This window comes from Pelophylax lessonae (assembly GCF_965119305.1).
Source record: "Pelophylax lessonae genome assembly, chromosome: 8".
Taxonomy (NCBI): Eukaryota; Metazoa; Chordata; class Amphibia; order Anura; family Ranidae; genus Pelophylax; species Pelophylax lessonae.
The window spans coordinates 21854351-21926439 of record NC_138775.1 but is presented as its reverse complement, the minus strand read 5'-3'; the positions used below and the strand labels follow the sequence as shown (position 1 = coordinate 21926439).

The 72089-nt window shown below is 44.5% G+C and overlaps 1 protein-coding gene across 1 annotated transcript; it reads right to left on the bottom strand.

The window, feature by feature from the left end:
* Positions 1–25538: 25538 nt before the first annotated feature.
* On the bottom strand, positions 25539–37210 carry LOC309561455 (uncharacterized protein). Its single transcript, XM_082265389.1, has 3 exons — positions 37060–37210; positions 30426–30540; positions 25539–26364 (listed from the first exon to the last, which is right to left on the bottom strand). Exons 1-3 carry the CDS (start codon positions 37198–37200, stop codon positions 25769–25771), a joined length of 852 nt encoding a protein of 283 aa, XP_082121515.1. The 5' UTR covers positions 37201–37210; the 3' UTR covers positions 25539–25768.
* Between the last annotated feature and the right edge of the window lie 34879 nt (positions 37211–72089).

Below are 72089 nucleotides of genomic sequence, written 5' to 3'. Positions count from 1 at the left end.
ATTTATAAATTGCTATCATATCCCCTCTCAGGCGTCTCTTCTCCAGGGAGAACTTGAAGTGAAATATTGTTACACATCTGTGGCCACACAAGACAGTGGGATAAAGACTTAAGCCTAGTACACATGATCAGAAAATTGTACAAAAAATACCGCTTTCGAAGCAATTGTACAATAATCTGATGGTTAGTACACAGCTTTCAAAAGCCGATCAGGACAGATCATGCGAAATTATCTGATGAGACAAACAGGAAAAATGTTCTGGTATGATACCAGATTGTACAATTTTTGTTTAAACATTACAGTTTTCGTCCAAAAAATTTAATACAAATACAATACATTACATCACTTTCAAAAATTTTTTCTGTCATACGAACATTTTCGTAGGTTTAGTAACCTCTTCATTTTTGATATGAAGACTAGCATGCAAAAAAAAAACCAGACAATCATTCGTCCAATAATCTCATGTGTACCAGTTGCCCACAGTTCTCGGTAGCTTACACTCGATTACACACAGGGGAATGACTTTTTCCCGTTAATTACCCTATATTGTATGCCTTTAGCTAAACCACAGTGTTCTAGAAATCCTTCTTATGCCTTATATTAAGTTTTTATTTTATTTTATTTATAAAACAAACTTTGAATATATATATATTCATAGTTTGAGTTGAGTTGGCCCACCCATTGCAGCTACAACAGCTTCAACTCTTCTGGGAAGGCTGTCAACAAGGTTTAGGAGTGTGTCTATGGGAATGTTTGACCATTCTTCCAGAAGCACATTTGTTAAGTCAGGCACTGTTGTTGGATGAGAAGGCCTGGCTCACTGTCTCCGCTTGAATACATCCTAAAGGTGTTCCATTGGGTTTAGGTCAGGACTCTGTGCAGCCCGGTCAAGTTCATCCACCCCAAACTCACTCATCCATGTCTTTATGGACCTTGCTTTGTGCACTGATGCGCAGTCATGTTGGAACAGGAAGGGGCCATCCCCAAACTGTTCCCACAAAGTTGGAAGCATGAAATTGTCCAAAATGTCTTGGTATGCGGAGGCCTTAAAGGGTCCCTTCACTGGAACTAATGGGCCATACACACTATACAATTTTCTGAAGACTTTTTCCTTTAGACTTACCAAAACCACATAATATGAGGTCAAACCTAAACACTTTCAATTTGTATGCAATCTGGCAGGCCCTTGCACTACATAGAAAAGGTAAATCTGAAGGAAATCTAACCACAAAAGTTGGATAGTGTGTATCCAGCTTAAGGGGCCAAGCCCAACCCCTGAAGAACAACCCCACACCATAATCCCCCCTCCACCAAATGATTTAGATCAGTGCACCAAGTGCACATTTCTAATGAAAATACTTTTTTTGGCCAAACTCTTATTTTTGGACAGAGCGCAAACATTTTTTTAATTTCTTTTGATTTTTTTATTTCTATCTGTGACCCCCCCATCAGGGAGATTTTCCCCTCACTTTCCTCTCTCAGTGACGCCAGTGCAAGAAATTAGGGATGTGGTCGTCACCTGGACAGGGAAGCACAGACATAAAAACATTGTCAGATTCCCATTCACTTCCCGTCTAGACAAGGAGTGGGTGAAAATCTGCCCAACAGAGAAGCAGATAGTAAAAAAAAACCCAACAAAGGGTCCAACTCTTCCTAGCTCAATCCAGAATTAAAAAAAAAAAAAAAATGGTTTTGGCTGGAGTTGGGCTTTAACAACAGCAGTGGTGTCTGTTGGGCGGTGTTGTTAGTTCACGGATTGTTTTACTTGTTTCTTGGAATTGTGAAAGTTAGATAAATACATCTAGATATGACTTTAAATGCACGTTAAACAAGAATTATCTGGTTCCACAAAGTCATAAAAAAACTATATATTTTATTAGCACAGAGATAAGGCATTACCATGAAGTCTAAAAACAAATTTTACAAGCAAAAGAAGAGGACAAAGGGAAGCACGGGACTTCACTATAAATCTATAATGGTCACAAATGATAGTAATACCGTACCTCCAATACTTATTTCCTCAATTCTATGTGATCTTAAAATTCTTAGTATCAGTTAAATAAAAAAATTAGGGAGTGCCACTGTGTATCTTAGATTATTGTTCAACCTGCATTTTTCAATGCAGTTATACAAAGTTTAACTCTTAGAGTCGGTTCACACTGGGGCAACACGACTCTGTACTACTTCGGGGGCGACTTGTGCATTCCCATGCACCACGACTTCGGAGCGACTTGCATGGACTTCACACAATGGAAGTCTATGCAAGTCGCTCCGAGGTCGCCCCGAAGTAGTACAGGACCCTTTTTCTAAGTCGGAGCGACTTCCTATTAGAACGGGTCCTGTAGCAGTCAATGGACCGCGAGGGAGCGCGACTTGTCAGGCTGACAAGTCGCCTGACAAGTCGCGCTAGTGTGAATCGAGTCTTAGATATCACTACAATTAACTAAAAAAAAAAAAAACAACCAAACAAAAAAATCCCGCTGTTGCATGAATAAAAGCACATTTTTTTTTGTGATAAATAGCAAAAACACTTATTATCCTCAAAATCTTAAATATATTGTGCAAATCCAGAGATGTATAGTAACTAAGTAGAACTACTTCACTACTGTACTTAAGTACCGAAAGGCGGTATCTGTACTTTCCTGGAGTAGAATTTTTTTCTCCTACTTCCACTTTTACTTCACTACATTTTTTCGATGATTTCAATACTTCTACTCCAATATTTTTTTTTTTTTGTGCTGCATAGTTACTCGTTACTATTATAAAAATTACCACTGCCAGAACAGTAGATGGCAGGTTTCATGAAGCTCAAAACATGTGTATTATCAGCGCATACGAAAATAAATGCTACTGTATGTAGAAATAAAAGCTGCATTTGAAATAATAAAAGACAATATGATGTTCAAACTTTTGATTTCTTTCTTTAATAACTACATAACACAGTACTTTTACTTTCAGTACTTGAGTAGCAATTTTTTTTTTCAAAATTACTGGTACTTTTACTTTCAGTACTTGAGAAGCAAAATTTTTAAAAAAACTACTTGCAATACTTAAGTACAAAAAATGTTGAATACTTTAGTACTTCTACTCAAGTCACTTTTTGATCGAGCACTTGTACTTTTACTCAAGTATGGGTTTCGATTACTTTATACAACTCTGTGCAAATCACATCGAAATGTCCATATATTGAGTCATTTCAATTGTGTCTTCTCCAACGTGGTGAAAGAAAAAATCTTCCTTAATCCTTCACATGCATCAACATCATTAGTGAGCACAAACAAATGACCACTGCCCACACCTAAAACTGGCCTTCACAGCAAAAAGCACACGGAAGGGCAACGCATCTCAAACAAAACCAAAGAAAATTCCCAGCTCAACTCACTACCCAGCCTGCAAGCAGCCAAATTATCCTGTCTAACAGTTTGTGTTAAAAACAAAGCAAAGCTGATATATCGGGGGCCGATATGCACTTTCCCCGATATATCGGAATCGGCCTCTGAGGTTACCGATATTGCTGATATTTCGGGAAAGTGCTTGTACCGGAGTGATGCCTGCAGCTAGAGTCATCATCCCGGTACCGGCGTCCATAGCCGACGGTCGGCTGTCTTGTAATGACAACCGATGCGGCTGAGAAGCCGCTCGGCTGTCATTACAAGGAGCGGGAGGGAACGCCCCCCTCCCGCCGACTTCCGCGGCTCGCCCGCGTCTCCCGTTCCACCGGGAGACCCGGGTAACCAGCCTGCACGGCCGCCGAACAGAAGACCGATCAAAGCCGCATTTGGCTCTGATCGGGTCTCCATGTAAAAACTCGGAATTGATGTCATGACATCACTTCCGGGTACTCGGCGCCAAATTAAAATTGCAGCATTCAAAACAGCCAAACTTGGCGTTTTGAATGCTTTTAAGTGCAGAGGAGGGGTTTGGGGTCTTTTAGACCCCCAGATCCCTCCACAAGAGTATCTCTCAAAAAAAAATGTACGAAAATATCAGCCAATATCGGCCGGTACCGATATCCAATTACCAAAATATCGGTATCGGCAATAAAATAACGATATCGGCCGATCACTAGTTTATAGGCCTCTTGAACTCCAAAGGGGCTTTTACATGCTTCTTATTGTCCACAGTACAAAGGTTGGACTTCTACTAAGACTTTGTTAATGGGACGAACACCTGTTGCGCTGGACCTATAGAGAGCCATTCAGCTTTCTCACTTCCTTAGTTCCATGCCCAAACCTCCTGGCAGCTCCACTCATTTTAAGAACTGTCTGGGTGATGGCTTGATTTGTAGATCCCTCTCTACGTCCTACAAAATCCTGTTTGATCTCCACGCCACTATCGATCCTCCATTCTTGGCAAAGTGGGAAAGAGGTTTCTGAATCACTTTTACTGAACCCCAAAAGGAGCGCATACTCTTCTTTGCGCAGAAATCATAACTTTGTACTAGGCATCAGAAAATTTCCTACAAATTAATCACACAGTGGTACTGCAACCTGTCAATTTTGGCTAAATTATTTCCCAACCATTCTGAGCTTCAAACCTTCTGGCAATGAGTCCTTCGACTAATCCACAAATCTATGGACATTACCCTACATAATGACCCAGCCGCAGCCCTACCTAATCTTACCTCCATCTCTAGAAAATGTTATCACAAATCTCTTCTCAATTACCTTTTTAATGCTGCTCGGGCGTGTATACAACAGTCTGCCCGTACAGTGGCCAAATGGTTTGCAAGGGTTAATGATATTGAACAGATTGAGGGCCTGAGACTGCTGTCATTCAGGATAAATCAGAGGAACATAAGACTAGGTGGTTTTACTTTTCCGCTTCTTGGATGAATACCTTCATTATACATAGCTTCAGCTCTGTGCCTGATGCTCCTTTTGCTTGATGTACGCAGACATTCCTCACTTCCTGGGTGGAACTTTTTCTCCCATATAACCTCCCCCCCAATTTATTTTTTCTCTTTTCATTTCCTACTAATTCCCACCGCACCCCCCTCCCCCCTCTCTTTATTTTTCTTCTATTCTATTTCTGACTTTTCCTCTCCCATTTTAACTCACGAAAAATGTAGTATGCTTTGATCCTAGTAGGACGCCTCGTATTACACTTCCCACAAGTCCCAATCTACCGGGTATATTACTCCAAGCAGATAACAGTGCTTGCTCATGTGTTCAGTACACCATATGTAACACAAACATATCAGAGTAAAATTAACTGTGCAACATAACAAGAGAAAATATCTGTGTAACACCATATACTTCTATAATACAAAAAAAGAGTAAAAAAAAAGTCCAAGTGAATAATAGCGAAGAAGACCATCCATAAAGGAAAAATAACTCCCTCTGTGTCCTTATAAAACAGTGCACTCCTCCTGTCCTGGTATCCCAACTATGGATGGATGCAGGGAGCCAGGTATCACCCAGTGCAGTCAATGAGTGCAAAAATTCCCACTCACCAGATGACGTTGATCCTTCTTACCCTACTGTAATGGATCAAACGGGCTGATCTGGTCTCTATGACCCGAACGGCATGTCACCGATTCTTCCTTCTCTGCCTTTCAGAAAATCCAAGCTCCAGGGGTGGTTATACAGGAAAAATATAAAAAATGGAGAGCAACTGCCACTTTGTGTGATAATGTCAGGTAGTTTTATTTATATAAAAAATCCCATCAGGGCCATAAAAACTCGCACAATAAGGTGATATATTAGGAAAAAAGTCTCCCGTAGGGGTTGCAGCACAAGCCAGACCCGCCAGAGGCCAGCGTGCGTTCCAGCTACGGTTTAGTATGTCGCGGCGTGCATCTCAGCTTAGCGCGTTTTGTCATCAAACGTGACGTCTTCAGAAGCTGACGTCACGCAGTGCACTCGCTTGTTATATTCATACCGCCACACCTACATACCTGCCCCTCCTGTTCTATCTCTCATGGTGCTGACATAGAAATGCATCCCCTAAAGCAGAGCCCTCCAAACTTTCTAAACAAAGGGCCATTTTACTGTCCTTCAGACTTTAGGGGGCCAGACTAGGACCAGACGGAGTAGAAAATGTCCTGGTCGAGTGGTAGTAAACAATGCCCCATCTTTGATGTCAGTGGGAGCACTAGTGCCTCCTTGTTGATGTCAGTTGGTGGAATAGTGCCTCATTGTTGGTCTCAGTTGATGGAATAGTGCCCCATCGTTGGTGTCAGTGGGAGGAATGGTACCCCGTTGTTGTTTTCAGAGACAGGAATTATGCCCCATTGTTGGTGTCAGTGGATGGAATGGTGCCCCAAGGGCCGGATAAAGGCAAGCAAATGGCTTCATTTGGCCCCAGGGCCACACTTTAGAGGCCCCTGTCTTAAAGGGTCTAATGGTTTTTTCCACAGAAAAAGACCCACATGGATAACCTAGCAGATATACAATGTCCAACGTGTCAGAATTAAATGTTTAGGCAAATACGGTTGGCCATTCAAGACGTCAGGATATCTGGTGGTTTTGGTCTTTTATCACATTGGTCCACCCTCTATGAGCCCAACGAATTTCATTTATCAAAGGCATTGGTAGCCTTTATATATACATAATTTTTTGGTGTTTTGGCAATATATTTTTTCTTCTGTTAGAAAGTCACAAAGTTTAGTAAAAATCCAAATAACAAATTGAATTGCCAAATATATCTTGTTGTTATCCTGACCCTGACATGTTCTTTTTCGATTTATTGGTAAGTAGCAATTTGTTCCTATTGCTAGTTATGGCCATATCATAAGCTTTCTTGAGTCAGGTTTTACCATACCCTCATTTTAGAAAGCAACTTTTTTTGGGGGCTTCTATCTCAAAATGGTGGGAATCAGAAGAATTCCTTCTAGGACCAGATATTAAACTATTAGAACAGTACGAATCAGGTGTTGAGAACTTGCACTTTTTTTGTAGAAAGGATTGTATTGTCTGCTACGGTTTTTCTATATAGTGTAGTACCCAATATTTGATTGCCCTTAAAACGCATAATTGTCCAAAAATCAGACCTTTTGTATGTAACATGAATGTGAATTTTGAACGGAAATCATTCCAATTCATAAGTAGCATGAACTCATGGAATTCATCAAAAGTTTATGTACAAAGTATAAAGATATCGTTGATGTACCTATGCCTATATGTGGCACAGGTACATTAACAAGTTGCCATTACAGAGTAAGTCCCACTCCCATTCCCACCCCCCCTAGGTACAGATTGGCACAGTGCATGTTGCTACGTCCTCATCTAGAGGTAGTGGGAAGTATAAGTTGCAAAGGTAATATGTGTCAAAATGAATTCCAAAAGATATATAGTACAATGAAGTTGTTATATGCCCAGGTCTCCTATCGTTGTTCAGCACCTTTAAAATAAAGATTCCAGGAGTAAAGGTCCTCTACATCAGCCGTAACCAACAATGTGTCAGTTAGTATGTGTAGACCCTCAACCAGGACTGGCCCTACCATGGGTCCTGCAGGGTCCATTGGCACCAGGCAGAACTTGGAGAGGGGCAGCAAATTGACTCCCAAGATTTTTTTTCCAGCAGTTTTGTGTGTCATCAGTTTGCGGCGCATTAGGGGCGGCATTTCCCCATCTCATACTGACGCTTGTAGTGCAAGCTGATGAGTTTGAGGAGGTGGAGTGTCTCCTCCGGGGAACTTCCCTCACGTGATTGTGGTGTGCGCAATGACGTCAGACATCAGCGCACTCCATCTCCCACAGGGCAGACTGGATCTTCTAGGACGGTGGCCACAGCAGACACAGGAGTGACAGAAGGACTGAGGACAGACAGCAGGTGTTTGGTGGACCGGTCCGGTGGTGAGTTATGGAAGAAGATACCAGTATATATAATACTTTCTACATTTTATATTTATATAAAATAATGGATGTGGGGGCCTTTTGCTGGGCGCGATTTTTTTTTTGGGGGGGGGAGGGGGGGGCAGCATGTTATTCTTGGACCCAGGCAGCACAATGTCTTGGGACAGCCCTACCCTCAACGATTCTTAACATACAGTATGTATTATATCCTTGATGTGACATCTTTAAGATCAAATTGAATTTAAGAAATAAGTATTGGAGGGATTGTTATTATTCATTTGTGACCCTGTCATACATTTATATATATATATATATATATTCTTGTCCTCGTAAAAGTTTTTGGACTTTATGGTAATGCTTTTATCTTTGTAATAATAAAACCTATAATATTTTTTATGACTTTGTGACACAGGATGATTCTTGTTTAAGGTCTCTTTATAGTCTGAATCTAACCTGTGCGTTAGTCAGATGGATGATGACACCTTTTTTATGTTAGCAAATGATGTCATACTCCTACTAAAATCATCCAAGTCTCTTATCGTTTTGCTACTTAGAAACAATTTTATCCCTTCTATTTCATGTATTGGAACTTTGTGGACAGTTGTTATTTCTATTAGTTTGTTTCAGTGTGGGTAGGAAGGGGACACCATCATTCGTTTCAGGCTTTATGCCATGAATAATTCTACTTTCACTAGTGCTGATTAGACTTGGGTGAACAGTTCGGCCTGAGCATAAGTTCGGGCTGAACATTGGTTGTTCGCCCTGTTTGGGGAACACCCAAATTCACGCTGCACAGTCCATTCTGCGCCCTGATTGGGCAAAGCTTTATTAAAAGCTGGTTGTGTTATGGAGTGGAGCTGGGAAGCGGGCCGTGGCATCTTTACCAAACGGTAAGTCATCAGCTGTCAATGGGCTTCCCCGCTGACAGTTGAATAAAAAAAAAAAAAAAAAAATTGCCGGTAAAAAAAATAGTTAAAAAAAAAAAAAAAACTGTTGTGGACTCCCACCCCCCCCCCCCCCCACCCCAGTCCATACCAGGCCCTTCGAGTCTGTTATGGATTTTAAGAGGAACCCCATGGCAAAATAAAAAAAGCCGTGCCCCCCCCCCCCCCCAATAAATCCATATTAGACCCTTACCCCAGCATGCAGCCCGGCAGGTAAGGAAAGGGGGGACCTTCCTGGTAGACTTGTGCCCTGCAATGCACTGCGCGCTGCACAGTCCATTCTGCGTCCTGATTGGGCAAAGCTTTTTTTTAAAAGTTAGTTGTTATGGAATGGGGCTTGAAAGCGGGGCGTGGCATCCTTACCAAAACGGTCAGTCATCAGCTGTCAATGGACTTCCCCGCTGACAGCTGAATAAAGGAAAAAAAACGCTGGTAAAAATAATAGTAAAAAAAAAAAAATGCCGTGGCCCCCCCCCCCCCCCCCCCCCCCAGTCCATATCAGGCCCTTCAAGTCTGATATGGATTTTAAGAGGAAACCCATGTCAAAATTAAAAAAAAAAAAAAACAGCGGGGGACCCCCCAAAATCCACAACAGACCCTTATCCCAGCATGCAGCCTGGCAGGTCAGCAAAGGGGGACCTTCCTGATAGACTTTTGTGGTTTGTATCTGAATTACCAAATTACAATAGTAACAAATTTAAACGAATAGCAAACCAAAATGGATCAACATCTGTCAATTCTGTGACAGATGTTAATGGGACAATGGTACATTATGACAGATGTTAATGGGGCACTGGTACACTGTGACAGATGTGCATGGAGCACTGTGTTACCCTGTGACAGATGTTGATGGCACAATTGTACACTGTGGCAGATGTAGATGGGGCACTGGTACACTATGACAGATATTGATGGGGCACTGGTGCACTGACTGTGACAGATGTGCATGGGGCACTGGTGGTACCCTGTAACAGATGTTGATAGGACATATGTTCTATTCTATTCTTTTCTATTATTTTCGTTTGTATTCAAATTCATTCTATTCAAATTTCAGAGGATGGTTATATATTATATTCTTTCTATTTTATTCTATTTTATTCTATTCTATTCTATTCTATTCTATTGTTTTTCCACTCAATTCTTTTCTTTTCTATTCTCTTATTTTCTATTCTATTCTTTTCTGTTATTTTCTATTCTAGTCTAATCTTTTGTATTTGAATTCGAATTTCGGAAGATAGTTATATAGTTTTTCTATTTTATTCAATTTTTTTCTAATTTTCCAATTGTCAGACAGTCAGTATCAATAGCATAATGCAACAGCTGCATTTAAATGGAAAAACATTAAAACTCAAATGCGTTTTCGAATTTGAATACTGATCTGATATTTTTTTTCAAATTTTTGGTTACATTTTTTTAATTCTAATTCGAACACGAAACTAACTAAATTAATTAAGAAAATGAATGAAATGAATGTAACGAATTTAAAAAAAGAATTTATTCAAATACTGAATCGAAACGAAATGCAAAAAAAAAAATTCTGCCTATACACGTCTACTTCCTGAACCATAGCAGGCCACATTCCCTTAACATGGGGGTGTGGGGGGGGGGGCACCCAAAGCACCTTGTTCCCATGTTTATGGGGACAAGGGCCTCATCCCCACAACCCTCTTGCGCCCCCACTCACAGAGTGGCAGTAAAAATAGGCAGTAGACAGTATTGGTAAGAACTTCCTGGAATACCGACCAGCGTGCGTTCCAGGAGGAGACAGGAAGTGACTCAATTGGTTAAACCGGAAATTACGTCAATTCGTTTCGCCCGCCCTCCCGAGCGTCATCAATGGACATCATGGGCTGTCCATTGATGACGCTCGGGAGGGCGGGTGAAACGCGTTGACGTAATTTCCGGTTTAACCATTTGCATCATTTCCTTTACAGTTGACAGTTTCTTCAAACATTTCGTGAACTATTACTGCATGTACTTATTTATTGAATTTAACCTGATTATTACATGCACTCACTTATTGAATTTTATATTGTATGTATTTATGAATTGAATTTTGTATTTATTTATATATATTTGTGCGGGATATATATTTGTAATCAAAGGTAATCAGCAAATCCTGAGAGGAACACAGGACCAGGCTTGAGTGCATCCAGGGAGATTGAGTAGAAGGAGAAGGATACACAATAAAAGGTAAGAGGCATGGAAATGCAAACGGCCTACGTCAGGTTGATATCAACGTTGTCAAAAGGCTCTCTTATAACTCTCAAGAAGAAAGAATGGAGGAGTTTAAGGCTACAAAGGAATGGCTCATAATGGAGAAGGTGGAAACTATTCATAACAATGTGTGAGATCCCATTCATAATTTAGGCCTCTGGGAATGCGAGTGTCAAGTTTAAATATCCAGAATACCTCCTGCTCACATTGGAGGAGAAACGGTTACACCCACAGGGAGGGCAATCAACCTTTCTACAATCTGTACCTTGAAGGACTGCGTATTTTGATGGTGGATTTAAAAGAAATGTCTAGCTACGTTGGTGTTTTGATTTGATATCTATAAAATTATTGTTTTTTTCTATCGCTCTTCTTGTTGTCCTTCCCACATACTGGATATTGCACTTTGTGCATGTAATCAAATATATGACAAACCTGGTGTGGGAATTCACCAATTGTGCAATGGTTAAAGCAAAGCTATTGGAATTGGAGGTGATCATACTGTATGTGGGTCATCCAACTGGGTACAACATAAACATCTTGGTGCTCCACATCTATGCATGCCTTTGGTAGTCAGCCATGTGCGTAATGGTGGGTTGCAAACAAAAACCGCTGGGGGACACCATGTTGCCTTGTCATGAATTTGCAATAGTGTTTGGCAGCTTACCTGTTCCTTCATGTCTGCATTAGAGGCCAGATTCCCTTTCTGGTTCCTTTTTATCATTTCTCCTTCCTGTTCGGCTCCACCCCAGGCCATCACAGGAAGTCTATATTAACCAGTGCACTGCAGGTCTGCTTTGCTGTTCAACAGTGTTTTTTTCTTGTTTCCTGTCTGCCGTGTGCTTGATCCACCTTTCAGTGTACCGACTTTGGCTTGTCTCTGACTACTCCTGTTTGCCTGTGACCCTGACCTTTGGCCTGCCCCTTGGTTTCCCTCGTCTGCCTGTTGTCCTGACCTCGGCTTACCCATCACAATCCCTTGTGTCCTGAGTGGCTGCTTCCCCTCTCTCCCTACGGAGCGTGACCCGGAGGACCCCAGGGGCCGCGACCTGGGCCCAGCTGCAACCAAGTCCTTCCTCACCACTAGAGGCTCTGGTGAACACCTGCTGGGTCTTAGACTCCGTGCCCTGGGGAATCTTGGGTTCATGTTTCTGTCCATCCGCAACTGTCAGCTACTGGGTTCACTACCTTGTGGTGCACCCCTGCCTCCAACAGGGTGCAGTTGTCACCTGGCCACAGGTGACCTGACATGCCTATTGCATGTGCTCTTCTGGCCACATATTTCACACCCCGACTCAAAACCTGCCTATAATAATCATTATTATATAGAATAGGACTATTTTTGGATATCATGTGTTTAATGTCTTGGAATTGTGAATGGTATTGTTTTGAGAAACAGACAAGTTAGCAACTCTGTTCTGCTTGGGGGGGTACGTTGGTCAGAAGGTCGTGTCTATTTAGTCCTCTGGCATGGAGCCGGGCCTGTTTGACGCATGCTCTGTTGTAGCCCCGATCACAAAACCTCACAGCAGCTTCTTTATCATAGTCCGCCAGGTCTGAGCAGTTCCCTCTAGCCCAGATGAATTGTCCCTGTGGGATCACCCTGATAGTGTGGGGGAAATGGCAACTGGATGCATGTAGGAGTGCGTTGTTAGGTGGGCTTTGGTTCTCAATTGTTACTGTTTGGTTCTCAATTGAGCCATGTAGTGTAAAGTCCACATAATTAATTCTAACATGGTGCTTCTCTGACATAAACCTCAGGTTGAGTGGATTGTTGTTTATATCATTTTATAATTCAGTTCTAGATAAAACTATGGTCAACGACAAAAATAGGGTCATCCATGTAACTGAAGTATGCACTAGTGGCTTCTATAAATGGATTGTTCCTCCCACCACCCCATGTGTAAATTGACATAAGTGGGCAAAAATTCAGCCCCCATGGAGGCCCCCCCCCCCTGTCTCTGTATGTACCATTTTCCGTTAAAAAGAAATACATTTTGATGTAGAAGATAGCATACACCTTCTAAGAAAAACCACTGGAGTTCTGGTGAGTTCTCTGTATAGAGGTCCATGTGAAGTTTTAGGCTGGGCTCACACTGGGGTGAATTGGATGTGGGTTTCCCTGCATCCAATTTGTATGTCAGGAGACTATGACCAACACTCAATGGACAGCTGCAGAGTGGTTTGCAGAAGGGTCCTGTGCGTCTTCTGGTCTGTTTCAGGTCCGAATTCAGCAAAAAATTCGGACTGATTTTGGACCTGAAACGGTGAACAGGGACGCACCGCTCCCCCTGCTCCCAGCCACTCTGCACAAAGTGCAAATCCAGCCTAAATAATTGCTGCTGTCAATTAACTTGGTGAGAACGGCACAGGGGGCAGGGCCAAGCGGAGCTGTTTGCATCCATGGATGCACACAGTCTAACTCGGCAGCCAGCCTGCAGGTGCACCCCCATAAAAAATGGCTCCCTAGAATGCCGTCCTGAGTAGAGGAGCCTAGAGCACCAGCAGGGAACCCAAGAATAGGAGGATCAGGGCTGCTCTGTGCAATACCATTGCACAGAGCAGGTAAGTACAACATGTTTGTTACTTTAGAAAGAAAAAAATTAGGCTTCATAGCCACTTTACAATCACTGAAAGATCAAGTATTTTAAATACTTACTTATAGAGTTTCTCTTTTCAATGAATGTTTTTGTATTCACTTGCAACATGCCTTTGAACTGGCTGGAACATTTGACTACTCCAGGAAAAGTCAATTCCTTGGCACAGCCCCCTCCCACTTTGCATGTCAAGGCCCTCTCCTCTTTTGGGAATGACTAGTAACTCTCTGTGCTGATCTAGCTCCTCCACCCCTACCTTCACCTCCCTACTTAACCTCTTATGTGTCTGCTGTGAGTGAAGCAGAGGGGAATACCATGGAGCAGCCTTTATCAACATTTTTAGCCTAGAGGAAGCCTTGAAATAATGTTCAGGTCCCAGAGAACCCCTACTAAAACCACTTCATCAGGGGTCAGTAGGAAAAATGCCCCTTACATTGGACTGACTCTGCCAAGTGGCATTGGTCCTGGAATTATGCAGGCATCCTCAAATGGAGGGTCAATCAGCGACCGCTCAAGGAACCCTTAGCAACCTTTGGAGGGACCCAGAGTTCCATGAAACCTTGATTGAGAATGGCTGCCATAGAAGATCACTTGAGTGACAGCTTTACCTCTGCTGGGGCAGCTGACATCACTTCCAAGATGGTGGCACCAAACAGCAGTCTCAGGACTTTTGGATGTCTACACAAGGAAGGCTTTTACAGGTAAATAACATACATAAAATATGTTAAATGAACATACAATTTTAAAACATTTTTTTTATTTGTTGAACGGAATAGTCTGGTGACAGGCTCTCTTTAAAATGTTATCTATCTGGACAAAAAAAAAAGTGTACTAACACTGTACACCCACCCCAACCCCCTGATTCCCCACTGCACTTACCTTTGTGGGTGATGAGCTGTCAATGCCCACTCAGCCAGTCCAGCAGTCTCAGGATTTAAAATCCCCTCCCTTTCCCTCTTCTCTGTGCAGTGCTTCCAGGACAGACCAGAAAGATTACCTGTACAGGTACTGACCAATCAGAATGGTTCTGTTCCATCCCAGGGGCGCTGCGCAGAGAAGAGGGAGAAGAGCAGGGATTTGAAATCCCCAGACGGCTGGACCAGCTGTATACTATAGGCACTGACAGATCATCACCACTAGAGGTAATTATCGATATATATATACATATATATATATATATATATATATATATATATATATATATATATATATATATATAGCTATAGCTGGCCAGCAGTATTTAAATGTATAAAAATGTAACAGGCTAGTTGTACCCAAGTTGATTGATGGATCAGATAGAAAGCAACACTTAAAAGAAGTGTACTCCCCGCGCCCAGTGTTTCAAATATAATGTTAATATAATAAATATAATAAATATAATAAATATTGAAAAATTTAGAGAAAAGCAGCAGCAGTAGTAAGAGAAAGTTTCTGTAAGGGCTCTTTCACACGGACGTTCCGTATGTCTGTAAATCACCCCAACCGTTTGCGGGTGATATACGGACATAATTCATGTCTATGGGATTGCGGATGTCAGAGGATGACCATCCGCTGACATCCGATTTGTGTCCTTTAAGTTCTGTTCCGTTTTTTTTGGAACGGAACAGAACCCTATTTTTCCTCCGTTAAAAAAACAGAACGGATGCAAAATCGGATGTCAGCGGTGTCATCCGCTGACATCCGCAATCCCCATAGACATACATTATGTCCGTATATCATCCGCAAATGGATGGGATGATATGCGGACATACAGAGCAGATGACACAAGTGTCACCCGGGTCCGTGAAAAAAAAAAAAAAAAAGTGCCGCAGCGGAGATAAAAAACTGAGCGGCCGTGTGAAAGAGCCCTAAAAAATAGTCCTAATTTTAGGGCTATCTACAGCGCTTGCTAATGTTTATAAATAAACGTCAAACAACAAATAAGATGTGCGAGATATTGTGCAAGTAGTATAAAGTAAGCCCCCGTTCACATGCAGGCGATGCTACCTTGCACCACGCCGCGACCTCGGAGCGGCCGCCACGGACTTCATAGCATTGAAGTCTATGGTGGTCGCCTCCTGGTCGCCCCAAAGAAGCTCCGGACCCTTTTTCTAAGTCGGAGCGACTTGTTTCGCTCCTATTAGAACGGGTCCGCAGCTTCCCTATGGGAGGCGACCTACGGCGACCTGTGAGGCTACCAGGTCGCCTCACAGGTCGCCTTAGTGTGAACGGGGGCTTAATAAGGTGACCCCAATAATTTATAGAAATTAATCAATATTGTATAAATAAATAAATAAATAAATATTGTGACATATAAATCAATATTGTGACACGATCCCTGAAAACCCTTCTCTTTAAAGAAGCCTACCCGGCTACTAACTAATAACGCTGTTTCACTTGCTCCATCAGCTCATCCCCCACAGCTATTGCCTTTTGTATCAATTGACCCTCCCTTTTAGATTGTAAGCTCTCACGAGCAGGGCCCTCTGATTCCTTTTGTTCCCAATTTGTAATGTAACTGTAATGTCTGCCCTCATTTTGTTAAGCGCTGCGCAAACTGTTGGCGCTATATAAATCCTGTATAATAATAATAATAATAATAATAAATTGCACATAACAATAAGAAATAAAATGTATTAATATTAATTTTTTATTTTTTAATTAAAAATAAATAAAAAATAATAATATTAATACATTTTATTTCTTATTGTTATGTGCAATTTATGTCACAATATGGATTTATATGTCACAATATTTATTTATTTATAGAATATTGATTAGTTTCTATAAATCATTGGGGTCACCTTATTGATTGATGGATCGACTTGGGTACAACCAGCCTGCCCATACATGGATCAAATCTCGGCCAGTTCTTGCTGGACCGGCTGAGATTTCGATTCATATGTGACCGGCTTTAGTTCACATTCTCATTTTCTTCTGTAAAAGGTGATCTTACATTTAAGAAAGGGCTCCATGCAGATGTAAAAATATTGACTCTTACCTAATAATCAGAAAAAGTCCCAGGACATCAAAAAAAATAAATCGTCACGTTTATTTCTTAATTAGTATCATATTTTACATCTTCCCTCACACACATTCACATTTTCATTGGCTCGTTTAAATCAGATTTTTCTTAGTCCTAGCATTCTTGTGGAAATGTTTTTAGAAAATGCATTCATGGTAGCAATAATAATCCGCTGCATTTAATTGTCCCGTCAAGCAAATTTTCATATTACAAATATCTTTTTCTCTCTTTAACCGATTGCTGACCGCCCGCCACAGATATACTGCACCAGACTGCCGGGAGCACTCCTGGGGGCGCACGTGTGCCCCCATTAGGAAACGGGAAAGCCAATCCACGGGACCAACGGCAGCGATTGCCACTGGGCACCCGCGATCGCTTCTACTGAGAGAGAGAACGACAGTTTGCTGTTGAAATCACAGCAGACCGTTGTTCTCTCTGGAATGACCACAGAGAGCCTGTGATCCCCCTATTTAGGATCATAGGTCCCTGTGTTGATTCCAGAAGTCCCTCCCCCACACAGTTAGAAAGCACCCCATAGGCTCACACTTAACCCTTTGATCACCCCTGGTGTTAACCCCTTCCCTGCCAGTGTCATTATTACAGTAACAGTGCATATTTGTAGCACTGATTACTGTAGTAATGTCACTGGTCCCCCCAAAAGTGTCAAAAATGTCAGTTAGGGGTCCGATCTGTCCGCCGCAATATCGCAGTCCTGCTAAACATCGCTGATTGCCGCCATTGCTAGTAAAATAGAAATTACATACATCTTATTACTAGTAAAAATAAATAAAACTGACATAAATCTTTCCCATAGTTTGTAGACGCGATAATTTTTGCGCAAACCAATCAAAATACTCTTATTGGGATTTTTCTTACCAAAAATATGTGACAGAATACAAATTGGCCTAAAATTATGAAAATTTTGATTTTTACATTTTTTTGGGGGGGGGATGTTATATAGTAGAAAGTGAAAAATATATATATATTTTTTTCAGAATTGTCGCTCTTTTTTTTGTTTATAGTGCAAAAAAAAAAAAAAATCGCACAGGTGATCAAATACCACCAAAAGAAAGCTCTATTTGTGGGAAAAAAAGGACATCAACTTTATTTTGGTACAGCGTCGCAATTGTCAGTTAAAGTAACGCAGTGCCGTAACGCAAAAAATGGCCTGGTCATTAGGGGGCAAATCCTTCCGGTCCAGAAGTGGTTAATAGCGTAGTGGGAAAGGAAGTGGCCTTTATCTGCCAGGCAGTTTTCAGCAAACGCTTCGCTAAATACAATACAAAGGCCGCGGCTGCTGAAAGCCATCATCTGTTTGCTGTAGGTCAATGCACGCCGCTGGACTTTAAACTACTAATATAAGTGTGCCTGGGCAGAAGTTCCCTTGCTGGTGATTAGAGTAAAGTGCATTTAAGTAGGTCCTAAGAAAATATGTACTTAGCGGGCTGTAACTGTCTACATTACTGTAGATAAACGGAAACTGCAGATTGCTGAAATAGGAGTAGGTGCGTAAATATCCAAAGATCAACTGTAAAGGGCCGCAGTTTGGAGCTGTCTATCAGCTGTTGCCAGGGCTTTTTTTCTCAGAAAAAAGGTGCAGGAACTCAACCCCGACCCCCCCCCAAAACCCCCTCCCCAAACTGATCAAAATTTCACTAACAGTAAGAGGGTTTTAAAGGGGCATCAAATACCAGGAGTGCATTATGTACAGAGTGCAGAGTTCGGTAGGGTTACACACAGAGTGCAGAGTTCAGGGGTGTGCTACGTGCAGAGTTCGGGAGTGTGCTACGTATACAGTGCAGGGTTAAGGGGTGTGCTACACACAGAGTGCAGAGTTCAGATGCGCTACGCACAGAGTGCAGAGTTCAGGGGTGTGCTACGTGCAGAGTTCGAGAGTGTGCTACGTATACAGTGCAGGGTTCAGGGGTGTGCTACACACAGAGTGCAGTGTTCAGGGGTGCGCTACACACAGAGTGCAGAGTTCAGATGCGCTACGCACAGAGTGCAGAGTTCAGGGGTGTGCTACGTAAAGAGTTCGGGAGTGTGCTACGTATACAGTGCAGGTTTCAGGGGTGTGCTACACACAGAGTGCAGAGTTCAGGGGTGCGCTACACACAGAGTGCAGAGTTCAGATGCGCTACACACAGAGTGCAGAGTTCAGGGGTGTGCTACGTGCTGAGTTTGGGAGTGTGCTATGTATACAGTGCAGGGTTCAGGGGTGTGCTACACACAGAGTGCAGAGTTCAGGGGTGCGCTACACACAGAGTGCAGAGTTCAGATGCGCTACACACAGAGTGCAGAGTTCAGGGGTGTGCTACGTGCTGAGTTTGGGAGTGTGCTATGTATACAATGCAGGGTTCAGGGGTGTGCTACACACAGAGTGCAGAGTTCAGGGGTGCGCTACACATAGAGTGCAGAGTTCAGATGCGCTACACACAGAGTGCAGAGTTCAGGGTGTGCACTACACACAGAGTGCAGAGTTCAGATGCGCTACACACAGAGTGCAGAGTTCAGGGGTGTGCTATGTGCTGAGTTCGGGAGTGTGCTATGTATACAGTGCAGGGTTCAGGGGTGTGCTACACACAGAGTGCAGAGTTCAGATGCGCTACACACAGAATGCAAAGTTCAGATGCGCTACACACAGAGTGCAGAGTTCAGGGGTGTGCTACACACAGAGTGCAGAGTTCAGGGGTGCGCTACACACAGAGTGCAGAGTTCAGGGGTGCGCTACGCACAGAATGCAGAGTACAGATGTGCTACACACAGAGTGCAGAGTTCAGCCTTCTTCCACAGCTGCTTAGCTCTGCATCCCCCATCCACATCTCACTTTTACTCCTCTTCTTCTCTAATACCTCCCCTCACACTGTAGATGGCTTCACCTCTCTCACTTGCAGGGAGATCATCCAGTGGGGGTGTCAGCATCTGCACTGCACCCCTGGCACCGGCATTGCCTTTGTCCCCATAATGCACTTGGAAAACACAGGAAGCCAGACCTCTGTGTTTACAAGTGATAGTGATGAGCAGGGAGCAGAGGGCCTAAACCAAAGGTGGTGGAACTGAGTTCCACCAAGTTCCAGCTGAAAAAAAGCCCTGGCTCTTGCATAGGGGTGAGAAGGAGAGAAAGAAGGGAAAGGAAAGAAGGGTGAACAGAGAATGGCGTAGGGGAGAAAAGAAAGGAGGGAAGATAGGAGAAGGGGAAAGGAGAGAAATAGGAAGAAGTGGAATAGAATCCGAGGGAAGAGAAAAGGGAGAAGGATCAAAGGGGCAAGGAGGTAGGTAGCAGTGAAGGAGGAAGGGAAGGAAGAGGTGGAAGAAGGAGAGGAGGGAGGGATGACATATTCCAGTGCTGGCTTTTTATTAGAAAGAATAGCGACCAGACAAGTTTTCAAAACTGCGCGAACCATCTTTCCACCTTGGAGCAGTCAGCTGGCAGGCCTCTCCCGATGCCATCAGAAACCATTTTTGAGCTGCTCATATAGATGGATCAAAAATTTGGCCGGCCAAATTTTAACTGACTTATGGCAGTTCCTGCTCGACAGATCGACTTCTGTTGAACGGACTGTTGGAAACCCTTACTCAATCAGCTGGCTGCAGCCAATCAGCTACAATGCTGATCAATGTATTCAGGCAGCAGAGGAGTCCCGCTATCAGAATACAATGGAACAGCAGGGGGATTCCTACATCCACCTCACTTATATGGATGGAGGAATCCATTCATTTTGTTTTTGGTTAGCCCTCTGGCTGTTCTTAAAAAACCCTGAATCATCTATGGCCAGCCTTAGCATTAGCTTCAATTTTAATTAGCATGTATTTTTTTTTTTTTCAAGAAAACCTGTACTAAAAAAAAAACATATGCTGCTGTTGCTGATCTCTGCTTTAGGAAATGCTAGCTGCTTGGCTGTTATACTGAATCCACATCTTCAGCATTGTTTGAAGCATTAGCATAAAACAAGTATGCAGTTCAGAAGTTCTGGCCTTAACCACTTAAGCCCCGGAAGATTTTACCCCCTTCCTGACCAGGGCCTATTTTGCGATTCGGCACTGTGTGACTTTAACGGACAATTGCGCGGTCGTGCGACGCTGTACCTAAACTAATTTGACGTCCTTTTTTTCCCACAAACAGAGCTTTCTTTAGGTGGTATTTGATCACCTGTGCGATTTTTACTTTTTGCGCTATAAACAAAAAAACAGCATCAATTTTGCAAAAATAACAATATTTTTCACATTTTTTATATGAAATTCCCCCCCCCCCCCAAAAAAAAAAGTAAAAATCCAATTATTTAAAAAATCCAAAACATTTTGGGCCAATTTTATTTTTTACCATATGTTTGGTAGAAAAAAATCGCAAAAAGCGTATTTTGATTGGTTTGCGCAAAAGTTATTGCGTTTACTAACTAAGGGAAAGATTTTTGTCATTTTTGTTGTTTTTATTTTAACGCGTAATGGTGGTGATCTGCGATTTTTTTTTTGCGGGACTGCCACATTGCGGCGGACAGATCGGACCCTTGACTGACATTTTTGACACTTTTGGGGTTACCAGTGACATTTCTACAGTAATCAGTGCTATATATATGCACTGTTACTGTAAAAATGACACTGGCAGTGAAGGGGTTAACTTTTTTTGAGAGGGAGGGGTTATGTGTGTCCCTAGGGGCGTGATTCTAACTGTGATTGGCTGTGGCTTGAGGTGTAGGAACAGTGATCAACGGTTCTACATAGTAGAACCGTATGATCACTGTTTCTACACAGGGGAGAATGACAGGCGGCTGTGTTTACATTAGCCGCCTGCCTTTCTCCCTCTGCACCCGACGATCGGGGAGTGACCAGCGGACATCGGGTCCATAGGTCACACGCGCGGGGGGGTCCGTGACCACGCGGGAATGCGCCTCCGCCGGCGCGCGCTCGCTCCCTATACCCTCACAGGCTAGCGACGTAGATCTACGTCACTCTGCCTGTGAGGGGCTGACCGCCGACGTAAATAGTCGTGCGGCGGTCGGCAAGTGGTTAAAAGAGATGTATGTTTTTTTTTTTCTGAATCATACTTATCTAGGTGGATGCAGCATTTGTCCGGTGCTGCTCTATCCCCCCCCACTTGCATCTACTGGACTGCTTCCCCCGTGGAGGAGACGGAAGCAGCCGACTCAGGCTCTCAGCAGCTCACTGATAGGCTGAGCCGGGTGTCGGTCCAGGCATGTGGGCGGATCCCGACTTCACCAGACTGGCTCTGTGACGTCAGCCGACAGTGGGCCTCAACCTGCTGTCTGCTGAAAACGGGTCACAGGAGTGCAAAACGATCTGCACTCCTGTGATCCACACAGTTTAGCAGGGACTGGATAAACTTTGATCCATGTATGGGCAGACTGGTTGTACAGAAGTCAATCTACTGATCACCCTACTGGATTTTCCCTGCTCGATCAGTGTATTCTAATGGCAGTGAAGTCATCCCACTGCCAGAATACAAAGACACAGTGGGAAGGATTCCCCCATCCACTTTGAATGTGTGGATGGGGGAATCAAGTATTTTGTCGTTCAACCCACTGGTTGACATTTATGGGCTGCCTTACTGTCAGATTTTGAAGGCTTGTTTCGGGTCAGTGAAATTACAGGAGATAATGCCGCATCGCAAAATTCAGGTCACTGATTTGAATAAAGTTGGCCTATTAATATTTATGTATTTTACAACATTTTGTGTCCCTCAATCTACAAGCTAGATACTGGTGGTGTTGTCAAGGAAGTTGATCCAAGAGTGATCACATACAGGTATGGGACACGGCCAGACCCAAGGTAAAGCTACGAAGGTTGTTGCTTATGGCCTCATGCTAAAGAAAGCCCTCTTGACATGTGCTACTCATAGTTGGATAAATCTTAGACTTCTTTCCTGTAGTAGTGCAATCAGAGAAAGGCTGACAGCTCGGAAAACTTAGAGCCTGAGTCGGCCACCTTCTCTTTGCGTCATAACTGCTTCTCCAGTGCCTGGAGGAGGTCCATTAGAACTCAAGTGAAAAGGCCAAAGTCCCCCTACCATGAGCTGTTAACTGCTTCAGCAGCATAGATGCCTAAAGTCAAAAGTAGCTTGAAGCCAATCAAATGCAGGTCAGAAAGAGGTCAACTACGGGCCAAATGCACCTGTCAGTGAGCTCTAAATGATCTCAGAAGTATCTCAGACAGGTGTCAAAAGTAAGCAGCATTTAGCAATTGACAGGAACTTACCCTGCAGAAATTTTGGGTTGGTCAATGGTCAGTTACAATGGAGCTCTAAACAAAAAAAGCCATATTTACAGTCTTTTTGGGCTAGATCAGCTAAAATTCAGCTTCGGGTTCCTTTCAGTGCTGGCTGGCTAAATATCTAAAGGCCCAGGCACATGTGCTATCTACAGTGCTGTATTTTGGCCTAGGCCGACAAGGTCCAGGCCTAGGGCGGCACTTTGCAGGGGGGCAGCAAAAAAGCTGCCCCCCCTGAGATTCTATTGGCCACTGGTTGCTAGAGCCACCACCCCCCCCCCTCTGTCTCTCTCACTCACCCCCCTCCTCTCTCTCTCACTCACCCCCTCCCTCTCTCACCCCCCCTCTCTCTCACTCACCCCCTCCCTCTCTCTCACCCCCCTCTCTCTCTCTCTCTCACCCCCCTCTCTCTCACCCCCTCTCTCTCTCCCTCCCTCACCCACCCCCCTCTCTCTCTCCCACCCCTCTCGTGAGATCTCAGGGGTTCATGCTAGGACTTGTAGTCCTTCAATTTTAGAGGGAGTCACATCCGTTAAAAAGGAAGGAGTGGGGCAAATTTACTTAGGAGGGGGATGGGGGGGGCACCCATTTTAGTCTTGCCTAGGGCAGCACAAAACCAAAATACACCACTGGCTATCTGACAATTAGGATTGGCTAGAAGACAGGGTTGTGCCTCTGGAGTCTGCCCAGCAGCAGATTACTGTGTAAAGGGTATTAAGGGGATCACTTCCAATGGATAATATCCCAATTGTAGGGTGTGGGTGATAGACTTCATTGTAGTCTATGACTGCTACCTTTCTAATAAGGACAATGGGGGGTATTACCTCAGGGAACACTTGGGTGATTAGAGAGGAGCGCCAGTGTCCAGAAAAATGCCTCACTTGATGATATTTATGATTTTTTATTGAAGATGACAAGTGGAGCCAACACGTTTCCTGGGAATTGCCTCCCCCTTCTTCAGGGCTATATTTCTTGGAGAATAGTTTGACTCTGAGAGGGTTAAATATATTCGATCAGCTGTAGTATGTCGGCGTTATGGAGCAGAGACAGCAAGAAGGAAATGTTGGCGCCTAGAGCTGTCAAACATTAAAATTCTAGGCGCCAACATCTTCCTCTTGCTTTCTCTGCTCCACAAAGCCAGCATACTGCAGAGCCGCTGATCAAATATATTTAATCAGAGATCAAGTTACTAAAATAAAGAGAAGTATGTCAGGTTTAAAAGGTCATCTGTAAAGCTATAGGTACAACAGCGCAGTTAGATTTGAACACGCACTCTAACCCCCAGTACTGAAGGAAACCTGGAGCAGCATTTTCTCCAGGAAAGGAACTGCTGTATATTCAGCAATATTCTTACTACTTATTCATCAGGACTATTTTTATAGCTTTATGTTGACATCTGAATAGTGGTCCATTTTAATAGCCAGAGGCTGTGGCTATTACTGTCCCATTAACCTACCTAAATGCACTCCTGGGTTCTCCAACTGTGCCACTTCCCAATAGGACCAGGTCTCAAAAGGTGTGGGAGATGCTTTAACCACTTGCCGACCGCCGCAAGTACATATACTGCGGCGGGCAGCCCCGGCCAGGCAAAGTGACGTATGGGTACGTCACTAGCCTGTGAGCCAAAAGCGGGCAGGCACGCGCCCCCTGAGGCGCGCTCCCGCCCCGGCTCGTTCCCTAACAAGTCCGCGCGTGTGACCGGCGGACCCGATGTCCGCCGGTCACTCGCGATCGTCCGCCGTGAAGGGAGAAAGGCAGGCAGCTAATGTAAACGCCGCCTGTCATTCTTCCCTGTGTAACAGCAGTGATCTAACGGTCCTGCTATGTAGGACTGTTGATCTCTGCTGTTACATGTAAAGCCACATCCCTGCACAGTTAGAAGCATGCCCCTAGGGACACACTTAACCCCTCCTTCCCCAATAAAGTTAACCCCTTCCCTGCCAGTGTCATTTTTACAGTAACAGTGCATATGTATAGCACTGATTACTGTAGTAATGTCACTGGTACCCCCAAAAGTGTCAAAAATGTCATTTAAGGGTCTGATCTGTCCGTCGCAATGTCGCAGTCCCGCAAAACAAATCGCAGATCGCCGCCATTACTCGTTAAAAAAAAAAAAACAACAAAAATGACAAAAATCTTTCCCTCAGTTAGTAAACGCAACAACTTTTGCGCAAATCAATCAAAATACGCTTTTTGCAATTTTTTTTACCAAACATATGAAGCAGAAAACAAATTGGCCAAAAATGTTAAAAAATTTTGATTTTTAAATTTTTTTTTTGGGGGGGGGGGGATTTCATATACAAAAAATGTGAAAAATATTGTTATTTTTGCAAAATTGATGCTCTTTTTATAGAACATGATCAAAAAATCGCACAGGTGATCAAATATGACCAAAAGAAAGCTCCGTTTGTGGGAAAAAAAGGACGTCAAATTAGTTTAGGTACAGCTTCGCACGACCGCGCAATTGTCCGTTAAAGTCACTCAGTGCCGAATTGCAAAATAGGGCCTGGTCAGGAAGGGGGTAAAATCTTCCGGGGCTTAAGTGGTTAACCTACCTAAATGCACTCCTGGGTTCTCCAACTGTGTCACTTCCCAAGAGGACCAGGTCTCAGAAGGAGTGGGAGATGCTTTAACTCTGACGAAAGAGAGGGGTGGTGGTAACACCTCATAAGAGAGCTACAAAGGACTACCAGGATGACCCAAAAAACATTTTACTGTCAAGTTTCCAAAGTACAAATTTCAATGAAATATAGTGTTGTGGCAAGATACAGATTTTTTGAGGTCAGGAGTACAATTCAGGTTCATTGAATTTTGGTCTGACTATCATCTCGATTTTGAATGTGCCATTACCACCGATACAATGACGCAAACAGATATAATTATTTAGTGCTAAAACCAGAATCCTTGTTTATAAGCTCCTCTGTACAATATATGGCATAGCAGAGATTTAAAGTCTTCAACTGAAAGATAAATCAATCACTGGAAAGGTTAAGAAGGCCAGATTTTGTCAAAACCACCCGGTTTTCTCTCAACAGAACGTGGAAAGTTCACTCCTGGTTTAAGATGATTTTGGTTTAACTCAGAGTTCTTCCCGGGTGGATGTTGGTCCGTGCCATGTTGGTCTTCTTGGGAATTGTGACCTGTGTTTGAATTGCTTTGGTTCAGTTTCAGCAAACCCAACTTTTGCAAGGCCTCCTGCCTAGGAGATACCTGGTTACGAGCTGCCTGTGGAAGTTGTTTAGAAGACATTGATGTTTCTTTGGAAGACTCTTCTAACAAAGAACTGCCCGGCTGTCGGACGAATCGAGCTCGTAGCTCCTGGACGTTTACTCCTGACCTCATTATGGTGTCAAACTTCCGAAGGTGGCTTGGGTGTGAGCTGGTGGACCTTTGCCCCGTGTCTGGAGAAACAGTGATCGAGAATCCTGGACAGTCCTCAGAATAAGACTTTACAATCTTCATCTTAGATGGCGTGTGGACATGTTCTGCCTTCTCCGACAGCTTGACGCTTTCACTCAAACCTTTCAACTTTGTATTTCGATCTTGAAGGCCTGCCGTTGAATTCCTCAAGTGCTCGCCAGTTTCTGGAGAACACAAAATAAAATATTAACTTTCAGACAGTAATAATTCAACACAAATCTTAACAGCTTGGAGAGTTGACCCCTAGTAAATAGGTCTCCACAAAAAATAATTTTAAATTGCTACGGGGTCATGTTCCATTTTTACCATACTTTACATGTTTTGTAAACAAGAGTTTTGTGTAATTTTTTTTTGATTTGATCGATCCTCTGATCGCCTGTGTGCGGAGACGGAGCTGTCAGATCCCTGCTGTCCTCTATGGGGAGATCGGATGAGAACGGACCGCCTGTTTTCATCCGATCCGATCCTCCAGATGGATGGAAAATAGGGTTTCCTTCCGTCCAGATTTCATGGATAGGTTTGGATCGGATAGCGACGGGTAGCGAACAAATCCCCCAATACCCCCTCCTAGCAAAAATCACCCCAATCCCCTCTCCTAGCACAAATCCCCCAAATCCCCTCTCCTAGCGCACATCCCTTCTCCTAGCACAAATCCCTCCCAATCCTCGCTTCTAACTCAAATCCCCCTTCCTCGCACAAATCTCCCCAATACCTCCTCCTCGCACAAATCCCCCCAATGCCCTCTCCCAGCACAAACCCCCCTCCTCGTAATACCCCAACCCTCTTTCCTAGCTAAAATAACTGCTCCTAGCACAAGTCCCCTCGATCCCCTCTTAAAGCACAAATTCCCTCCAACCCCCTCTTAAAGCAAAAATTCCCCCTCCTGCACAAACTTCTCATCTCAGCACCAATGATTGTTAACCCCCTCCCCCCCTTTCATTGTGTGAAGTTCCCTTGGCCTGTGAGCTCCCCCCACCCCCAACTTTCAGGTAGGAAACCAGGTAGAGGTGCGGGTTGTGCTATGCTCTCTCACTGCTGTCAGTGGAGCCGTCTTCCATACAGCCGATGACACAGGATCGGGCTGTAAACAGTTTGATTAGCCCACCCCCCATCTCCTCCAATGATATAAGAGCAATCCTTTGTCATATGGAGGATCGCTCTGCTGACAGGAAGGGGGGAACACAGCCCACACTCCCGGCTCTCTGACCTCTGTCCTCTCCTTTGCAAACATAACCGCTCCCGGCTGCTCCCCCCTTGTCCCGACTGTGAGTGCGGAGATAAGGAGAAGGCACTCACTGGCCAAGCACTGCATCCATGAAAGGACCGGCCTTGGGGGGTACAGCTAAAATCAGCACCCCCTCTAGATCCGGCCATGTTGTCACCCTTCTGGTTGGTGTCACTCGGATGCAGTCTGCCCAGCACCCCCTTAATGACGCCACTAAACAAGGGGCACTCCTGGGTGTCTCTCCTGCCCCACTTAAATAACTTCACCGGAGTTCTATATCTTCTGCATATGAAACAGTTGGGTCCCACGTTGTGCAGATGACAGTGACACAGAGGGAACTCTATCATGAAATATTTTTAATTTTTAGGCTGCTTGCATTAGTAAGTAATTAAGTAAGTAGATAGGAAAGTATATTATATTTACTTGTTTTTAAAAGCTTTTTTTTTTTTTTTTTTCTTCTTCTTTATACATTTCTTTAGTTGCTTCCTCATACCTCCCAACTTTTTGAGATGGAAAGGAGGGACACCTATTAGCCAAAGTATGTAGGCATAGGACACGCCCCCTGCCACACCCCCTTAAAAGGAGAATTATACAAAAAAAAGGTTTGTTAATCACTGTTTGTTAACCACCGTGAACGAGCCGAGGCGGGAGAGCGCCTCCGGCGGTGCGCGCCTGCCTGCTATTGGCTCCCAGGCTAGTGACGTACCGGTACGTCACTTTGCCTGGCCGGGGCTGACCGCCGCAGTATATGTACTTGCGGCGGTCGGCAACCGGTTAAACTAAAGTTTTTTTTTTACACCCATTATTCCTTGTTTCTTACTTTTGAAATTTACCAATGAAGCAATTTAGACATTGGAAGGAAGGTTTAGCACTGGGGAACACTTTTTGAAAGATAAATAGTGCATTTTATATACAACTATATAGATCGAGTCCGCGTGATTGTCCACCGTGAAGGAAGAAATGCAGGCGGCTAATGTAAACAAGCCGCCTGTCATTCTCCCCTGTGTAAGAATGGAGATATTACGGTTCTACTATGTAGGACCGTTGATCACTGTTCCTACACCTCAAGCCACAGCCAATCACAGTTAGAATCACGCGCCTAGGGACACACATAACCCCTCCCTCTCAAAAAAGTTAACCCCTTCACTGACAGTGTAATTTTACAGTAACAGTGCATATGTATAGCACTGATTACTGTAGAAATGTCACTGGTAACCCCAAAAGTGTCAAAAATGTCAGTCAAGGGTCCGATCTGTCCGACGCAATGTCGCAGTCCCGCAAAAAAAATCGCAGATCGCCGCCATTACGCGCTAAAAAAAAAACAACAAAAATTACAAAAATCTTTCCCTTTGTTAGTAAACGCAATAACTTTTGCGCAAACCGATCAAAATACGCTATTTGCGGGTTTTTTTTACCAAACATATGGTAAAAAAAAATTGGCCCAAAATGTTAAAAAATTTTGATTTTTACTTTTTTTTGGGGGGGAATTTCATATATAAAAATGTGAAAAATATTGTTATTTTTGCAAAATTGACGCTCTTTTTTTGTTTATAGGGCATGATCAAAAAATCACACAGGTGATCAATTACCACCAAAAGAAAGCTCTGTTTGTGGGAAAAAAAGGACGTCAAATTCGTTTAGGTACAGCGTCGCACGACCGCGCAATTGTCCGTTAAAATCACGCAGTGCCGAATCGCAAAATAGGACCTGGTCAGGAAGGGGGTAAAATCTTCCAGGGCTTAAGTGGTTAATATGGCCATGGCTAGAAATGCCAGGGGGGTGTTTTTCAAAGTGGTTTTGTAACAAAATAAAGCACGCAGACATGGATGGATGGGTCAGTATGCTTTGAAACTTAAAAAAAGGATTAAATTGCGTTTTCAGTTTGTGGAGTTCAGATACAGTTAGGTTCCGCTTTGATAAATCCTGTGCTGCACGCCTCTGATTTAAAAAAAAAAAAAAGGAACATGAAGTGCAGTACACAGCTGCTGAGATAGAAGTAGATTGGAGTGTCAGGTTAATTAGCGGCTGCCCTAAAAATATTCCACAGGAGTATTCAAATTGTCAGGTAATACATAGGACATCTGCTGCTACGAGATGATTGTCTCATATTACTGAGGACCAAAGTGTATGGAGAGGATTAGACCTGGAGAAACATTTGTGTGAGCCAGGCTCTGTTCTGATGAAGGGTGGCTTGCACCACAATGCAAAACCTGCTTGTTAAATAGTTTACTTTCCTTTTTACAGCGATTCAGTCACGGTAAAGCCATACTGCTGCTTTTTAAATGGACATCTTGGTGTTGAATTGCATTGACTGTTCTGGTGAAATGCTGCCCTTGGAGTAGGGCAGGGGTGTCAAACTCAATTTCATTGCGGGCCGCATCTGCTTTATGGTTGCCTTCAAAGGGCTGGTTGTATTTGTAAGACTATATAAATGTACAATAGCGTTTAAACATTTGGGCTTACTTAGAAATGTCCTTATTTTTTAAAGAAAAGCACAGTTTTTTTTCAATGAAGAGAACATTAAATTAATCAGAAATACAGTCTAGCCATTGTTTATGTGGTAAATGGCTATTCTAGCTGGAAGCAGCTGATTTTTAATGGAGTATCTACATAGGTGTACAGAGGCCCATTTCCAGCAACCATCACTCCTGTGTTCTAATGGTACTTTAAGTAGAGTTCCACCCTCAGAAACGTTTTTTCCAATAAAAAATACCCCCGGGACAGTCAGGGCTAGTGCATTTCAGAATGGATAGCCTCTGAACTGTCCCAGGTTGCACTTACTTTTTAGAAGAAATACTTACCTTGAAAATGTCTTGTCCAGCGCCGCCATCTCAGGTGGTGGGCAGCTGAAGCCAGGGCGTCCTCTTCGGCGTCCTCTTCGGTCCCAGAATGCCCTGCACCGGCCCCGCTCGTCAGTTCTGGGGCAGGCGCATCATCCCTGCACAGCTTCTGGGCATGCCCACGGGCCTTGTGTTTGACACATGTGGAGTAGGGTCTTACCATGGTCACTGTTTGCATTTTCATCCTCATCCTGGTCCAGTGAATCAATGGTTTCTAGTAAATACTGCAGGCACTCCTTTTCTTCGTCTGTAAGGCGAGACAGGAAGTCTTCCCCCTTGTGAACAGGAAGATCAAAGGGTCAGCCAATTGTACCAACATTAGAGACTAGTATAAGGTTAATTATATATAAGATAAAAACCAAAATATCCCCGGCATTCAGACTATTAATCAAACAACAGAAAAGCAAAATTTGTCTTTGTGAGCAGGCCAGCAGTGGTAAAATGCGTCCAGGAAGGTTGTTTTGGGTAAAGACATTAATGTATGCAGTTTTCATCTTTTGACAATTATACAGGTGCATCTCAAAAATCAGTAATTCAATTCAATAAGTGAAACTCATATTGTATAGATTCATCACACACAGATTTTTTTTATTTCAAGCATTTCTTTTTCATTTTGATGATTATGGCTTACAGCTAGTGAAAACCTGAAATTCAGTATCCCAGAAAATTTGAGAAATTACATAAGACCAATGAAAAAAAAAAGACATTTTTTTTTAATACAGAAATGTTGACCTACTGAAAAGTCTGTCCATGTACAGTATAGTATGCACTAATACTTGGTCGGGGCTCCTTTTGCATGAATTACTGCATCGATGCGGCGTGGCATGGAGGCGATCAGGCACTGCTGAGGTGGTATGGAAGCCCAGGTTGCTTTGATAGTGGCCTTCAGCTTGTTTGCATTCTATTGGGGACAATACCGCACAGATTCTCTTATGGGCTTAAGTCAGGCGAGTCTGCTGTCCAATGAAGCACAGTGATATCATGATCATTAAACCAGGTATTGGTACTTTTGGCAGTGTGGGCGGTGCCAAGTCCTGCTGGAAAATTAAATCAGCATCTCCATAAAGCTGGTCAGCAGAGGGAAGCATGAAGTGCTCTAGAATTTCCTCCTAGAGGGCTGCGCTGACTTTGGACTTGATAAAACACAGTGGACCAACACCAGCAGATGACACGGCTCTCCAAATCATCGCTGACTGTGGAAACTTCACACTGGACCTCATGCAACTTGGATTTTGTGCCTCTTCACTCTTTCTCCAGACTTTGGGACCTTAATTTTCAAATGAAATGCAAAATTTACTTACAAAAAAGGACTTTGGACCCCTGAGCAACTGTCTAGTCCTTTTTCTCCTTAGCCCAGGTAAGACGCTTCTGACGTGGTCTCAGGTTCAGGAGTGCCTTGACACAAGGAATGCGACAGTTGTAGCCCATGTCCTAGATATGTCTGTATGTGGTGGCTCTTGAAGCACTGACACCAGCCATAGATCACTGCTTGTGAATCTCCCCCTAATTCTTAAATGGCATTTGCTTCACAATGCTCTCAAGGTTGTGGGTAACCCTGTTGCTTGTGCACCTTTTTCTACCACACTTTTTCCTTACACTCAACTTTCCATTAATGTGCTTGGATACAGCACTCTGTGAACAGCCATCTTCTTTAGCAATGACCTTTTGTGACTTACTCTCCTTGTAGAGGGTGTCAATGATGGTCTTCTGGACAACTGTGAAGTCAGCAGTCTTCCCCATGACTGTGTAACCTACTGAACCAGATTAAGACCATTTAAAGACAGGTGTTTTGAGTTAATTAGCTGATTAGAGTGTGACACCATGTGTCTACAATATTGAATTTTCACAATATTCTATTTTTCTGAAATACTTAGTTTTGGGTTTTTACTAGTTGTAAGCCATAGTCATCAACATTAAAAGAAAGAAATGCTTGAAATATATCAAATATATAAAATACAGTATCTCACAAAAGTGAGTACACCCCTCACATTTGTGTAAATATTTTATTATATCTTTTCATGTGACAACACTGAAGAAATGACACTTTGCTACAATGTAAAGTAGTGAGTGTACAGCTTGTATAACAGTGTAAATTTGGTGTCCCCTCAAAATAACCCAACACACAGCCATTAATGTCTAAACTGTTGGCAACAAAAGTGAGTACGCCCCTAACTGCAAATGCCCAAATTGGGCCCAATTAGCTATTTTCCCTCCCCAGAGTCATGTGACTCGTTAAGTGTTACAAGGTCTCCCCTCTGGAGAGCAGGTGTGTTAAATTTGATGTTATCGCTCTCACTGTCTCATATTGGTCATTGGTGTTGTCACATGAAAAGATAGAATAAAATATTTACAAAAATGTGAGGGGTGTACTCACTTCTGTAAGATACTGTATATGAGTTTCGCTTTTTTAATTGAATTACTGAAATAATTTTTTGAGATGCACCTGTAGAAGGAAGAGTTTTGGAGTTCAGCTTATATTTACTTTTGACTGGTAGGGGAGACGGGGCTGTGGCAGCCAGCATCAGGGGTGTCTGTGTGGGTTGAAAGGAGTAAGGGTTCTTTCACACGGGCGGTCCGTATGCCCGTATATCACCCCATCCGTTTGCGGATGATATATACGGACATAATGAATGTCTATGGGATTGCGGATGTCAGCGGATGACGATCCGCTGACATCCGATTTGCGTCCTTTAAGTTCTGTTCCGTTTTTTGGAACGAAACAGAACCCTATTTTTCTTCCGTTTAAAAAACGGAAAGGATGCAAAAATCGGATGTCAGCGGTGTCATCCGCTGACATCCGCAATCCCATAGACATACATTATGTCCGTATATCATCTGCAAACGGATGGGATGATATGCGGACATACGGACCGGATGACAGAAGTGTCATCCGTGTCCGTTAAAAAAAAAAAAAAAAAAAAGTGCTGGAACGGGCCAAAATATGGTCCGCCCCGTGTGAAAGGAGCCTTAGTCTGGCCATACATGATCCAATTTTCTTACAATTTTCTGTCCAATTTTCTTGAAATTTACCTTCAAGTATGTAGTACAAAGGCCTGCCTAATTAGATACAAGTGAATGTGTTGTTTAGCTTTGACCTCACATTATGTGGTTTGTGGTAGATCTACCAGAAAATTGTACAACAAAAGTTGAACATGTATGGCCAGCCTAAGTCTGCAGTGAAGCCACAGGTTTGGGTATGTTCCTAGAAATAGTATCAGTTTTTATTAGTATTTAAAAAAGCACACTCATGTGGTAAATGGAAAAGACATGCATATCAAAGGTCAGTAAAAACAACTCCAGAGATAAAGCTGCAGTCACTTGCTTGATGATGTCACACATTATGCCAGGCTCCAGCCTATGCTCTTTGTCATAGGATGAGATTGTAAGGGGCATCCTATGATGAAATGCGTAGGGTGGAGTCAGACATGAGGGACGTCATCACACAATCAACCGCAACCGCAACTCAAATTATTTTTTCTGAGTTTTGAAATGCATATCTTTCCCATTTATGCAGACTTGTATAAAGTACTCGAAATTTCTACTTGAGTAAAAGTACAAGTGCTCAATCAAAAAATTACTTGAGTAGAAGTGGAAGTGCTCGCAGAAAAAGTTACTTAAGTAGAAGTACTAAAGTATTCAACATTTTTTTTACTTAAGTATTGCAAGTAGTTTTTTCAAAAAATTTGCTACTTAAGTACTAAAAGTAAAAAGTACCAGTAGTTTTGAAAAAAAAATTCTACTCAAGTACTGAAAGTAGAAGTACAAGTACTGTGTTATGTAGTTATTAAAGAAATAAGTCAAAAGTTTGAACATCATATTGTTTTTATTATTTCAAATGATTTATTCAAATGATTAACCTGTGTTTGTTAGTAGTTTCTTGATGCACTTTAAGCGCTGTAGCACCATTTATTTGTTTGTTTCATATTTTCTTTTTATTGGAAAGATTTGGTATAGCAGCTTTTATTATACACAGCCTTTATTTTCGTATGCGCAGATTTACAAATGACATTATACACATTTTTTTGAGCTTTATGCAACCTGCCATCTACTGTTCTGGCAGTGGTAATTTTTTTTAAAGTAACGAGTAACTATGCAGCACAAAAAAAAAATACTTGAGTAGAAGTATCGAAATCATCGAAAAAATGTAGTGAAGTAAAAGTAGAAGTAGGAGAAAAAAATTCTACTCTAGGAAAGTACAGATACCGCATTTCGGTACTTAAGTACAGTACTTAAGTAGTTCTACTTCGTTACTATACATCTCTGCATTTATGCGAGTGTGCAATTTTACATTTTAATAAAACTGATCCTTTTACTGCTTCACTGTGAGGCTGTTTTTATTCAGTATTGCCGATGAGCTGGATACTTGCCTGGGAACAGAGACGCAATATTGCCTGGTAATTGTTTACATAGAGCTCCATTTGACCACTCAGTCTTTGGGGGACAGATATATTTTGTAAGCAGGTTGTGTTGCTTGTCCTGTCCTCAGGGTTGTGGAAATCTGGTTCGGAAATGGAGTTGTGGAAATCTCTGGCAAACTCCCTCCATCTATGCAGTTGGTCCCCTAAAACCTCTTTTTTAAGACCTTCCAGGCCTGTCGCATTATGATGTAATGGGATTCCCCACCCTGCACAGCCAAGCACACCGAACTTCCCCAGGCACTTAGTTGGAGAACAGTCCAGTACTTTTTTTTTTTTTTATTGAGGGTAATACCTTGGATAGGGATTGGAGATTATGGGATGCCCATTTGACTTCAGAACAACTTCAGGGACAATATATATACAGTCTCTATATACACTCCACTTCTCCCTCCAGCACTCGCTTGCAGAACCCAGATGGCACACTGTACAGAGCTGACAAATCAGATTAAAGAAAAAGCCTGTTATAGGCAGGAATCCGAGGCCCCTTGGTTGTGTGGCAAAATTTCAGTGTCCAGCTCACATTCCCCCTGTGGCTTCTGATCCCAGAACCACCTCTTAAGGCACTGCCAACCAGGGGAGGACTGGGAAGGGGGGCAGGGTGGCAATCGCCCCCCGGGCTGCTCTGATGCCAGGTAAAAAGGCCACCCTCGGGGCTGGATTAATGTAGGGGCCAGACACTGTATACAGTTGCTGGTGGCCGCTACACAATATTATATTTGCAGAGCTGCAGCGGAGCGGTATGAGTGTGGAGAGTCGCTCCTGCACCTGGCTGGCACAATACTAACACATTCACTTCCCTGTCAGGCAGAGTGATCTCCGCCCGACAGGAGCTTCCTAGGCACCGCCTGGCGTGATGTCATGTATTTCTGTTAAACCTCCTTTGTTGCTATTAACATTAAATTATGTTACCACATTGCATCATGTTTGTCTTGCTTCATAACATCAATATCCGTTATAAAACCAGGTGGGCATGGATAGTGAGCTGATTCGATGGTTCAACGGGCCACTTGACTGGACTTGCCCCCCAGGCCTAAGGCTGTCAGCCCTCCTCTGCTGCCAACCCGCCTGGCTGCAGCTGCCTCTTTCACTAGCCCTCCGGGCAAAATTCTTCCCACAGTCCACTAGACTGACACTAATCAGCCCACCTGTCTGACCATCTGATTCTCAGATCTCCCGGACGTTCTGACTCGTTCCTGCTGTCTTCTCCTTACTCCCGTGCCTCCAGGAAAGGCTTCCTCCAGGTGTTTTGGGGGGATCCTTCAAGCACCTGAGCCCCTGGCTCGAAAGCTCCCCCCCCCCCACAGATTAGGGGGCGCCCTCAAGGGCCACCCGCAGCCTCCTCAGCACTCCATCTCCATCTTCCACCCGACTGCCCCTGCTGGCATGACTCATGTCTACTTATGAGGTGGCCTGCCCCCTTCCAGACCCTTTTTGATGGGGATTGGTCGAGGACCTCAGATATGCATGACATCCCTTCCTTACTCCCTCCCTCTAGTTCTGGAAATTTCTACCAACTTCCAGACCAGGGGGAAGTGCCAGAGAAAGCTGCCAGATGAGTCATCCAACCTCCCTTCAGTCACTAAACCCTGACCCAGATATACAATCCAGGCTTGGCCAAGCCAATAGGCCAACTCCAACAACCTATTTACACTAGCACACTAGCTAGACACAGGAGTGTCAAACTGGTGGCCCTCCAGCTGTTGCGGAACTACAAGTATCTGTCAGCCTTGCAATGCCTCATGGGACTTGTAGTTTCGCAATAGCTGGAGGGCAAGCATTTTGACACCTGTGAGCGGATGCTACAATGACATCATCAAGTAAAATGCAGGGCAATGGTCCTGAATTGTACTTGAGAGCGTCAAGGGACTACCCACAAGCAAGAGTGGTCGAGAGCGCTCTAGCTTTCTGAAAGAAGGAGTAAGGTAAGCATTACAGCTTATTCCTCCTTCCCTAGAATTATTGAGGGTAGTTCCTGTAGTTGCGCCAGTGCAGAGGCAGGCTCATAGCCTTGAACGCACACTGGCTGCTATCAGGGTGGCACACCTACCCCTGCACACCTGTCAAATTTGGACGTGCGGTTGTGTCCTTACATCCACTGCATCTGTATTCTCTTACATAGGCTGCCTGCATGCAGCCCTAGGCGGCTCCAAACGCATATGCAAAATGTCTCATTCATGCTGTACAGGCCTCAGCACCCATGTAAAATAAGCCCATTTCATTCTGGCAAACAGTTGTACCTCATAGCTGTGGCAATGGTGGACCATGCCTGAGAAATGTGTTTCAAGACAGACTCTTGTACCCTCAACCAGGGAGCATGTGCCAAGGTGACCCATCTAGAACAAAAAAGCCTACAGAATACTTTATAAAGTCGGTCACCTCTAGGCTGGTGTCATCTTCCTGCACCTTCTCCTCTCCTCCATCCATCATGGTACCTTTCCGGGAGAAGATTTCAGAGACTTCACCGGCCTGGACTCTCTCTGCTCCTCTGTCACTGTGCAGCAGGCACACCTGCAACATACAAAGCACTTAGACAACAAAATCCTCCTTTTATTAGCATTATTGCACGCACATTACAGAGGACAATGGCACATTCAAATTTCCTTTATTGCTGTTTTGTTTCATAATACTGCCCATGTTTATAGTGGATGCGTCATACTCTGCTCTGTGCACACACAATATGAGCCAGGCACCCTACGTGGAGTCTCACGTTGTGTTTGTGTTGCCTATTGTCACAGTAGACTTCTCTTCTGACTCCAATGATTTAAGCAACACATACAAAAATTAAGCGGCCAGTGTGGGGCTCTTTTAGAAAACCAAGTATGCATTGCCATTACTGCATCAAGGAAGCACCCTGCAATACGTGTTTATTTATCAAAATATTTAATGGTTAAATTATACATACTAATAATATGAGCCGGGTTCACACTGACGCGATCCGACTTTGGAGGGCGACCTGTGAAGTCGCGTGCACCAATGTGCACCGCGACTTGGGTGCGACTTGCAGGGACTTCACATAATGGAAGTCTATGCAAGTCGCTCCCAGGTCGCCCCAAAGTAGTACAGGACCCTTTTTCTAAGTCGGAGCGACTTGTGTCGCTCCTATTAGAACGGCTCCTGTACTACTCAATGGACCGCGACCGACCGCGACTTGTCAGGCTGACAAGTCGCCTGACAAGTCGCGCTAATCTGTATGATAATTGAAGGGAATTAAATAAAACTAACCAAAAGCTGCTATAATTTCACTTTTGCAGTGTAAAGTTTTTCGGGTTTTTAAGATGTACCTCTATCACAGGAGAACTAGCTGTACTTCAATTAGCTCTTCATGCAGTGTTTTTAATAATCAGTGAATTGACTGCATACAGTAATGTCTCCAACCCATAACCAACCTTCCTTGACACGCTCCAAGGAACCTTGTGAGCAAACCAGGAGTTGTGAAACGCATCAAGGAAGGTTGGTTTTGGATTGGAGACATCACTGTATGCTGTCAATTCACTGAATATTAGGAAACACTACATTGGAGTGCGGCGACTGACGGTGATGGCCGGCTCCCAGGTTGTCCATATGACGGAGGGGCCAGTTTTGAGCAGAGCCATGGGTGAGTGTATGTGTGTGTGTTTCTATAATAGAAACTAGTCACAGATATTAGCACCCAGGCATGGTTTAGGCTTCTGCAAAATTATAAAGTTTAGACACTGGAGAAGGTACCAGGAAGGCTACTAAAACTCTTGTCCACTGTGCGAGTCAAGTGCTGTACTTTCTTTCCATTCTCTGCTCTATGTCCAGTTGTCATATTTTGCCCATAGCAAATTAGACAAAGCTGATGCAAATATCACCTACTGGATAGCTCAGGAGACCAAAATGACAAATTAGACCTATCAATTTCCATCCTAAACCAGCAAAACCTACCAAGGAGCTTCAAGGCTGGGTGGACAGAGCTGATGCAAGCATCACCTATTGAAAAGGTCAGGAGATGACCAAAATGACACATTAGGCCATCAATTCTCACCCTTTACCAGTGGCCAACACTAATCTTAGCACCTGGTAATATGGGCACAAGTCCAAAAGAGGAACAAACTAAGACACTAGGCCAGGAGTTTCCAACCTTTCTAAACAGTTTACTGTTCATCAGACTTTAGGGGGCCAAACTGTGGCCAGCAGGAATATACATTTTTTTCTGGCATCAGTGGGAGTAAATTGTGCCCCACCTGTGGTATTAGGGGGAGGAATAGTGCCCCATTGTTGGTGTCTGTGGGAGAGATAGCTTCCCATTGTTGATGTCATTGGCAAGAATTATGCCCCATTGTCAGTCGGCAGAATAGTGTCTCATATCAGTGGGATGAATTATACCCCAAGGGCCAGTCAAAGGCAAAAGCAGGGCCACAGTTTGGAGACCCCTGCACTAGGTCAAAAATCTCCATCCTATTTTTGTGGCCAATAGTGAACTGTACAGTCTATAGCCTTCAGTTGGGCTTGGCAATTACCAGTTGTTGACAGCTAACAGAAGTATACTGGTACTGAGTCTGACCCAAGGTCAGTACCACTATACTGGTAACGTTTTTGAAGTTTTGTTCTAAACTAGACTATAGGATGTCAATGTAGTAGATATTGAGAGGCATTTAAAATTTTACATTTTTTTTACAGCAATCTGCTTCTACTACGTTTGGTCTCAGCTGTAATTAATTTATATGACAAGACTGCAACAAGTATTTAATAAATATGACCAAGATAGTAGCTGCTCCCACACCTCCCCGATCATTTAGAAGAGTGATGCTGGTCTCCCAATAACCCTTCCCATAGCTCTTCATGCTCAAAGCATGCTTTGTTTGATCACTCTGGAAATCTGGGTAGGAAACTGTCCATTGTTGAGACATATTGGTGGAGTCTAAAAAGGCCTACAAGACATTAGACATTGACTGCGCTTGAATATTCTGTGGTACTAGATGATGGAACTTACAGAGGACCCTTAGGATACATTCATACCAGCGGCTTCCAATGCAGCAGCTGGTGTGTGGCTCAATCAGTGCAGTGCTGATGCGCCAATGTCAGCGCATTGCACTGTTCCCCCCTTTTTCTTTTCAACAAACTTTATGACACACAGTGACATTTTATTAAGTTCTATCAGCTAGCACATGGTAAGCATGATGCGCTAGAAAAAAAAAAAGAAAAGTATGTCTGGCCATATTTTTTTACCGCAAACGACCGCAACATGCCATTTTGTCTTGTTATATGGTGGGCGTACAGTGGGAATGTGTTGGAATACCCACCCAATGCAATCCCACCGCACCAGTCTAGTTGATCTGATGACCGTTGTCACTGGGACTGGGAGGGATGGTCAATTCAAAATTTTTTGGCTTTCAGGATCAGGAATAGGGGCTTTTTCAGATTTTTTTCATCTTAAGAGCATTAAAGGGCCCGGGCAATGCAGTGCACTGGGGCCCCGCCGCACAATCACCCATGAGAATAAAAATGTAAATTGTCGATAAGGCGATATTTATTGGTACAGCAGTGCCAGGCTAATGACAGCTTCCAAGTTCTGTGGCTGGGCCCGATGAACACACACACGGACGAGAGTCAGACTCGATTGTCCTGTGTGTGTCTGTTCCCATGGAGGCATAGAGGCGGACAGACATTCCTGCAGTTGTGGGCTCCCCCTCCATGGCCCAAGTGGCCTGACAGCAGTGCTGGGCCAACAGGCACTTGCCATCTGCTAAGTTCGGTGGTGGCATGCACACGGGAATCAGGACTAATGCTTGGCTGGGGCTGGGTCGTTGGGCAGGTGGGGCCCCCCCCGGGCAAGTGGGGCCCCCGGGCAACTTCCCAGCGTGCCTATTTGGTAAGATGGCCCTGGGGAGGAGGCATTATACCCTAATTTATCCTTATAACACCACATTGCGCTTGGTTGCTGTATAGCCCCATTAAATGCTCAATGGGCGAGTTTAATAAGGGGTACCACCTGTCAAATTCTGCACACTGAGTTAAAAATGCAGTGGCCCCAAAGTAATGTTTCTGTACAGCCCCATCTGGCTGTAATGGGACAGTTTGGGTGGGCGTCTCAGCTGCCCATTTTTACTTCTGAAAGAGCACTACTGTAAAAAGGGGAAAGTTGCAATGGAGACTGTTGTCTAATATGGGAATTCCCCTCTCTTTGGAGACATTTCCTGGCACTCCCTGTTGTGTCTATGGGGACGCTAAGCAAGGGAAAATATTTCCAATGGAACACTGATAGCAAAAAAAAAAAAAAAACTGCCAGGGGTTTTAACCAAAAATCGTTGGTATACTTTTAGTAAATCAGGTGGTATTAGCCTGTTATCGCTCGTATTCAGTAAGGAATATTGGCCCGTGTCTCACAAGGTTCCTTTAATCTTTGTGTACAGCTAACCTAGCAATCGGGTCATTTCCAGCAGTACAATGCCAGAGGTTCCAGGCAATCAGAGATACAGTGGGCTATTGTGATCGCACACAAACAATGGCTTATTCACAGGTGACTCTTCTACAAAAGCTCACAATGACGGCAAAGACGTAATATAGACGCACAGTCGTTTCCCAGGACCTGAGCGCTCACAGTACAAACACTGGATAGATTTCACTAGCCAAGCTCCCATCTCTCTGCTCTTGGCTGACCTTTACAAGGCAGTTAATGGCCTTTTCATCTCAACAGTCTGTACACTTGATATTGAGATATCGGTACATTCAGGCGGCGGAGGGGGAAATCACGGGGTTAATTATCTTTCAGGCCCAGTAAATCCATCTCATATGAAGAATCAGTAACGTGGCTTTAGCAATACATTTGCATCTTAACATCTGTAATTAAAGTGGTTGTAAACACTTCCATATACTCAGTGAAGTGACTGGTCTCAGGTGATACACAGAGATAAAACAAAGCCTCCTACATAAGTTGTACCTGTTTATCTGCAGCCTTCTATTCTCTACAGCAGCCTTTCTCAACCATTTCAACACAGAGGAACCCTTGAAATAAATTTCTGGTCTCGGGGAACCCCTGCTAAAATTTTAAAATCTACAACTCATGACACATTAGTGTGACAGTCAGTGGGAAGAATGCTCCTTAGAGATAGCTAAAAGGAACAATGGTGTCATTAGGAACTTATCTGAGAGGCAGAAATTTCCCATTGCTCAAGGAACCCCTAGCAACCTCAAGAGGAACCCCAGGGTTCCATGGAACCCTGGTTGAGAAACCCTGCTCACGGTATAACTACAAGGGGGGGGTGAAATTACACTCTGCAGTGAGAGCTCAGTGAGGGCTCTAAGAGCTGATTGGAGGGGAGGAAAGCCCCACCCCCCCCCCCCGCCTTCACACAGGAGTCAATCACAGGCTGTGTGCTGTAGGTTCACACAGCTCCAGGGTGGCTGCTGTCTGCACAGGGAAAGGGTCCTGTGTGTCTACTGGTCTGTTTCAGGTCTGAATTCAGGCAAAAATTCAGACCTGATTCGCACATGAAATAGGGAACAGACGCACTGGACCCCCTGCTGTGAGGCGTGGCCGCAGCTGGACTGAGACGAAAATGCCCTATGTGGGAATAAAGAGTGCCCCATCATTGGTGACAGGAATTATGCCCCATTGTTGTAGTAGAAGGAATAGTGCCCTATATCAATAGGAGGAATAGTGCCCCAGGGCCTGATAAAGGCAAGCAAAGGGCCACATCTGGCCCCTGGGCCATAGTTTGGAGAGCACTGGTTTAGTGGCTGAATGTACTACTTTTTTTTTTTTTAAAAACGAACATTTTCTAGAACAAGCCTAACAAATTTGTAAAAAGGCACATAAAAAAATGAAGCACTATAATAACTCAAAATATGTGTTCAAGCAACATTTACTGGGGGTTGATTTACTAAAACTGGAAAGAGCGCAAAATCTGGTGCAGCTGTGCAAGAGAGGCCTGCTGCAAAAAAAAAAAAAAATTAGGCGAAGGGCAGGCATGACTAGGCCAGCAGGGTAGTACAGCAGTCAGTGGGTTAATGGTGAAGTGGTAAGGGGTGGATAAGGGGCTGTAGGCATTGATTGGTGTGGGTAATGCTGGGGGGGGGGGGCAAGGACTGTGGGGAGGTGGGGTCGTGAAGTCTCAGGGGCACTTAGAGGCAGACGAACAACGAAGAAGCTTCCCACATTCCCGCTCTATGGATGTTGGACTTGTTGGGTGGTTGTACTGTTATGGCGGTTGGGGTCCTTGGAGGCGTCCAAATTTTGCTGTGTAAGATCAGAGTAAGCACCCGTCTATGGTATGGCGTCCTATGGTTAATCCCAGTTAACGGGGGTTTAATGGGATTTGTGGAGATGGAGGTGTCAGCGGGAAATTTGGTATTGTCCTCGAGTTGGTGTTTTGTGGCTGAGGACCTTCAAGTGGTTCCGCAGCTTCAAAGTTTGTGTTAGTTTCGGTAGTGCCTCCAAGGATGGGTAACCTGAGGGCTCATTATTGTTATTGTGCTATATTTCTGTTCTAAGGAATGTTAATATGTTGTTTATTGTTAATAAATGGCCGCTACGGACCATTTCACTCCAAAAGTGTGTCAGTCGTATCATTTTAGTGATAAGTGGAAAGTGGCGGCTGTAGAGGTCTACGGAAGCACATCCAACACTACCTCTGGTATGCCTTAAGCCTCGTACACACGCATTGAAAATCGGCAGGGAATTTTTGTCCAACGACCGATCTGCCGATTTTCGGCTTGTTAGTATGATGCTTCCGACAACCAACTCCGACTTTTCGGCCGAAAAAAATCTGGTGTGCAGGCTATAAAATTTTTGTCCGCCGTCAAAACACGGCCGATTTTCGTGCAGTCAGTACAGATTTCGACAGGGAAAAATCTAATGAGCAAGACTGGGCATGCTCAGAGAAGAAAGAACACAAAGAAAGCAAACCAACACATGACATCACTTCTGAAGTAGAATTTTGTTGGGCACATTCCAACCAACAAAACACCACTCTGGACAAAAGACTGCTGATTGGTCGGCTGATAATCGTTGCGTGTGCTTTAGTCATGGTAGCCAATCAGCTTCTAACTTCAGCTTGTTCAATCAAGTTTTTAAAAAAAAAAAAAAAACACCTGGAAGCTGAGTGGTTTCTCTGTAGAGCTGCACCAGATTTTGTGCTCTCCAGTATAAAGCCTCGTACACACGCAACTAATTTCCGCCGACCGATCGTCCGTCTTTTGTCCAGAGTGGTGTCTGTTGGTTGGAATGTGCTCTAGACTGCACACAAATTTTCCCGCACGACAGAATTCTACTTCAGAAGTGATGTCATGTGTTGGATTGCTTTCTTTGTGTTCTTTCATCTCTGAGCATGCCTAGTCTTGCTCATAAGATTTTTCCCCATCGAAATCTGTACTAATGAGACGAAAACCGGTCGTGTTTTGAAGGTCGACAAAAATTATAAAGCCTGCACACCAGGATGTTTTCGGCCGAAAAGTCGGAGTCGGTTGTTGGAAGCACCGTACTAACAAGCCGAAAATCGGCAGATCGGTCGTCGGATGAAATTTCCCGGCCGAATTTCTACTCGTGTGTACGGGCCTTTAGGCTGCATACACACTATACAACTTTTGTTGTTCAATTTCCTTCAGATTTACCTTCAACTATGTAGTACAGGGGCCGGCCTAATTGCATACATATTGAAAGTATTTAGGTTTGACCTCCATATTATATGGTTTTGGTAAATCTAAAGGAAAAAATATTAACAAAATTGTATAGTGTGTATCCAGCCTTAGTAAACCAACTCCTATGTGATCCATTTAACCACTTCTGGACCGGAAGGATTTGCCCCCTTAATGACCAGGCTATTTTTTGTGCTTCGGCACTGCGTTACTTTAACGGACAATTGTGCGGTTGTGCAACGCTGCACCTAAATAAAATTGATGTCTTTTTTTCCCCACAAACAGAGCTTTCTTTTGGTGGTATTTGATCACCTCTGTGATTTTTATTTTTTACGCTATAAACAAAAATACAGCGACAATTCTGAAAAAAAAAAAAAACAATATTTTTCACATTCTGCTATATAACATTCCCAAAAAAAAAATAATAATTTAAAAATCAACATTTTTTAACATTTTAGGCCAATTTGTTGTCTGCTACATATTTTTAGTAAAAAAAAAATCGTAATAAGCGCATTTTGATTGGTTTGAGAAAAAGATATCACATCTACAAACTACGGGAAAGGTTTTTGTCATTTTTATTGTTTTTTTTTTTTACTAGTAATGGCGGCGATCTGCAATTTTTAGCGGGACTGCAACATTGCGGCAGACAGATCGGACCCCTAACTGACATTTTTGACACTTTTGGGGGTACCAGTGACATTACTACAGTAATCAGTGCTAAAAATATGCACTGTCACTGTAATAATGCCATTGGCAGGGAAGGGGTTAACACAGTGGGTGGTCAAAGGGTTTAATGTGTACCTAGGGGCGTATTTACAACTGTATTGGGGACGTGGCTTGTGAGATGATCATAGAGACCTGTGATCCTATATAGATGGATCACAGGCACTCTATGATCATTCCAGAGAGAAGAACGGTCAGATGTATTTACAACAGCTGACCGTTCTTCTCTCGCAGTGGCAGGGCTGGCCCAAGACATTGTGCTGCCTGGGTCCGAGAATGAAATGCTGCCCCCCTAAAAAAAAAATAATAATTTACGCCCTCCAAGAGTCCCCCACATTCTATAGGACTATGAAAGCAGTCAGAGGGGTGTGAGTGTGTACGGAATGACAGCAGGAGCAGGACAGAGCAGTAGACACTGGGCAGATGAGCGCACCAGGCTTTCAACTGTCTTTAGTGCCACAGTGCTCTGCAGGGCTGCGGGCATGGTACAGGAGAATGCAGTGCTGCGGGCATGGTACAGGAGAATGCAGGGCTGCGGACATGGTATAGGAGAATGCAGTGCTGCGGGCATGGTACAGAAGAATGCGGGGCTGCGGGCATGGTACAGGAGAATGCAGGGCTGCGGGCATGGTACAGGAGAATGCAGGGCTGTGGACATGGTACAGGAGAATGCAGGGCTGCAGGCATGGTACAGGATAATGCAGGGCTGCGGGCATGGTACAGGAGAATGTGGGGCTGTAGGCATGGTACAGGATAATGCAGGGCTGCAGGCATGGTACAGGAGAATGCAGGGCTGTAGGCATGGTACAGAAGAATGCGGGGCTATAGGCATGGTACAGGAGAATGCAGGGCTGCGGGCATGGTACAGGAGAATGCAGGGCTGCGGGCATGGTACAGGAGAATGCGGGGCTGTGGGCATGGTACAGGATAATGCGGGGCTGTGGGCATGGTACAGGAGAATGCAGGGCTGTGGGCATGGTGCAAGAGAATGCAGTGTTGAGGGCATGATAGAGGAGAATGCAAGTCTGCGGGCATGGTGCAAGAGAATGTAGTGCTGCGGGCATGGTAGAGGAGAATGCGGGTCTGCGGGCATGGTGCAAGAGAATGCAGTGCTGTGGGCACGGTAGAGGAGAATACGGGTCTGCGGGCATGGTACAAGAAAATGCGGGGCTGCGGGCATACTACAGGAGATGCAGTGCTGTGGGCATGTACCATGCCCGCAGCACTGCATCTTCTGTAGTATGCCTGCACCCCCGCATAATGGCAGGTAGTTTGGCTGTGGAGCAGTCTCACTTACCTGTTTCTAAAGGCGCCTTAGGATTTAAAAATGGCGCCGCCTGGCGCCAACACGTCACCGCGCATGCCGAACGTTTACAGGCTTTCCCCAGCGGCGGCGGTGCATGCGCAGTGTGCATGTCAGGACCTTTTTTTTTTTTTTTTAGCAATAGCCGAAGAAGAGAAGAGGCGGCCAGGGGCCGCCCCTCTCTAAGTGCCGTCTGGGTCCCATGGTCCCACCGGGACCCATGGTAGGGCCGGCTCCGCTCAGCGGGGAGCGATCGTGGGTGGCAGGCAGCAATCAGAGCCGCCTGCCCCGTGCATCGGATTACCTGCTGCCGATTAGGGCTGGGAGTGCGCTGCTGCTGGTGCGTGCAGGAGGGGCTGCCTGCCGCATTAAAACTGCAGCGGGCGGTCCGGCAGCAGTTAAAAAGGAACGTGCCCATAAAACAAAAAAAAAAAAAACATTTATGAGGTTTGCTAACACTTTAATACTCAAGACTTCACCTGTAGCACACTACAATAAACCAACAAACCTCCTACAGAGCTTTTTTATTGCATTTAAAAAACATAGTCATACTCACAAGGAAGTATAATGGGAATGGGGAAATAAAACCCTTTGCAACTGGCCTACAAAAGCGCGCAAATACAATCTCTGACGTCACATTCTGTGCCTGCCCTTGAAAGACAACAAGTGTGCAAGCAAGAGGGAAATGAGCAAATATTAAAGTACACACTAGGGAGAGTAAAGTAAATGAACTTTTCCTGCCAGCACACAGATTAGATGCCAAGTAAGACAAGGGCTCCAATTCATCAAGCTGTGATAGTACTTAAGACATATTTAATTAGCCTCTCAAGCAATACTGTGATAATACTGCATAAGGGAAAATAGAATGGCTGTATAAAATGTAGAGTGGTAGATGCGTTTTTCAGTAAGTTGACCGCAAGCAGGAACTTCAGTTTTAGGTCGTGGTAGCCCATTTATATTAGAAATATTAGAAATAACAAAAATGAAAGTTCATACATGCATGAATTGCCCACACAGGGGTTCTTCTCCAGCAAAAATACAACAAATGAGAAATGTCAAGCCACCTTGCTCTCAAGGCTTAGTCAGCTTAATTCGAAGTTCCATGCTGCCCAGGCCCACTCCTCCTGGCCTCCAGGCTTCCTCACTCCTCCAAGACTCACAGTTTTCTCTGGTCCTCAGAACACTCTCTCCCAGTTGTCTCAGGTGTGGTCTCCCAGACTCTCTCAGCTGACTCAACTCTCTCAGTCCATTGACCTGGAACCTAGCGGCACTTTTCCACTGCAAGTACCGGCTCGGCTCTACTCGGCCCTGCTTGGCCCTGCTTGGCCCGGTTTGGTTTTCCACTGCATGGTACCGCATGGTACGGTGTTGGAACGGTTCGGTACGGTATGGTTTGCTTTTCCACTAAAGTAGTACTAAAGTAAGTGGGTGGGATAACAGCGATTCTCTGACCAATCAGTGGCTAGTAGTGACTGCATGCAAAGGATTGTGGGGTATGGTACCGGTATGGTACCTCTTGGAACCACAATCAAGGTGGTACTGTTATAGCGCTTTTCCACTGCATGGAACCGTAACGGTTCGGCACGCTTTTGTGCTTTTCCACTGCTGGTACCGCATGGTATAGTGTCGGAACGGTTCGGTACGGTACGGTATAGGTTTGCTTTTCCACTGCATGGAACCGAACGGTACGGTACGGCTCTGAAAAAACAGTACCTACTCGATTGTGGTTCCAACAGGTACCAAACTGGTACCATATCCCACAATCCTTTGCATGCAGTCACTACTAGCCACTGATTGGTCAGAGAATCCCACCCACCCCGTTGTTATCCCACCCACTTAACTTTAGTACTACATTAGTGGAAAAGCAAACCTATACCGTACCGTACCGAACCGTTCCAACACCGTACCATGCGGTACCAGCAGTGGAAAAGCAAACCGGCCAAGCAGGGCCGAGTAGAGCCGAGCCGGTACGAGCCGGTACTTGCAGTGGAAAAGTGCCATTAGCCGTACTGTTTGGTTCCATGTAGTGGAAAAGCGCCGCCGTACCGTACCGTACTGAACCATTCCAACACCATACCATGCGGTACCAGCAGTGGAAAAGCACAAAAGCGAGCCGAACCGTTCGGTTCCATGCAGTGGAAAAGCGCCACCATCTCAGGGATATCGCCTTGGTTCCTAAACAGGAGCACACCTCCTGGCTGCAGCAACTGCTACAACACCAACTCCTATTCTACCTCCTCTAAGCAATGCTCAGATCTGCCCTTGGACACACACACAAAACCTGCAGAAAATATTGAAATATGGACACAAGACTGAAGATTCTGTCCCACACAATACTCTTTGGAGCCTTCAGGAAAAAATGTTTTTCTGTTATATAAATTTTGCAAATAAGTAATTTTTCTTCTTCATTGATGGGCACTGATAAGCGGCACTGATAGGCAGCACCGATGGGCACTGATAAGCGGCACTGATAGGCATCACCGATGGGCACTGATAGGATGCACTGATAAGCGGCACTGATAGGCAGCACTGATAGGCAGCACTGATGGACACTGATTGGCGCTGTTTGGGCTACACTGATAATCAGTGCAGAAGCTACTATGGTATGTTTGTCACACACAGGATAGCCCGGTCAAGTGAATGGGTTGCCCTAATGCTGTTGCATGACAGACGTGCAAAAAAAGCACGGAAAAAATGTGACTCTTCATGCAGGTGTGAATGTGGCCAAAATGTCTATGACGTTGTTCTGATGGGCCAAGTACCATTGTGATATTGTCCAAGACCTGGACTGTCAGTGTGTCATTGTTCTGGAGCCTAGGTGTCATCATTCTGGGATACAAAGTATCAACCAGTCATCTTCCTGGGGCTCCAAGAGTCAGTGTGACATTGTTACGGGAGCCCCAAGTGTTATCGTCCCACTATTCTTTATTTACTGCAAGTGTCTTTTCTAGAACATAAGTTGTCAGTGAGATTTTCTGTTTTGGAACTCCAGGGTGTGGCATTCTAGAATCCAAGTGTCAGGTCTGGAAATTCGAATCTCAGGGCACGATTATTCCGAGATGCCAGCCACCATCTGGGAACCCCTAATATGAAGTGCTGACATAGAAACTGGTGCTGTCAGACACAACCAGTCAAAAAGCATTTTCAGAAGGAAGCCAACGTCATCAATTCACACATATCCCTCATGACAAGCCGTCCAGCGACGTACCGGTACATCACTGAATAAGAAAGGGTGATATCCCAGTTATTGCTGCAGCCGTCTCAAGGATCGAAATATTATTTTTAAGAGTCACCAATTCTCTTATATGTAAAAGTAATTCTAGTGGCTAAGAAGCCGCTGGATTACTTTTACAGGCGGCAAAAGAAGGTCACACCCCCCTCCCGCCGCCTTTACCAGGCTCTCCCGTGTGATGTGGGAACCCAGTAATGTTGTGACCAGCGGCATCGGGTTACTGTGGCACAGCAGGGGAACTGATGTTGTTCCTCCCACTGTGTGATGTCAGCAGGGGAGGACTGGGCCAGGGTGTAGCGGGAAATTTCCCCCTGGGCCGCTCTGATGCCCCATAAAAGGCTGCACCACTTCTGCCAAAAAAATGCCTAAAAGATTCCTGATGAAGAGAAGTAAAAAGTATCCACCGCTGACCTACTGAGTGCGGGATGAAGACAAGGACAGAGAGCAGGCCTCCCCCCCAGCATGGATGGTGTAAACTGTGTCTGCGTTGAGGCTAGTTCCATGCACCACTGCAGACTCTCCTCCTCTCAGCTCCCCCCCAGCCGCCCCTACTGGCCCGGTCAGGAACCCGGATTCGGCCAGTGAGCAGAGAGTACCTGGAGCGGAGCTTCAGCCTGAAATGGGGGTCAGGAGGAGGCCCTGAAGAGGGATAGTTGGAGCAATGCCAATTCGCTGCACTATGGGCTTCTGGATGGTACTTGCCCCCTGGGCTGAAGGTTGCCAGTCAGCCCCTGGATGTCAGAAGTAACGAGGATTTTGTCACTTCTGGTTTTAGTCTCATGTGAACAAGCCATTACCTGCTTGAGTAAGCATCTGATCAAACTCATCTTGGTTCGACCAGATGCTTTGAAGGGCAGAGGAGAGATCTGAGGTCTAATAGGCCCCAAATTTCTCCATAAAAAAGACCTGTCACAGCCCATGCTATCACAAAGGGATGTTGTTCAACCCATCCCATCTGATAGCAATAAAAGAGATCATCTCCAAAATACACCCCTTCCTAACCAATGAAACCACAAAGCTCCTAGTTCACCTCTCTCCTTGACTACTGCAACTCCCTCCTCATTGGCTTAGCGTTACACAAGCTATCCCCATTCAGTCCATCATGAATGCTCCAGCCGGGCTCATCGACCTTACAAACCGCTCAGCGTATGCTACTCTAATCCCTCCACCACTGGCTTCCGCTCACCCAACAAATAAATTCAAAATACTAACAACAACTTACAAAGCCATCCACAACTCTGCCCCCAAGCTCCATCACTAACCTGGTCCCAAAATATCAACCTCATTTTTCTGTTCGATCCTCCCAAGACCTCCTGCGCTCTAGCTCCCTTGTTACCTCCTCCCATGCTTATCTCCAGGACTTTTCCAGAGCCTCTCCCATCCTATGAAACTCCCTTCCCCAATCTGTCCGACTATATCCTACTCTGTTTTCTTTAAGACGATCCCTGAAAATCCTTCTCTTTAGAGAAGCCTTTTCTGTCCCCACCTAACAACTGTACTTTTATTTTCTCCATCAGCTCATCCCCCATAGTTATTACTTTTTGTATTTCTTCACCCTCCCTCCTAGATTGTAAGCTCTAATGAGCAGGGCCCTCTGATTCCTCCTGTATTAAATTGTATTGTAACTGTACTGTGCCTGTACTGTGCCCTTATGTTGTAAAGCGCTGAGCAAACTGTTGGCACTATATCAATTCTGTATAATGATAATAATAATAATAATAATAATAATAATAATCAGAAAAAAAATGTAAAGATACAGTGTAATTTTTTTTCTTCAATTAAATAAATAATAATAAAAAAATAAATTTAAAGCGCCCTCTCCCCCGTGCTTAAAGGCGAACACATATGTATGCATATGTAAACAGAGTTGAAGCTGTTATAGCTGCAAAAGGTGGACCAACTCAATATTGAACCCTACTGACTAAGACTGGGATGCCATAAAGTTCATGTGCGTGTAAACAGTGCCGGGACATGGTCATCCAGCGCCCAGGGTAAGGATGCCAAACTGCGCCCCCCCTTCCCTTAGGGTTAGGGTCAAGGTGCCCCCCCATCCCTGCAATAAACCATTGCACCCAGGGCAACCGCCCTTCCTGCCCCCCCCCCCAATGTCCCGGTCCCACCCCATGTCCCGTGTAAAGGCAGGTGTCCCAATACTTCCGGTAATATAGTGTATATGTGAGAAGTGTCAGAGATGGCCCGGAGTTGAAGTGGTTAAACCAGACAAAGACTTCACAGATGGGGTGACCCTAAGCCCAGAGTATCCGTGCTGCTGCTGCTGTGTACTTGGCTGAAGTTCAACATCCACATAAAGTTAAAGTTTACTGGGCCCCAGTTAAACTCCAATGTATTTGTTCACCTTGGATTTGTGACGTGTTTGCAGAGCGATGTATCCTCTACCCTACCCTTGGCGACAACAAGGGTTACTGAAATATCCATCCAGGGAGCTGCTACAGTCCTTATCAAAATACAAACAGTCCTTATCTTTCTTTGCACTTTTGGCAAGCTGAGCTTCATGTATCCAAGAACAAATGTTTCTTTTATGCTAATAGACGAGTGATAAAAATTCCCAGAAATACTAGATGATTCTTTGCCCAGCCTAATGCCCCGTACACTCGGGCAGAAAGTCGGGGAGGACATTTAAAAAAAAATGGCCAACATTCTGCCCGTGTGTATGTCGGTCTGTTGGACAGATGCCGATCATTTGGCCTGGCTTCTGTTTGGCGTGCATGCTGGAAAACCAGCAAGTGACCGACTCCCCATCAGCAACACAACAGCTCAGCGGGGGAGATCACTGAACTAACCTCACATGATAAGTACAGCGGCACCAACCAGAGCTAAACAGTTGAGCGAAAAAAAAAAAAATAATAGTGTGTACCCGACTTAAAGCTGGCCAAAGACGGTTCGAATCTCGGATGGTTCAGCAGGGACCGGCCGAGATTCTAACCAGACTTGTATAAAGTACTCGAAATTTCTACTTGAGTAAAAGTACAAGTGCTCGATCAAAAAATTACTTGAGTAGAAGTGGAAGTGCTCGCAGAAAAAGTTACTTAAGTAGAAGTACTAAAGTATTCAACATTTTTTTTACTTAAGTATTGCAAGTAGTTTTTTCAAAAAATTTGCTACTTAAGTACTAAAAGTAAAAAGTACCAGTAGTTTTGAAAAAAAATTTCTACTCAAGTACTGAAAGTAGAAGTACAAGTACTGTGTTATGTAGTTATTAAAGAAAGAAGTCAAAAGTTTGAACATTATATTGTTTTTATTATTTCAAATGATTTATTCAAATTATTAACCTGTGTTTGTTAGTAGTTTCTTGATGCACTTTAAGCGCTGTAGCACCATTTATTTGTTTGTTTCATATTTTCTTTTTATTGGAAAGATTTGGTATAGCAGCTTTTATTATACACAGCCTTTATTTTCGTATGCGCTGATTTACAAATGACATTATACACATTTTTTTGAGCTTTATGCAACCTGCCATCTACTGTTCTGGCAGTTGTAATTTTTTTAAAAGTAACGAGTAACTATGCAGCACAAAAAAAAAATACTTGAGTAGAAGTATCAAAATCATCGAAAAAATGTAGTGAAGTAAAAGTAGAAGTAGGAGAAAAAAATTCTACTCTAGGAAAGTACAGATACCGCATTTCGGTACTTAAGTACAGTACTTAAGTAGTTCTACTTCGTTACTATACATCTCTGATTCTAACCATGCATGGGCAGGCTGATTATACCCAAGTTGATTGATCAATTAACTTGAGTACAACCAGCCTGTCAGATTTTGCTTGCAATTATTGCTCACGGCTATATAAGCTGCTAGGAGTAATCACTGTGTACTCCCACTGGGGATGGCTTCCTCCGCCGGGAGAACACAATGGCTCCGCTGGAGGGATTCCCCCATCAACAATGTCTGTGTTGATGGGGGAATCAAGCAATTTTCTTTCCTGCACACACTGTGAATGAGTGATCTAAAACAGGTTAAACATACTCATCCGCAGGGCTGGCCCAAGACATTGTGCTGCCTGGTTCCAAGAATAAAATGCTCCACCCCAGTGCCATCTTAAGAGCATTAAAGGGCCCCGGGCAATGCAGTGCACTGGGGCCCTGCCTACACAATCACCCACAAGAATAAAAATGCGAATTATCGATAAGGAGATATTTTATTGGTACAGCAGTGCCAGGCTAATGACAGCTTCTAAGTTTGGCGGTTGGGTCCGGTGAACATACACACAGACGGGAGTCAGACTCAACTGTCCTGTGTGTGCCTGTTCCCGGAGGTGGTCAGGCATTCCTGCAGTTGTGGGCTCCCCCTCCACGGCCCAAGTGGCCTGACTGCAGCACAGAGCAGACAAGCGCTTGCCACCTGCTAAGTTCGGCAGCGGGATGCAAACCGGAATCGGAACTAATGCTTGGCTGGGGCTGGGTTGCTGGGCAGATGGGGCCCCCCGGGCAACTGCCCAGCGTGCCCATTCATTAAGATGGCCCTGCTCCACCCCCCCAAAAAAAATAATAATTTACGCCTAACAAAAGGCTCCCACTTCCATTATCTTAAATATAAATAAAACATTTAGAAAATATTATATATACTGTTATCTTCTTCCATACCTCACCACCGGACCGGTCCACCAAACACCCGCTGTCTGTCCTCAGTCCTCCTGTCACTCATGTGTCTGCCCCACCCACCGCCCTAAAAGATCCAGCCTGCCCTGCGTAAGATGGAGCGCATTGATGTCTGACGTCATTGCGCACACCATGATCACGTGAGGGGCGTTCCCTGGAGAAGAGACTCCGCCTCCTCATACTCATCTGTTTGCAGTACCCGTGGCAGTATGAGATGGAGAATTGCCACCCGTAACTGATGACACACAAAACTGCTGTAAAAAAAAAAAACTCTTGGGAGTCAGTTTGCCGCCCCTCTCCAAGTGCTGCCTGGGTCCAATAGACCCAACGGGACCCATGGTAGGGCCGGCTCTGCTCATCCGTCACTGCGCCACTGAATACATTTTGTCAAGTGAATGAAACAACTAAAATGTAATTAAAGTATTACTCCATTAAAAATGAATAAACAATGAATATCCAGATGTCACTTTCAAAAAAAATCAAACAATGTGAACAACACTTATATTCTATAGGTAAACAGTGGCGCTCAAGTGTACACAAAATACCATATACCCAGCAGATATAAAAAGTCTACACACCCCTGTATAAATATCAGGTTTCTGTCATGTAAAAAAATTAGACAAAGATAAATCATTTCAGAACTTTTTCCAGCTTTAGTGTGACCTACAAACTGTTCAACTCAGTTGAACAACAAACTGAAATCTTTTAGGTGGAGGGAAGTAAAAATAAAATATTATGGTTGCATAAGTATGCACACCCTTAAATAATACTTTGTTGCAGCACCTTTTGATTTTATTACAGCACTCAGTCTTTTGGGGTATGAGTCTATCAGCATGGCACATCTTGACTTGGCAATATTTGCCCACTCTGCTTTGCAAAAACACCCCAAATCTGTCAGATTGTGGGGGCATCTCCTGTGCACAGCCCTCTTCACATCACCCCACAGATTTTCAATCAGATTCAGGTCTGGGCTCTTGCTGGGTCATTCCAAAACTTTAATCTTCTGGTGAAGCCATTCCTTTGTTGATTTGGATGTATACTTTGGGTCGTTGTCATGCTGAAAGATGAAGATCCTCTTCATGTTCGGCTTTCTAGCAGAAGCCTGAAGGTTTTGTGCCAATGTTGACTGGTATTTGGAACGGTTCATCATTCCCTCTAACTTGACTAAGGCCCCTTTTCCAGCTGAAGAAAAACAGGCCCAAAGCATGATGCTGCCTCCACCATGCTTCACTGTGGGTATGGTGTTCTTTTGGTGATGTGCAGTGTTGTTTTTGTGCCAAACATATCTTTTGAAATCAAGGCCAAAAAGTTCAACCTTGGTTTCATCAGACCATAACAGATTTTCCCACATGCTTTTGGGAGACTTCAGATGTGTTTAGCCAGGCTTGGATGTTTTTCTTCGTAAGAAAAGGCTTCCGTCTTGCCACTCTACCCCATAGCCCAGACATATGACGAATATGAGAGATTGCTGTCACATGTACAACAAAGCCAGTACTTGCCAGATATCCATGCAGCTCCTTTAATGTTGCTGTAGGCCTCTTGGCAGCCTCCCTGACCAGTTTTTTTCTTATCTTTTCATCAATGTTGGAGTTCTTGGTAATGTCATTGCTGTGCCATATTTTCTCCACTTGATAATGACTGTCAAAAGTCTGTCGAGAAGGCCTGGCTTGCAGTCTCCACTCTAATTCATCCCAAAGGTGTTCTATCGTGTTGAGGTCAGGACTCTGTGCAGCCAGTCAAGTTCCTCCACCCCAAACTCACACATCCATGTCTTTGTGGACCTTGCTTTGTGCACTGGCCCCTTAGTTCCAGTCAGTGCTTTAAGTGGCCCAAAAGAGGTGCCGGTACTCTATTATAGCCTATAAATTTCCCCACCCCACATCAGGGTCCCCACAGAGCACCCCCCCCTGGCCTGGGCTGGGACTCCAGAGCAGGGTGACTCATTGGTGGTGACTGGTCTGGCTCTGGAGTGGGAAATATTCTTGGGCGGGGGGCAATTGAGGGCGCAGATGTCCCAAATGAGTGTACTGGTACACTAAGGCACTCGGAGAAGTGGCGGTATGCTCAAGAGCCATATTTGGAAGTGGCGGTACTGAGTATCAGTGCATACCGGCCCACTTAAAGCACTGGTTCCAGTGAAGGGAACTCTTAAGGCGTCAGCATACCAAGACATTTTGGACAATTTCATGCTCCCAACTTTGTGGGAACAGTTTGGGGATCGCCCCTTCCTGTTCCAACATGACTGCACACCAGTGCACAAAGCAAGGTCCATAAAGACATTGATGAGCAAGTTTAGGGATGAAAGAACTTGACTGGCCTGCACAGAGTCCTGACCTCAACCCGATAGAACGCCTTTGGGATGAATTAGAGCGGAGACTGCGACCCAGGCCTTCTTGTCCAACATCAGTGCCAGATCTTCACAAATGTGCTCCTGGAAGAATGGTCAAACATTCCCATAGACACACTCCTAAACCTTGTGGACAGCCTTCCCAGAAGAGTTGAAGCTGTTATAGCTGCAAAGGGTGGGCAAACTCAATATTGAACCCTACGGACTAAGACTGGGATGCCAATAAAGTTCACGTGCGTGTAAAGGCAGGCGTCGCAATACTTTTGACAATGTAGTGTAAATTTGGATAATGATACCAATAAAAAAAAACATCTATCAAACAAACCTCAGGATCCCTTCGTCTTGAACCCAGTCCTTAAAGGGCCTCAAAGCAAGAGCGCCCACATGTGTACTGAGCTGTTTAACTCAGTATGGGGGTTTCAGGGAATTCTTGGCAAGGGTCAGAGAAGCTACATTTAAACGGCCACCCAAATTTAGAGGGAGGAATAGTCATGGTTGGATCCCCCTGACCTCATGGGCACAGGAGCCGTTACACACTCAGCACCTCTTATAATTATATACAAATTTCTTTGTATATTATTAGGATTATGGCACCTAAGGGGCAGCTCCTAATTCATATTTACTCTTATAATTATACCCTAAACCAGTGATGGGGAACCTTGGCACCCCAGATGTTTTGGAACTACATTTCCCATGATTCTCATCTACACTGCAGAGTGCATGAGTGTCATGGGAAATGTAGTTCCAAAACATCTGGGGTGCCAAGGTTCGCCATTACTGCGGCCTAAACAATGATAGTAAGTTTAGTAAAAGTTAAAAAAAAAAAAAGGAAAATTCCAGAGCCCAATAAATACGTGCTTCTGAGCACCATCCCACAGGTGGAAAACTTCAAAAGATTTGGACCAATGTGTTTAATGGCACAGTACAGACTTGGATGCATTGCTGCTTTGTTTTTGAAAAGTCCTTAAGCTGGCCATACATGGTTAAAATTTGGATTGCTCTTCAGCGCTTCAGAGGACCTTCTCACCGCCTGTGTTAACCTCCTAAATGACCGGACTTCTGCACCACAACTGCGTGCATTATGTATATATATATATATATAATTTATGTTTTATTTATGATTATTATTGTTTATGTATCTTATTTAATGACTTATGTATTAAGCGCCGGTTCACACTACCGCGACGCTACTTCCCGGGGCGACCTCCGAGATCGCGGTGCGAGCAGCGCGCCGCGACCTCGGAGCGGCCGCCACAGACTTCATAACATTGAAGTCTATGGCGGTCGCCTCCTGGTCGCCCCAAAGAAGCTCCGGACCCTTTTTCTAGGTCGGAGCGACTTGTGTCGCTCCTATTAGAACGGGTCTGCAGCTTCCCTATGGGAGGCGACCTGCGGCGACCTGTGAGGCGACCAGAGCAATTTTCTGCTCAAATGCAATAATTAAGTAAAAATAATTAATAATAATTAATGCATAAATCATTAAATAAAATACATAAATATGAATAATCATAAATAAATAAAACATAAATAACAATATAAATAATACCTGTGACCAGGTCGCCTCACAGGTCGCCCTAGTGTGAACCGAGGCTCAATGTTATTATTTGTTTTTATTTAATTATTGCAGAAAAACGCTTGGAAACGTGTGACAAAACACGCTAAAACACTCAAAAACGCTCAAATCAAGCATTTCTATGGAACAAAAACGTACCAATCTGCCCTTATTCGAGCTACAAAAATGTTATTCATGTTATTCATGTTTTAAATGTTATTCATTTATTTATATTGTTATTCATGTTTTATTTATTTATGATTATTCATATTTATGTATTTTATTTAATGATTTATGTATTAATTACTATTAATTATTTTTACTTAATTATTGCATTTGAGCAGAAAATTGCTCTGAAACGCGTGACAAAACACGCTAAAACACTCAAAAACGCTCAAATCAAGCATTTCTATGGAACAAAAACATACCAATCTGCCCTTATTCGAGCTACAAAAATGTTATTCATTTATTTATATTGTTATTCATGTTTTATTTATTTATGATTATTCATATTTATGTATTTTATTTAATGATTTATGTATTAATTATTATTATTTATTTTTATTTAATTATTGCATTTAAGCAGAAAAACACTCAGAAACGCGTGACAAAACACGCTAAAACACTCAAAAACGTTCAAATTAAGCATTTCTATGGAACAAAAAATCCTTCAAAAACATACCAATCTCCTTGATTCGAGCTCTAAAAATTTTATTTATTTATATTATTATTTATGTTTTATTTATTTATGATTATTATTGTTTATGTATTTTATTTATTGATTTATGTATTAATTACTATTAATTATTTTTACTTAATTATTGCATTTGAGCAGAAAATTGCTCTGAAACGCGTGACAAAACACGCTAAAAACCTCAAAAATGCTCAAATCAAGCGTTTCCATGCATTGTTTGGAACAAAAAATACTTCAAAAACACACCAATCTGCCTGATTTGAGCTACAAAAATGGTATTTATTTATTTACCGTATTTTCCGGCGTATAAGACGACTGGGCGTATAAGACGACCCCCCTAATTTTCATCTACTGGTAATACTTATACTTAGGTTACCTTGGAGATATTATACTTGGCGTATAAGACGACCCCCCATTTTTGGGGGATTTTTTTGAGGTTCAAAAGTAGTCTTATACGCCAGAAAATACAGTATATTATTATTTATGTTTTATTTATTTATGATTATTATTGTGTATGCATTTTATTTAATGATTTATGTGTTAATTAATATTATTTATTTTTATTTAATTATTGCAGAAAAACTTTCAGAAATGCGCCACAAAACACACTAAAACACTCAAAAATGCTCAAATCAAGCGTTTCAATGCATTTCTATGGAACAAAAAATGCTTCAAAAACTTTACCAATCTGCCCAATTGGAGTTACAAAGAAAACTCCAGAACTTGAGCTTCAGGCGACTTGTAGTGGAGATGTGAACCATCTCCATAGAGAATAATGAATTTCTTCTCCTCCAGCGTTTTGAAGCTTCAATAAAACGTGTATATTGTATGTATGTGAGATTAGATTGTAAGCTCCTTCAAAGCAGGGACTGATATGAATCTACAATATGCAAAACTTTAAATTTTTTTTATATAAATACTAGAAATAGAAAAATGCACAAAAACAACTAAAAGCTCTTTAAGAATCGGAGTAACGAGCCAGCTATCTGTCTAACAATGGAGAATAAAAGAAAGTACAAACCTTTTAATCGCGTTGCTCCATTAGTATCCTACACATTGGCTACCTTGCGTTCTTTTACCTCCAGCTTGGAAGCAGAAGCAGCTCAGTCTCCGCAGCCTCCAGGGATGGACAATCCGAGAGCTCAATGGTCTCCTTTGTTTGAACACCTCGCACCTGTGTCTGTTCTGGAGGACAAGTCCTGCCTGTCCCAAGGAGCAGAGCGATTGTCCTTCAGTTCACGGGAGCTACCGGTGTCAAATTTTTAGTGTAACTTTTCATGCAAATCAAACTGGAGACAAGCAGAAATTGTGCAAACAGAGGCGTTCCCTGAGCTCTGCTGCTGCTGCATGGTCCAGGAATTCCCAGGTGAATAGAAGACGCCAAACGGCTCGTCCCTGTAATACGAGGGAGAGCTGAAGCTGGGTGATATCATCGTAATTGTCACTTTGTAACTCATTAACGACAAAGACAACCTGTTTTGCATTGATGGCGGTGGCAACTAAAGAGCTTGTTTTTGGCCCTATAAACTTCAATAGGAACACATAAAAACGGCATGTAAAACACATGTATGTGCGTGTTTATTGCGTGTTTTGTGTATAAAATCCACTCTCCTCCTCTTCCAAAAAAAAACATGGAGCATGAAATTTCGTTTTTTCTTCCGAATTTTGCCCTGACATACCCTATATCAGGGGTCTCCAGACTTTTCAAACAAAGGGCCAGCCTATTATCCTTCACACTTCAGGAGGGCCGGATTGTGGCCAGCGGGGGCAGAAAATGTCACAGACCCGGTATCAGTGAGAATAAATATGACCTCATGGTTATTGGCAAATAGGAGGAGGAGTAGTGCCTCTATTAGTAGGAGGAATAGTATTCCATCATTGGTATCAGTGGAAGAAATAATACTCTAATGTTGGTTTTGGTGGAAGGAATAGTGCCTCATATCAGTGGGAGGTATAATGCCCTAAGGGCAGGATAAAGGATAGCAAAGGGCCACATCTGGCCCTTGGACCGCAGTTTGGAGACCCCTGCCCTATATTGTCAAAAGTATTGGGACTCCTGCCTTTACAAGCACGTAAGCTTTAATGGCATCCCAGTCTTAAGTGGGGTATACACTATAACAGTGGTCTCTAAACTGCGGCCCGGGGGCCAGATGCGGCCCTTTACCTGCCTTTATCTGGCCCTCTGACACCAACAATGGGCCACCATTCATTCCACTGACACCAGTGATGGGGCACTATTCCTTCCCCTGATATCAACGATTGGCACTACTCTACCTCCTAATACAAGGAAATATTCCTCAGACTGACAACAATGATTAAGTATCGTATACTCCAAAACATTTTCCACTCCCGATTTCCACATTCCAGCCCACAGAAAGTCTGAAGGACAGTAAACTTGGCCCTTTGTTTAGAAAGTTTGGAGACCCCTGCACTATAAGAACGATTGTCCGATTTTCCTCCGTATTTCACAGCAAATAAGAACCGATGAATGAAAATTGGTACGGAAATTCTCAAAAGACAAAGGCTTTTTTTTGTTGTTTATTGTTTCTGAGCATGCAGAGTCTTTCTTTTCTGATTCTTCTTGTACAAAAATCGTACGAAAATGGTACACATTAAACAAAAATCGTTAGTTTTTTCCCCGTACGAGAAAAATTTTGGAGTTTGTCCCTTCGAGAATTTTCAGATGAAAATTCTGAATCGGCTGTAGAAAGTTGTGTACACACTATACTAAAATCGTATGAAAATTCTTTGGATGAAAAAGTTCACCCGATTTTCTTATAGTGTGTACGAGCCTTTAGTCCGTAGGGTTCAATATTGAGCTATAACAGCTTCAACTCTTCTGGGTCCGTACGGTTCAATATTGATTGAGCTATAAGAGCTTCAATTCTTCTGGGTCCGTAGGGTTCAATATTGAGTTGGCCCACCCTTTTGCAGCTAAAACAGGTTCAACTCTTCTGGGAAGGCTGTCCATAAGGTTTAGGAGTGTGTCTATGGGAATGTTTGACTATTTTTCCAGAAGCACATTTGTGAGGTCAGGCACTGAGAAGGCCTGGCTTGAGGTCCCCACTCTAATTCATCCCAAAGGTGTTCTATCAGGCTGAGGTCAGAACTCTGTGCAGGCCAAGTTCCTCCACCCCAAACTCACTCATCCATGTCTTTATGGACCTTAAGCCCCGTACACACGCGTCGAAATTCGGCCGGGAATTTTCGTCCGACGACCGATCTGCCGATTTTCGGCTTGTTAGTATGATGCTTCCGACAACCGACTTTTCGGCCCAAAAAATCCTGGTGTGCTGGCTATAAAATTTTTGTCCACTGTCAAAACACGGCCGATTTTCGTGCAGTCAGTACAGATTTCCACAGGGAAAAATCTTATGAGCATGACTGGGCATGCTCAGAGAAGAAAGAAAGCAAACCAACACATGACATCACTTCTGAAGTAGAATTTTGTCGTGCGGGAAAATTCCTGTGCAGTCTAGAGCACATTCCAACCAACAAAACACAACTCTGGACAAAAGACGGACGACCGGTCGGCGGAAATTCGTTGCGTGTGTACTAGGCTTAACTTTGTGCACTGGTGCGCAGTTATGTTGGAACAGGAAGCGGTCATCCCCAAACTGTTACCACAAAGTTGGAAGCATTAAATTGTACAAAATGTCTTGGTATGCTGACGCCTTAAGAGTTCCCTTCACTGGGACTAAGGGGCCAAGCCCAACCCCCGGAAAAACAACCCCACACCATAACCCCCCCCTCCACCAAATGATTTGGACCAGTGCACAAAGCAAGGTCCATAAAGACATGGAAGAGAGAGTTTGGGGTGAAGGAACTTGACTGGCCTGCACAGAGTTCTGACCTCGAACCCGTTAGAATTCCTTTGGGATGAATTAGAGTGGGGACCGCAAGCCAGGCCTTCTCGTCAGTGCCTGACCTCACAAATGCGTTTCTGGAAGAATGGTCAAGCATTTCCATAGATACACTCCTAAACCTTGTGGACAGCCTTCCCAGAAGAGTCCTGACCTCAAACCAAAAGAACATGTTGTAATGAATTAGAGTGGAGACTGCGAGCCAGGCCTTCTTGTCCACATCAGTGCCTGACCTTATTTATTTATTTTTTTTACTTTTACTAAACTTACTATCATTGTTTAGGGTATAATTATAAGAGGTGCTGAGTGTGTAACGGCTCCTGTGCCCATGAGGCCAGGGGGATCCAACCATGACTATTCCTCCCTCTAAATATGGGTGGCCATTTAAATGAATTTCTCTCACCCTTGTCAAGAATCCCCGGAAACACCCAGATATGCAGGGCAATAACTTCTCATCAAGATATAGAAATCTTACAGGATTACCTGAACAAAATAACAGAGTGGGCAACTAAAGCCCCGTACACACAATGACAAAATTCGGCCCTGGAAATTTCGTCTGACTACCGATCTGCCGATTTTCGGCTTGTTAGTATGATGCTTCCGACAGCCGACTCCGACTTTTCGGCCGAAAAAATCCTGGTGTGCAGGCTATAAAATTTTTGTCGTCCGTCAACACAATGTCCGATTTTCCTGCAGTCAGTACAGATTTTGTCAGACAAAAATCTAAAATCGGAACACGCATGATCAGAAGCAAATAACGACCCCGAAGAATTTTGTAAAGAAAACTAGCCATTGTATCAAGAAAGAACTTTCGTCTCGCGGCAGGAAAATAAATATTTAAAATGCGACTACTAGCAACTAGCGAAATGTCGTTAACCAAACAAATGCTACCGAAATCAGCGCGAGATGCCCAGGAGGGTCACGGGCAAAAACTCACTTCCTCTTTTGTAGCGTTGGACATAGTGACGTCATCTTTTGTCGGACGACAAAATTCGTGTGCAGTCTAGAGCACATTCCAACCAACAGACACGCACTCTGGACAAAAGACGGACTGCCGGTCAGTGGAAATTCGTTGCGTGTGTACGAGGCTTAAGGGGCAAATGAGGTTCAATGTAGAGAAGTGTAAGGTATTGCACTTGGGGGCAAAAAACATAAATGCAAATTATGCATTGGGGTGGGGGGGGGGGGGAATCCAGGATGGAGAAGGATTTGGGGGTTCTAGTGGAAGATAGACTAAGTAATAGCATGCAATGTCAGGCTGCAACTGTCAAAGCCAGCAGAATATTAGCATGCATAAGGAAGGGGATTTATTCCAGAGATAAAACCATAAACCTACCACTTTATAAAACTCTGGTCCGACCACATCTGGAGTATTCTGTCCAGTTCTGGTCGCCAATCCTCAGAAGGGATGTGCTGGAACTGGAAAGAGTCCAAAGAAGGGCAAATAAACTAATTAGGGGATTGGAGGACCTTAATTATGGATAGCGATTACAAGCGCTTCATTTATTCTCCTTGGAGAGGAGATGCCTGAGAGGGGACATGATAGCAATTTACAAATACCTCAACGGTGATCCCAGCATAGGAAAAAAAACTATTTAGTCTCAAGGAGTGCAAGAGGACACGTGGCCACACAATGAGATTAGAGGAGAGGCGGTTTAACCTTAAGCTGCGTAAGGGGTTCTTCACTGTAAGGGCGGTGAGAATGTGGAACTCTCTTCCACAATTGGTGGTAGCTGGGGGGAGTATGGCTACTTTTAAAAGACTCTTGGATGTGCATCTCACAGATCACAACATTCAGGGTTATGGGAAATGATCACGTCACTGACACACACACACACCTACACAGGTTGAACTGGATGGACTGTTGTCTTTGTTCAACCTCAACTACTATGTAACTATGTAACCCATACCGAGTTAAAGCGGAGTTCCACCCGAAATTTATACTTACCTCCATCTTCTCGCTCCCGGTCACCTGAAAAACAAATGGATAATCGCAATTTTTTTTTTTTTTTTCACTTACCTTTTAGAGAAAATATACTCACCTTACTTCCTTCTTCCTCCCCTCGGCGGCCACGGCGATTCGTCACTTCCTGGCTTTTGCAATGATTCCTGGGAGCTGAACGTCATCGCTCCCAGGAATCATTGCGCCTGCACCGGCCCCGACGTCAGTTCCGGGGCGCGCGCGTCATTCCCTTCTAAACAGCTTCTGGGCATGCCCAGAAGCTGTGGAGGGATGACGCGCGCGACCCGGAAGTGACGTCGGGGCCGGTGCAGTGCATCGTGGGACCGAAGAAGGAGGAAGAGGATCGTGCTGGCTTCAAGCTGCCCACACCTGAGATGGCAGCGCTGGAGAAGACAATTTCAAGGTAAGTATTTCTCCTGAAAGGTAAGTGCAACCCGGGACAGATCAGAGGCTAGCCATTGTGGAATGTGCTAGCCCTGACTGTCCCGGGGGTATTTTTGTAAAAAAATGTATAACCAGGGTGGAACTCCGCTTTAAACAGCTCAGTACACATGTGGGCGCTCTTGCTTTGAGGCCCTTCCAGGACTGGGTTCAAGATGAAGGTATCTTGAGGTTTGTTTGATAGATGTTTTTTTATTGGTAGTATCATTATCTAGAGTTACACTATATTGCCAAAAGTATTGGGACGCCTGCCTTTACACGTACATGAACTTTAATGGCATCCCAGTCTTAGTCCGTAGGGTTCAATATTGAGTTGGCCCACCCTTTGCAGCTCTAACAGCTTCAACTCTTCTAGGAAGGCTGTCCACAAGGTTTAGGAGTGTGTCTATGGGAATATTTGACCATTCTTGCAGAAGAGCATTTATGATTTGTGAGGCATTGATGTTGGAGAGAAGGCCTGGCTCACAGGCTCCACTCTAATTCATCCCAAAGGTGTTCTATCAGGTTGAGGTCATTCCTGTCTTTATGGACCTTGCTGTCCATCAAAGTCATTGAGCCAATGAGGAGAGAGAGGGGGTGGGGTTGAGTCGCGGCTCCGTGTCAGAATGGACACACAGAGCAGCGACCTGCTTGCTGTGGGGGCACTCGGCAGGAGGGAGGGGCCAGAGAAGAGGAGGGTCCAGCTTGCCCTGTGCCAAACCAACTGCACAGAGGAGGTAAGTATAACATGTTTGTTATTTTTAAACAAAAAAAAAACAGACTTTAGTTTTACTTTAACCTCCCTAGCGGTATTCCTGAGTGTGGCTTGGGGTTAATTTTCAGTACCAAAAGACCCCAGAATCACACTCACCTTCCCTGCGATCCCCGCCGTCCTCCCCCACTGCCCTGCAGCCATCCTCACACTCTCTCCCCGCTCTGTGCTCGGCAGATGCCAGCACTTGCCTTCCGGTTCCCTTCCCTGTGAGCGTTGCGACGCAGGGGGGTGGAACCGGCAACAAATTCAAAAATGTAAATACACCAAATGAGATGATACAAAGCTGTGATCCTAACGGATTACACTGAATGATCCTGCTTCACCACAGGATTTCACCCAGTGACTTTTCCAGTGCCCTGCCTGTGCTTTTCCAGTTCTTTTTGCCTGGAAAATTGAGAACGACCATGGCGTCCAAAAAGCGTTTGTTTTGTGCAAAAGCTCTTTTAGACGAACTGGAAAACAGCGACAGCGAAACAGAGTTACTTGAAGAACTGAGCGATAGTGATTAGTGGGGAAATTCGTCATCAGGTACGGAAAGTAAGGACAGCGACGATTCTGATGTCTTTTTCTGGCACATAGTTGTGGAATTTGGGAAGAATATCAAATGATTCTTCAGAATTTCCAACATCTGTTCCCCAGCACCTCTACACTGAGACCTGAGCGATGGAACATCACAGATTGCTGTCAGATTGGTTCTGACAGCTCCCCGAGCAGAGAGCTGCTGACTGTCAGTCACCACTCTCTGCTCTGCCCCCTCCTCACTCATTGGAGTGTTGGGCTGTAGAGGGGCTGGGGTGGCTGGCTTGGGCTCTCAATGGCTCTCTGCTCTGCCCCCTCCTCACTCATTGGAGTGTTGGGCTGTGGAGGGGCGGGGGGTGGCCGGCTTGGGCTCTCAGTGGCTCTCTGCTCTGCCCCCTCCTCACTCATTGGAGTGTTGGGCTGTGGAGGGGCGGGGGGTGGCCGGCTTGGGCTCTCAGTGGCTCTCTGCTCTGCCCCCTCCTCACTCATTGGAGTGTTGGGTTGTGGAGGTTGAGGGTGGCCGGCTTGGGCTCTCAGTGGCTCTCTGCTCTGCCCCCTCCTCACTCATTGGAGTGTTGGGCTGTGGAGGGGCGGGGGGTGGCCGGCTTGGGCTCTCAGTGGCTCTCTGCTCTGCCCCCTCCTCACTCATTGGAGTGTTGGGCTATGGAGGGCGGGGGGTGGCCGGCTTGGGCTCTCAGTGGCTCTCTGCTCTGCCCCCTCCTCATTCATTGGAGTGTTGGGCTGTGGAGGGGCGGGGGGTGGCCGGCTTGGGCTCTCAGTGGCTCTCTGCTCTGCCCCCTCCTCACTCATTGGAGTGTTGGGCTGTGGAGGTCGGGGGGTGGCCGGCTTGGGCTCTCAGTGGCTCTCTGCTCTGCCCCCTCCTCACTCATTGGAGTGTTGGGCTGTGGAGTGGCGGGGGTGGCCGGCTTGGGCTCTCAGTGGCTCTCTGCTCTGCCCCCTCCTCACTCATTGGAGTGCTGAGCTGTGGAGGGGCGGGGGGTGGCCGGCTTGGGCTCTCAGTGGCTCTCTGCTCTGACCCCTCCTCACTCATTGGAGTGTTGGGCTGTGGAGGTCAGGGGTGGCCGGCTTGGGCTCTCAGTGGCTCTCTGCTCTGCCCCCTCCTCACTCATTGGAGTGTTGGGCTGTGGAGGGGCGGGGGGTGGCCGGCTTGGGCTCTCAGTGGCTCTCTGCTCTGCCCCCTCCTCACTCATTGGAGTGTTGGGCTATGGAGGGCGGGGGGTGGCCGGCTTGGGCTCTCAGTGGCTCTCTGCTCTGCCCCCTCCTCACTCATTGGAGTGTTGGGCTGTGGAGGGGCGGGGGGTGGCCGGCTTGGGCTCTCAGTGGCTCTCTGCTCTGCCCCCTCCTCACTCATTGGAGTGTTGGGCTTTGGAGGGGCGGGGTGGCCGGCTTGGGCTCTCTGCTCTGCCCCCTCCTCACTCATTGGAGTGTTGGGCTGTGGAGTGGCGGGGGTGGCCGGCTTGGGCTCTCAGTGGCTCTCTGTTCTGCCCCCTCCTCACTCATTGGAGTGCTGAGCTGTGGAGGGGCGGGGGGTGTCCGGCTCAGGCTCTCGGCAGCTCGCTGAGAGGCTGAGCCGGGTGTCAGTCCCAGCACCTGGCGGATCCTGACTCTATGGTCGCAATGACGCGGTGCCTGGACCGACATCTGTGACGTCAGCAGAGAGCGGACTTCAGACCACTCTCTGCTGAAAAAAGGTCACAGGACTGCAACACGATCTGCAGTCCTGTGATCCATAGGAGATCTACAGCCAAACCAACTTTCCCTGTACTTCTCCTATAACCACTTCCGGACCGCCTGCCGCAGTTCTACGTCGGTACTTTGACGTTAACCGCTTGCCGACTGCTCACAGTATATTTACTGCGGCAGTCAGCCCCTCACAGGCAGAGTGACGTTAATTAACGTCACTAGCCTGGGAGGGTCTGGGGAGCGAGCGCGCGCCGCCGGAGGCGCGCTCCCGCGCGGTCACGTACCCCCCCGCGCGTGTGACCGGCGGATCCGATGTCCGCCGGTTACTCGGCGATCGTCAGGGGAGAGGGAGAAAGTCAGGCGGCTTGTGTAAACAAGCCACCTGTCATTCTCCTCGGTGTAAAAACACTGATCACACGCTCTTTTTTTGTTTATAGCGCATGATCAAAAAATCGCACAGGTGATCAAATACCACCAAAAGAAAGCTCTGTTTGTAGGAAAAAAAGGACGTCAAATTAGTTTAGGTACAGCGTCGCACGACCGCGCAATTGTCCGTTAAAGTCACGCAGTGCCGAATCGCAAAATACCCCCTGGTCAGGAAGGGGGTAAAATCTTCCGGGGCTTAAGTGGTTAAATACCGGGGTTATGGTAGCAGATAGCTGCCAGAACCCGGTCCTCTTTCTTATAAGGGTGGTCCCAGTGGCGGATTCGCAGTGGGATCATCCTTACGGTGTGGCGGGAGAGGTGCCCCCCCCCCCCCCGCCACTTCACGGTCATTTTCCCCGCAGGCCGGACCCGCCGGTGGCAGGGAAAACAATCCGGTCCACAGGCAGGAAGCTGAGTGAGGGCAAGATGGCCCCTACTCGACTCTATGGCCTTGGAGGACCGGAGCAATGCCAAACGTCATCTCCTAGCAACGCATTTAAAGAGCACATTTTTTTTTCATTATGAAAAAAACTTACTCTTTTTTTTTTTTTTTAGTGTAGATGTGAGGTCTTTTTCACCCCCCAGAGCTCACAATAAAGAGGTCCTGTCATGCCTATTTCTACTACCAGGGATGTTTACATTCCTTGTAATAGGAATAAAAATAATCAAAAACATTTTTTTTAAATTAAAAACTGTGTAAAAATAAAAAATAATAGATAAAATAAATAGGGAAAAAAAATTAGAGCGCCCCGTCCCCGTTAGCTCACTCGCAAAAAGCGAACGCATATGCAAGTCCCGCCCACATATGTAAATGGTGTTCAAACCAACACATGTGAGGTAACGCCGCGATTGTTAGAGCGAGAGCAATAATTTGAGCCACATACCTCCTCTGTACCTCCTCTAAAAGCTCAGTTTTTTCTTTTCTTTTTTAGTGTAGATGTGAGGTCTTTTTGACACCACATCTCACATTAAAGAGGTCCTGTCATGCTTATTTCTATTACAAGGGATGTTTACATTCCTTGTAATAGAAATAAAAATGATCAAAAACATAAAAAAAAAAAAATACTGTGTAAAAATAAAAAATAATAGATAAAATAAATAGGAGAAAAAAATTAAAGCGCCCTGTCCCCGTTAGCTCGCGCGCAGAAGCGAACGCATACGCAAGTCCTGCCCACATATGTAAATGGTGTTCAAACCACACATGTGAGGTATCGCCGCGATCGTTAGAGTGAGAGCAATAATTTGACCTCTTCTGTAACTCTAAGCTGGTAACCTATAGAAATTTTTAAAGTGACGCCTATGGCGATTTTTAAGTATCAATGTTTGTTGCCATTCTACGAGCGTGCGCAAATTTGAAGCATGACATGTTGGGTATCTATTTACTCGGTGTAACATTATCTTTTTACATTATCCACTTGCCGACTGCTCACAGTATATTTACTGCGGCAGTCGGCCCCTCACAGGCAGAGTGACGTAGGTCTACGTCGCTCGCCTGTGAGGCTCTGGGGAGCGAGCGCGCGCCCGCGGAGGCGCGCTCCCGCTCCCGCGCGGTCACGGACCCCCCCGCGCGTGTGACCAGCGGACCCGATGTCCGCCGGTCACTCGGCGATCGGCGGGGGAGAGGGAGAATGTCAGGCAGCTTGTGTAAACAAGCCACCTGTCATTCTCCTCGCTGTAAAGACACTGATCACTCGGATCTAGTATGTAGATCCATTGATCAGTGTCCTTACAGCTCAAGCCACAGCCAATCACAGTAGAAAGCACGCCCCTAGGGACACACACAGCCCCTCCCTCCCAAATAAAGTTAACCCCTTCACTACCCTTTTTTTTTTTTACAGTAACAGTGCATATATATAGCACTGATTACTGTAGAAATGTCACTGGTAACCCCAAAAGTGTCAAAAATGTCAGTCAAGGGTCCGATCTGTCCGCCCCAATGTCGCAGTACCGCAAAAAAAATCGCAGATCGCCGCCATTACACGTTAAAAAAAAAAACACCAAAAATGACAGAAATCTTTCCCTTTGTTAGTAAACGCGATAACTTTTGCGCAAACCAATCAAAATACGCTTTTTGCGATTTTTTTTTACCAAACATAGGTAGCATAAAACAAATTGGCCAAAAATTTTAAAAAATTTTGATTTTTACATTTTTTTTTGGGGGAATTTCATATAAAAAAATGTGAAAAATATTGTTATTTTTGCAAAATGTACGCTCTTTTTTTGTTTATAGCGCAAAAAGTAAAAATCGCACGGGTGATCAAATACCACCAAAAGAAAGCTCTGTTTGTGGGAAAAAAAGGACGCCAAATTTGTTTAGATACAGCGTCGCACGACCGCGCAATTGTCTGTTAAAGTCACGCAGTGCTGAATCGCAAAATACCCCCTGGTCGTTTAGCAGGAAAATCCTCCGGGGCTTAAGTGGTTAAAGAAACAAATTGGGCTAACTTTACCATTTTCTTATTTTTTTAATTTAAAAAAGTGAATTTATTCCACAAAAGGTGTGTTTGGAAGACTGCTGCGCAAATATGGTGTGATAAAAAATATTGCAACGATCTCCATTTTATTCTCTAGGGTCTCTGCTTAAAAAAAAAAAAAAAATATATATATATATATATGTTTGGGGGTTCTAAGTAATTTTCTAGCAAAAAGAAAATGACTTTAACTTGTAAGCAACAAGTGTCAGATAAAGGCCCGGTCCGGAAGTGGTTAACTAGAGTTCTTGTACAGCAAATATCTCCCAACATTCTAACAATGTTTTCCTTGACATTATTTCTGTTCTCTCGTCCCCCTTATTTGAATACTTTCTCTTTCACTTACAATAATATTCTTCAAATCGTGTTCATACCTGCAGAAAACAAAGCTACAAAGTCTCGCCTGCTTCTGCACTGAAAGAGTTAATCCAGCCAGGACAACCTGTTCACTATGCGCTCAGTTTCCATATCTGTACTGTAAACTGATAAAAACCCATAATCCTCCAGGGATCACAGACCTCATCTTCTCTTATCTCCTATTTATTAGCTCACCTCAGTTACTATACTATAACCTACGTCATCAGTCCTTTATGTCTTTTTACCAGGATCTGCTTTTATACCTGTAGCACCCTCCTAGATAGGTAAAGCATTTGTTTTGCTCCATCTGCTTATCAGGGGAGCCTGATCTGTTAGTTAGGCCTGTTACATGCGTCCAGGTGTGATTCACTTGGTCTGAGGGAGTGTCCCCACTGTATCCAATAGGTGAGCCTGTTGGACAGTGGAGGAAACCCAGCCAGTGACACACAGGCTTTTGTGGCAGTCCCAGTGGGAGGGCACAACCACAGTGCATCCTGGGATTGACCATAAAAGCTGAGAGCACATGTAAAAGGGCATCTTTGGCGGGAAGCAGAGTCCCAGGAGGAGGGTGACGGCTGTCTCTCCTCCTGTCAGGAAAGGAAAGTGGTCACAGGCAGTCGGCCTGGTAAGCCAGGTGTGGAGCTGAGCCTTAAGGGTCCTGGAGAAACTGACAGTGGAGCTGAAGGCAGAGCTACCTGTGGAAAAACAGTGTCCGTGAGTACCAGGGGGCTTGCCAAGGGTCTGCCCAGGAAGGGGGACCACTCCAGTGAGGTCAGTGGACGGAAGGTCAGCGTACACAGACAGTGAGAAAGGGGGTGCCAAGTTAGACCCTGAAGTGTAATCTAC

Bases quoted from the DNA above. Each gene is read 5' to 3' on its own strand.
- LOC309561455 (XM_082265389.1), bottom strand. From the start codon at position 37,200: ATGTTGCAGGTGTGCCTGCTGCACAGTGACAGAGGAGCAGAGAGAGTC. The intron at 30,541-37,059 runs GTGACCGACTTT...CCTGTTCACAAG, and splicing joins AAGATGACACCAGCCTAGAG to GGGGAAGACTTCCTGTCTCG. The intron at 26,365-30,425 runs GTAAGACCCTAC...TGTGTTCTCCAG, and splicing joins AAATGCAAACAGTGACCATG to AAACTGGCGAGCACTTGAGG.